Source organism: Dipodomys merriami, unplaced genomic scaffold (genome assembly GCF_024711535.1).
Source record: "Dipodomys merriami isolate MVZ:Mamm:240054 unplaced genomic scaffold, mDipMer1.0.p SCAF_2427, whole genome shotgun sequence".
Classification (NCBI taxonomy): Eukaryota; Metazoa; Chordata; class Mammalia; order Rodentia; family Heteromyidae; genus Dipodomys; species Dipodomys merriami.
In genome coordinates this window covers 1-51,767 of record NW_027203857.1, presented here as the reverse complement: position 1 = coordinate 51,767, position 51,767 = coordinate 1, and the positions used below count along the sequence as shown (strand labels likewise).

General features: G+C 64.3%; 1 protein-coding gene across 1 annotated transcript; it reads right to left on the bottom strand.

Moving 5' to 3' along the window:
* Window positions 1-5,201: 5,201 nt before the first annotated feature.
* LOC138835963 (keratin-associated protein 10-9-like) lies at window positions 5,202-50,523 on the bottom strand (the record flags this gene model as incomplete). The annotated part of the gene is made up of 9 exons (XM_070034537.1): window positions 5,202-5,279; window positions 10,277-10,410; window positions 10,698-10,798; window positions 12,087-12,193; window positions 15,223-15,382; window positions 20,762-20,856; window positions 43,449-43,553; window positions 44,158-44,292; window positions 50,394-50,523. Coding segments are annotated over 9 exons (1,045 nt in total), but the record flags the coding sequence as incomplete, so codon positions are not given.
* Between the last annotated feature and the right edge of the window lie 1,244 nt (window positions 50,524-51,767).

Sequence of the window (51,767 nt, the reverse complement as noted above, 5' to 3'; positions counted from 1 at the left end):
GGGGACACTTCGGGACACAGAGGGGGACACAGCGGGACACAGCGGGACACAGAGGGGGACACAGCGGGACACAGCGAGACACAGCGGGGGACACAGCGGCGGACAGAGTGGGACACAGCGGGGGACACAGCGAGGACACAGTGAGACACAGCGGGACAAAGCAGGACACACCGGGGAAACAGCGGGGACACAGCGGGACACAACGGGGGACACAGCGGGACACAGCGGGACACATCGGGGGACACAGATTGACACAGCGAGATACATGGAGGGACACAGCAGGGACACAGCGAGGAAACAGCGGGACACAGCGGGACACAGCGGGACCCAGCGAGACACAGCGGGGGACACAGCGAGACACAGCAGGACACATGGGGGGATACAGCGTGACACAGCGTGATACAAGGCGGGACACAGCGGGGACACAGAGAGGACACAGCGGGACACAGCAGGACACAGCGGGACACAGCGGGACACAGCAGAGACACATGGGGGGACACAGCGTGACACAGCGTGATACAAGGCGGGACACAGCAGGGACACAGAGAGGACACAGCGGGGCACAGCAGGACACAGCGGGACACAGCGGGACACAGCAGAGACACAGGGGACACGGCGGGACACAGCGGGACACAGTGGGGGACACAGCGGGGACACAGCGGGACATAGCGGGTGACAGAGCGAGGAAACAGCGGCACACTGCGAAACACAGCGGGGGACAAAGCGGGATACAGCAGGGGACACAGCGGGGGACAGAGCGGGCAAAGCGGGACACTGCGAGACACATAGGGGGACACAGCGGGTCACAGCATGGGACACAGAAGGGACACAGCAGGGACACAGCGGGGACACAGCGGGACACAGCAGGACACAGCGGGGACACAGCGGGAGACACCGGGACACTACGGAGGTCAGAGCGAGACACAGTGGGACACATCGGGGAAACAGCGGGGAATACATCGGGACACAGCTGGGACAGAGCTGGACACAGCGGGATAGAGAGCAGGACACAGCCGGGACACAGCAGTGGACAGAGCGGGGACACAGCAGAGGACACAGCGGGACACAATGGGACACAGCGTGGGACACAGCGGGACACAGCGGGGGACACTGCGGAGACATAGCGGGACACAGCAGGGGACACAGAGAGAACACAGCGGGACACAGAGGGATACAGCGGGGACAGAACATTGACATAGCGGGGGACAGAGAGAACACAGCGGGACACAGCGGGATACAGCAGGGACAGAACGTGACAAAGTGGGACACAGCAGTGACACAGCGGAGACACAGCGGGGACACAGCAGAGGTAACAGCGAGACACAACGGGACACAGCGTGGGACACAGCGGGACACAGCGGTGGACACTGCGGGTGACATAGCTGGACACAGCAGGGGACACAGAGAGAACACAGCGGGAGACAGTGGGATACAGTGGGGACAAAAATGGGACACAGCGTAACACAGCAGTGACACAGCGGTGACACAGCGGGACACAGCGGGACACAGCGGGGACAGAGCAGGACACAGCAGGGGACACAGTGGGACACAGCCGGGACACAGAAGGACACAGCGGGACACAGTGGGACACAGCGGGGACACCGCTGGTGATACAGCGGGACACAGCGGGGGACAAAGCGGGGGACAGAGTGGGACACAGCGGGGAACACAGCGGGGGAAACAGGGGGGGACACAGAGAGGACACAGCTGGACACATCGGGACATAGCGGGACACAGCGGGACAAAGCGGGGAACAAAGCGGGGGACACAGCGGGACACAGCGGGACACACCGGGGGACACAGCAGGGACACAGCGGGACACAGCGGGGCACAGAGTGGGACACATCGTGAGACAGATCGGGACACAGCAGGGACCCAGCGGGACACAGCGGGGGACACAGAGGGGACACAGCGGGACACAGCATGGGACACAGCGGGACACAGCTGAGGACACCGCAGGATCCAGCGTGGGACAGAGCGGGGACACAGAGGGACACAGCGGGGACACAGGAGACACAGCGGGTCACAGTGGGACACAGCGTGGGACACAGCGGGGACACAGGGGTGACACAGCGGGGACACAGCAGGACACAGCGGGGACACAGCGGGGACAAAGCGGGACACAACGGCACACTGCGGGGGACACCGGGGGTCACAGTGGGACACAGCTGGACAGAGTGGGACACAGTGGAGGCACAGCGGGGACACAGCGGGACACAGCGGGGACACAGCGTGACACATCGTGGACACAGCGGGGGACACAGCGGCGGACACAGTGGGGGACACAGTGGGGAACACATCGGGACACAGCGGGGACACAGCTCGACACAGCGGGATACAGAGCAGGACAAAGCGGGGACACAGTGAGTACACAGCGGGGACACAGCAGAGGACACAGCGGGACACAGCGGGACAAAGCGTGGTCTCAGCGGGACACAGCGGGGGACACTGCAGGGGACATAGCGGGACACAGCGGCGGACACAGAGAGAACACAGCGGGATACAGCGGGGAAACAACGGGGACACAGCAGGACACAGCTGGGACACAGCGGGACACAGCGGGGAAACAGCTGGACACAGCGGCATACAGAGCGGGACACAGCGGGGACACAGCGAGGACAAAGCGGGACACAGCAGGACACATCGGGACACAGCGGGACACAGAGGGGACACAGGGGACACAGAGGGACACAGCGGGGGACTCAGCGGGGACCCAGCGGGACACAGCAAGGGACAGAGTGAGGACACAGCGGCACACTGCGAGACACAGCGGGGGACACAGCGGGTTACAGCGGGGGACACAGCGGGGGACACAGCGGGACAAAGCGTGACACTGCGAGACACATAGGGGGACACAGCGGGACACAGCGTGGGACACAGCGGGGACACAGCGGGAACAAAGCGGGGAAACAGCGGGACACAACGGGGACACAGCGTGACACAGTTGGACACTGCTGGGGACATAGCGAGGACACAATAGGACAAAGCGTGATACAGCAGGACACAGCGGGACACAGCAGGGACACAGCAGGACACATCTTCGACACAGTGGGGGGCACAACAGGGGACACAGCGGGGGACACATCGGGGAACACATCGGGACACAGCGGGGACACAGCTGGACACAGCGGGATACAGAGCAGGACACAAAGGGGACACAGCGGGACTCAGCATGGGAGACAGAGGACCAAGCTGAGGACACCGAGGGATCCAGTGTGGGACAGAGCGGGGACACAGCGGGACACAGCTGGGACACAGGGGACACAGTGGGTCACCGCGGGACACAGCGGGGGACACAGCGGTGTACACAGCGAGCACACAGCGGCAAACTGCGGGACACCGCGGGGGACACAGCGGGACACAGCGTGTGACACAGCGGGGGACAGAGCGGGACAACGCGGGACACTGCGAGACACATCGGGGGACACAGCGGGACACAGCGTGGGACACAGCGGGGACACAGGGGGGACACAGCGGGGACACAGCAGTACACAGCGGGGACACAGCGGGGACACAGCGGGACACAACGGCACACTGCGGGGGACACAGGGGGTCACAGTGGGACACAGCTGGACAGAGTGGGACACAGTGGAGGCACAGCGGGGACACAGCGGGACACAGCGGGGACACAGCGTGACACATCTTGGACACAGCGGGGGACACAGCGGGGGACACAGCGGGGAACACATCGGGACACAGCGGGGACACAGCTCGACACACCGGGATACAGAGCGGGACAGAGCGGGGACACAGCGAGGACACAGCGGGGACACAGCAGAGGACACAGCGGGACACAGCGGGACAAAGCGTGGTCTCAGCGGGACACAGCGGGGGACACTGCAGGGGACATAGCGGGACACAGCGGCGGACACAGAGAGAACACAGCGGGACACAGCGGGATACAGCGGGGACACAGCTGGACACAGCGGCATACAGAGCGGATCACAGCGGGGACACAGCGAGGACAAAGCGGGACACAGCGGGACACATCGGGACAAAGCGGGACACAGCGGGGACACAGGGGACACAGCGGGACAAAGCGGGACACAGCGGGACACAGAGGGGGACACAGCGGGACAGAGCAGGGGACAGAGCGAGGAAACAGCAGCACACTGCTAGACACAATGGGGGATCCAGTGGGTTACAGCGGGGGACACAGCGTGGGACAGAGCGGGACAAAGCAGGACACTGCGAGACACATAGGGGTACACAGCGGGACACAGCGTGGGACACAGCGGGGACCCAGGGGGAACACCGAGGGAAACAGCGGGACAAAGAAGGGACACAGCGGGACACACAGGGACACTGCGGGGACACATCGAGGAAACAGTAGGACACAGCGTGATACAGCAGGACACAGCGGGACACAGTGGGGACACAGCAGGACACATCTTCGACACAGAGGGGGGCACAGCGGGGGACACAGCGGGGGACACAGCGGGGAACACATCAGGACACAGCGGTGTCACAGCTGGACACAGCGGGATACAGAGCGGGTCACAGCGGGGACACAGTGAGGACACAGCGGGGACACAGCAGAGGACACAGCGGGACACAACGGGACACAGCGTGGGACACAGCGGGACACTGAGGGAGACATAGCGGGACACAGTGGGGGACACAGAGAGAACACAGCGGGACACAACAGGATACAGCGAGGACACAACGGTACACAGCGGAACACAGCAGTGACACAGCGGGACACAGCGGGGACAGAGCAGGACACAGTGGGGGACACAGTGGGACACAGCCGGGACACAGAAGGACACAGCGGGACACAGTGGGACACAGTGGGGACACCGCTGGTGACACAGCAGGACACAGCGGGGGACACAGTGGGAGCCAGCGGGGGACACAGCGGGGGAAACAGGGGGGGACACAGAGAGGACACAGCGGGACACAACGGGACATAGCGGGACACAGCGGGCCAAAGCGGGGAGCAAAGCGGGGGACACAGCAGGACACAGCGGGACACACCGTGAGTCACAGCGGGAGACTACGGTGACACAGCAAGGACACAGCGGAACACAGTGGGGGACAGAGCGGGAAACAGCGTATGACAGAGCGGGTCACAGCAGGGACCCAGAGGGACACAGCGGAGGAAACAGAGGGGACACAACGGGACACAGCATGGGACACGGCTGAAGACACCGCGGGATCCAGCGTGGGACAGAGCGGGGACACAGTGGGACACAGCGGGGTCACAGCGGGGGACACAGCGCGCACACAGTGGCAAATTGCGAGACACAGCGGGGGACACAGCGGGACAACGTGGGACACTGCAAGACACATAGGGGGACACAGCAGGACACAGCGTGGGACACAGCGGGGACACAGCAGTACACAGCGGGGACACAGCTGGGACACAGCGGGACAGAAGGCCACACTGCGGGGGACACAGGGGGTCAAAGTGGGACACAGCGGGACAGAGTGGGACACAGTGGGGACACAGCGGGACACAGCGGGGACACAGCGGGGAACACATCGGGACACAGCGGGGACACAGCGGGGACCCCGCGGGGAAATAGCGGGACACAGCGTGGACACAGCGGGACACACCAGGACACTGCGGGGGACACAGCGAGGACAGGGTAGGACACAGCGTGATACAGCAGGACACAGCAGGACACTGCAGGGACACAGCAGGACACATCTTTGACACAGAGAGGGGCACCGCGGGGGACACAGCGGGGGACACAGCGGGGAACACAGCGGGACACAGAGGGGACACAGCTGGACACAGCGGGATACAGAGCGGGACACAGCGGGGACACAGCAAGGACACAGCGTGGACACAGCAGAGGACACTGCGGGACACAACGGGACACAGCGTGGGACACAGTGGGTCACAGCAGGGGACACTGCGGGAGACATAGCGGGACACAGCAGGGGACACAGAGAGAACACAGCGGGACACAGCGGGATACAGCGGGGATAAAACGGGACACATCAGAACACAGCAGAGACACAGCGGTGACACAGCGGGACACAGCGGGACACAGCGGGGACAGAGCAGGACACAGCGGGGGACACAGTGGGACACAGCCGGGACACAGAAGGACACAGCGGGACACAGTGGGACACAGCGGGGACACCGCTGGTGACACAGAGGGACACAGCGGGGGACACAGCGGGGAACACAGTTGGACACAGGGGGGGACACCGCGGGGGAAACTGGGGGGGACACAGAGAGGACACAGCGGGACACAACGGGACATAGCGGGACACAGCGGGACAAAGCGGGGAACAAAGCGGGGGACACAGCGGGGACACAGCGGGACACAGCGGAACACAGTGGGGGACACAGCGGGACACAGCGTGGGACAGAGCGGGTCACAGCAGGGACCCAGCGGGACACAGCGGGGGACACAGAGGGGACACAGCGGGACACAGCATGGGACACAGCGGGACACAGCTGAGGACACCGCGAGATCCAGCGTGGGTCAGAGCGGGGACACAGCGGGACACAGAGGGGACACAGGGGACACAGCGGGACACAGCGGGGGACACAGCGAGAGACAGCGGGGGACTCAGCGGGGGACAGAGCGGGATTCAGTGGAGGAAACAGTGAGGACACAGCGGGACACAGCGAGGACACAGCGGGGACACAGCGGGACACAGCAGGGGACGCAGCGGGACACAGAAGGACACATCGGGGGACACAGCTGACAAAGCGGGATACACGGAGGGACACAGCGGGGACACAGCGAGGACTCAGCGGGACACTGCGAGACACAGCAGGGGACACAGCGGGAAAAAGCGGGGGACACAGCGGGGGACAGAGCGGACAAAGTGGGACACTGCGAGACACATCGGTGGATACAGCGGGACACAGCGTCGGTCACAGCGGGGACACAGCGGGGACACAGCGGTGATACAGCGGGACACAGCGTGGGAAGCAGGGGGACACAGCGGGGGACATTGCGGGGGATATAGCGGGACACAGCGGGGTACACAGAGAGAACACAGCGGGAAACAGCGGGATACAGCGTCGGACACAACGGGGACACAGCGGGGGACACAGAGAAAACACAGCAGGACACAGAGGGATACAGCGGAGAAACAACGGGGACACATAGGGTGACACAGCGAGGACACAGCAGGACACAGCGGGACAGAGCGGGACAGAGCGGGACACAACGGCACACTGCGGGAGACACAGGAGGTCACAGTTGGACACAGCTGGACAGAGTGGGGCACAGTGGAGGCACAGCGGGGACACAGCGGGACACAGCAGGGACACAGCGGGACACATCTTGGACACAGCGGGGGACACAGCGGGGAACACATCGGGACACAGCGGGGTCACAGCTGGACACAGCGGGATACAGAGCGGGACAGAGTGGGGACACAGCGAGGATACAGCGGGGACACAGCAGAGGACACAGCGGGACACAGCGGGACAAACCGTGGTCTCAACGGGACACAGCGGGGGACACTGCAGGGGACATAGCGGGACACAGTGGCGGACACAGAGAGAACACAGCGGGACACAGCGGGATACAGCGGGGACACAACGGGGACACAGCTGGACACAGCGGGGACACATCGGGACACAGCGGGGACAAAGCTGGACACAGCGGGATACAGAGTGGGGACACAGCGAGGATACATCGGGGACACAGCAGAGGACACAGAGGGACACAACGGGACAAAGCGTGGTCTCAGCGGGACACAGCGGGGGACACTGCAGGGGACATCGCGGGACACAGCGGCGGACACAGAGAGAACACAGCGGGACACAACGGGACATAGCGGGACACAGCGGGGCAAAGCGGGGAGCAAAGCGGGGGACACAGCGGGACACAGCGGGACACACCGTGAGTCACAGCGGGAGACTACGGGGACACAGCAAGGACACAGCGGGACACAGCGGAACACAGTGGGGGACAGAGCGGGACACAGCGTATGACAGAGCGGGTCACAGCAGGGACCCAGCGGGACACAGCTGGGGAAACAGAGGGTACACAGCAGGACACAGCATGGGACACAGCTGAAGACACCGCGGGATCCAGCGTGGGACAGAGCGGGGACAGAGCGGGACACAGCGGGGTCACAGCGGGGGACACAGAGCGCACACAGCGGCCAACTGCGAGACACAGCGGGGGACACAGCGGGACACAGTGGGGTACACAGCGGAGGACACAGCGGGACAACGCGGGACACTGCAAGACACATCGGGGGACACAGCGGGACACAGCGTTGGACAAAGCGGGGACATAGCAGGGGACACAGAGAGAACACAGCGGGACACAAGGCCACACTGCGGGGAACACAGGGGGTCAAAGTGGGACACAGCAGGACAGAGTGGGACACAGTGGGGACACAGCGGGACACAGCGGGGACACAGCGGGACACATCTTGGACACAGCGGGGGACACAGCGGGGGACACAGCGGGGAACACATGGGGACACAGCGGGGACACAGCGGGGACCCCGCGGGGAAACAGCGGAACACAGCGTGGACACAGCGGGACACACCAGAACACTGCGGAGGACACAGCGAGGACACGGTAGGACACAGCGTGATACAGCAGGACACAGCGGGACACAGCGGGGACACAGCAGGACACATCTTCGACACAGAGGGGGGCAACTCGGGGGACACAGCGGGGGACACAGCGGGGAACACAGCTGGACACAGAGGGGACACAGCTGGACACAGCGGGATACAGAGCGGGACACAGCGGGGACACAGCAAGGACACAGAGTGGACACAGCAGAGGACACTGCGGGACACAATGGGACACAGCGTGGGACACAGCGGGACACAGCGGGGAACACTGCGGGAGACATAGCGGGACACAGCAGGGGACACAGAGAGAACACAGCGGGACACAGCGGGATACAGCGGGGATTAAATGGGACACATTGGAACACAGCAGAGACACAGCGGTGACACAGCGGGACACAGCGGGGGACACAGCGGGGAACACAGTGGGACACAGGGGGGGACACCGCGGGGGAAACTGGGGGGGACACAGAGAGGACACAGCGGGACACAACGGGACATAGCGGGACACAGCGGGACAAAGCGGGGAACAAAGCGGGGGACACAGCGGGGACACAGCGGGACACAGCAGAACACAGTGGGGGACACAGCGGGACACAGCGTGGGACAGAGCGGGTCACAGCAGGGACCCAGCGGGACACAGCGGGACACAGCATGGGACACAGCGGGACACAGCTGAGGACACCGCGAGATCCAGCGTGGGTCAGAGCGGGGACACAGCGGGACACAGCGGGGACACAGGGGACACAGCGGGACACAGCGGGGGACACAGCGAGAGACAGCGGGGGACTCAGCGGGGGACAGAGCGGGATTCAGTGGAGGAAACAGTGAGGACACAGCGGGACACAGCGAGGACACAGCGGGGACACAGCGGGGACACAGCAGGACACAGCAGGGGACGCAGCGGGACACAGAAGGACACATCGGGGGACACAGCTGACAAAGCGGGATACACGGAGGGACACAGCGGGGACACAGCGAGGACTCAGCGGGACACTGCGAGACACAGCAGGGGACACAGCGGGAAAAAGCGGGGGATACAGAGGGGGACAGAGCGGACAAAGTGGGACACTGCGAGACACAGCGGTGATACAGCGGGACACAGCTTGGGAAGCAGGGGGACACAGCGGGGGACATTGCGGGGGATATAGCGGGACACAGCGGGGTACACAGAGAGAACACAGCGGGAAACAGCGGGATACAGCGTCGGACACAACGGGGACACAGCGGGGGACACAGAGAAAACACAGCAGGACACAGAGGGATACAGAGGAGAAACAACGGGGACACATAGGGTGACACAGCGAGGACACAGCAGGACACAGCGGGACAGAGCGGGACAGAGCGGGACACAACGGCACACTGCGGGAGACACAGGGGGTCACAGTTGGACACAGCTGGACGGAGTGGGACACAGTGGAGGCACAGCGGGGACACAGCGGGGACACAGCGGGGACACAGCGTGACAAATCTTGGACACAGCGGGAGACACAGCGGGGGACACAGCGGGGGACACAGTGGGGAACACATCGAGACACAGCGGGGACACAGCTCGACACAGCGGGATACAGAGCGGGACAGAGCGGGGACACAGCGAGGACAAGGCGGGGACACAGCAGAGGACACAGCAGAACACAACGGGACAAAGTGTGGTCTCAGCGGGACACAGCGGGGGACACTGCAGGGGACATAGCGGGACACAGCGGCCGACACAGAGAGAACACAGCGGGACACAGCGGGATACAGCGGGAACACAACGGGGACACAGCTGGACACAGCGGGGACACAGTTGGACACAGCGGGGCCACAGCGGGACACAGCATGGGACACAGCTGAAGACACCGCGGAATCCAGCGTGGGACACAGCGGGGACACAGCGGGAAACATCGGGGTCACAGCTGGGGACACAGCGTGTACACAGTGGCAAACTGCGAGACACAGCGGGGGACACAGCAGGACACAGCGGGGGGCAGAGCGGGACAAAGCGGGACACTGCGAGACACCTAGGGGTACACAGCGGACACAGTAGGACACAGCGTGATACAGCAGGACACAGCGGGACACAGTGGGGACACAGCAGGACACATCTTCGACACAGAGGGGAGCACAGCGGGGGACACAGCGGGGGACACAGCGGGGAACAAAACGGGACACAGCGGGGACACAGCTGGACACAGCGGGATACAGAGCGGGACACAGCGGGTACACAGCGAGGACACAGCGGGGCCATAGCAGAGGACACAGTGGGAGCCAGCGCGGGACAGAGCAAGGAACACAGAGGGAACACTGCGGGACACAGCGGGGGACAAAGCGGGATACAGCGGGGGACACAGCGGGGGACAGAGCGGGCAAAGCAGGACACTGCGAGACACATAGGGGGACACAGCGGGTCACAGGTTGGGACACAGAAGGGACACAGCGGGAACACAGCGGGGACACAGCGGGACACAGCGGGACACACCGGGGACACAGCGGGAGACACCGGGACACTGCGGAGGACAGAGCGAGGACACAGTGGGACACAGCGGGGACACAGCGGGGGATACAGAGAGGGGACACTGCGGGGAATACATCGGGACACAGCGAGGACACAGCTGGACACAGCGGGATACAGAGCGGGACACAGCGGGGACACAGCAAGGACACAGCGGGGACACAGCAGAGGACACAACGGGACACAATGGGTCACAGTGTGGGACACAGCGGGACACAGCGGGGGACACTGAGGAGACTTAGCCGGGGACACAACATTGACATAGCGGGGGACAGAGAGAACACAGTGGGACACAGCGGGATACAGCGGGGACACAGCGGAACACAGCAGTGACACTGCAGTGACACAGCGGGACACAGCAGGACATTGCAGGGGACACAGCAAAGACACAGCAGGACACAGCGGGACACAGCGGGGACACAGCGGGACACAGCCATGACAGAGAGGGACACAGTGGTACACAGTGGGACACAGCGGGGAAACCGCTGGTGACACAGCGGGACACAGCAGGGGACACAGCGGGGGACACAGTGGGACACAGGGGGGGACACAGCGGGGAACACAGGGGGCGACACAGAGAGGACACAGCGGGAAACAACGGGACATAGCGGGACAAAGCAGGGAACAAAGCGGGGGACACAGCGAGACACAGCGGGACAAACCGGGGGTCACAGCGGGAGACTAAGGGGACACAGCGGGGACACAGCGGGACACAGCAGAAAACAGCGGGGCACAGAGCGTGACACAGTGTGGGACAGAGCGGGACACAGCAGGGACCCAGCGGGACACAGCGGGGGACACAGCGGGACACAGCTGAGGACACCGCTGGATCCAGCGTGGGACAGAGCGCAGACACATCGGGACACAGAGGGGACACAGGGGACACAGCGGGACACAGTGAGACACAGCGGGGGACACAGCGGTGGCACAGCGAGCACACAGCGGCAAACTGCGAGACACAGCGGGGGACACAGCGGGACACAGCGTGGGACACAGCGGGGGACAGAGCGGGACAACGCGGGACACTGCGAGACACATCGGGGGACACAGCGGGACACAGTGTGGGACAAAGCGGGTCACAGAGGGGACACAGCAGGGACACAGCAGGACAAGCGGGGACACAGCGGGTACACAGTGGGACACAACGGCACACGGCGGGGGTCACAGGGGGTCACAGTGGGACACAGCTGGACAGAGTGGGACTCAGTGGAGACACAGCGGGGACACAGCGGGACACAGCAGGGACACAGCGGGACACATCTTGGACACAGCGGGGGACACAGCGGGGGACACAGCGGGGAACACATCGGGACACAGCGGGGACACAGCTGGACACAGCGGGATACAGAGTGGGACCGAGTGGGGACACAGCGAGGATACAGCGGGGACACAGCAGAGGACACAGAGGGACACAGCGGGACAAAGCGTGGTCTCAGCGGGACACAGCGGGGGACACTGCAGGGGACATAGCGGGACACAGCGGCGGACACAGAGAGAACACAGCGGGACACAGCGGGATACACCGGGGACACAACGGGGACACAGCTGGACACAGCGGGGACACAGCGGGGACACAGCTGGACACAGCGGCATACAGAACAGGACACAGCGGGGACACAGCGAGGACAAAGCGGGACACAGCTGGACACATCGGGACACAGCGGGACACAGCGGGGACACAGGGGACACAGCGGGACAAAGCGGGACACAGCGGGACACAGCGGGGGACACAGCGGGGACACAGCGGGACACAGCAGGGGACAGAGCGAGGAAACAGCGGCACACTGCGAGACACAGCGGGGGACACAGAGGGTTACAGCGGGGGACACAGGGGGGGACAGAGTGGTACAAAGCGGGACACTGCGAGACACATAGGGGGACACAGAGTGACACAGCGTGGGACACATCGGGGACCCAGCGGGGACACCGCGGGGAAACAGCGGGACAGAGCGGGGACACAGCGGGACACACATGGACACTGCGGGGGACACAGCGAGGACACAGTAGGACACAGCGTGATACAGCAGGACACAGCGGGACACAGTGGGGACAAAGAAGGACACATCGTCGACACAGAGGGGGGCAAAGCGGGGGACACAGCGGGGGACACAGCGGGGAACACAGCGTGACACAGCGGGGACACAGCTGGACACAGTGGGATACAGAGCGGCACTCAGCGGGGACACAGTGAGGACACAGCGGGGACACAGCAGAGGACACAGCGGGACACAACGGGACACAGCCTGGGACACAGCGGGACACAGCGGGGGACACTGCGGGAGACATAGCGGGACACAGCAGGGGACACAGAGAGAACACAGTGGGACACAGCGTGATACAGCGGGGCCACAACGGGATACAGCGGAACACAGCAGTGACACAGCGGTGACACAGCGGGAGACAACGGGACAGAGCGAGGGCAGAGCAGGACACCGCGGGGAATCAGCGGGACACAGCGGGGACACAGCGGGGACTCAGCAGGACACACAGGGACACTGTAGGGGACACAGTGAGGACACAGTAGGACACAGCGTGACACAGCAGAACACAGCGGGACACAGTGGGGACACAGCAGGACACATCTTCGACACAGAGGCGGGCACAGTGGGGGACACAGCGGGGGACACAGCGGGGAAAACATCAGGACACAGCCTGGGACACAGCAGGACACAGCGAGGGACACTCCGGGAGACATAGCGGGACACAGAAGGGGACACAGAGAGAACACAGCGGGATACAGCGGGGACACAATGGGACACAGCGGAACACAGCATTGACATAGCGGTGACACAGCGGGACACAGCGGGACACAGCGGGGACAGAGCAGGACACAGCGGGGGACACAGTGGGACACAGCCGGGACACAGAAGGACACAGCGGGACACAGTGGGACACAGCGGGGGACTCTGCGGGGGATATAGCGGGACACAGCGGTGGACACAGAGAGAACACAGCGGGAAACAGCCGGATACAGCGTCGGACACAACGAGGACACAGCGGGGGACACAGAGAAAACACAGCAGGACACAGCGGGATACAGTGGAGAAACAACGGGGACACATAGGGTGACACAGCGAGGACACAGCGGGACAGAGCGGGACACAGCAGGACACAGCGGGGACAGAGCAGGACACAGCGGGGGACACAGTGGGACACAGCCGGGACAAAGAAGGACACAGCGGGACACAGTGGGACACAGCGGGGACACCGCTGGTGACACAGCGGGACACAGCGGGGGACACAGCGGGGGACACAGTGGGACACAGCGGGGGACAGAGGGGTGGAAACAGGGGGGGACACAGATAGGACACAGAGGGACACAATGGGACATAGCAGGACACAGCGGGACAAACCGGGGAACAAAGCGTGGGTCACAGCGGGACACAGCGGGACACACCGGGGATCACAGCGGGAGACTACGGGGACACAGCGGGACACAGCGGGACACACCGGGGGTCACAGCGGGACACAGCTTGGGACAGAGCGGGTCACAGCAGGGACCCAGCGGGACACAGCGGGGGACACAGAGGGGACACAGTGGGACACAGCGGGACACAGCTGAGGACACCGCGAGATCCAGCGTGGGTCAGAGCGGGGACACAGCGGGACACAGCGGGGACACAGGGGACACAGCGGGGGACACAGCAAGAGACAGCGGGGGACTCAGCGGGGGACAGAGCGGGATTCAGTGGAGGACACGGCGAGGACACAGCGGGACACAGCGGGACACAGCGGGGACACAGCGGGGACACAGCGGGGACACAGCGGGACACAGCGGGGGACACAGCGGGACACAGAAGGACACATCGGGGACAGAGCTGACAAAGCGGGATACACGGAGGGAAACAGCGGGGACACAGTGAGGACTCAGCGGGACACAGCGGGACACAGCGCGTCACAGCGGGGGACACAGCGGGGGATACAGCGGGACACAGCGGGGGACACAGCGAGGACACAGCGGGACACTGCGAGACACAGCAGGGGACACAGCGGGACACAGCGGGGGACAGAGCAGGACAAAGCGGGACACTGCGAGACACATCGGTGGATACAGCGGGACACAGCGTCGGTCACAGCGGGGACACAGCGGGGACACAGCGGTGATACAGCGGGACACAGCGTGGGAAGCAGGGGGACACAGCGGGGGACATTGCGGGGGATATAGCGGGACACAGCGGGGTACACAGAGAGAACACAGCGGGAAACAGTGGGATACAGCGTCGGACACAATGGGGACACAGCGGGGGACACAGAGAAAACACAGCAGGACACAGCGGGATACAGCGGAGAACCAACAGGGACACATAGGGTGACACAGCGAGGACACAGCAGGACACAGCGGGACATAGCGGGACAGAGCGGGACACAACGGCACACTACGGGGGACAAAGGGGGTCACAGTGGGACATAGCTGGACAGAGTGGGACACAGTGGAGGCACAGCGGGGACACAGCGGGACACAGCAGGGACACAGCGTGACAAATCGTGGACACAGCGGGGGACATAGCGGGGGACACAGCGGGGGACACAGCGGGGAACACATCGGGACACAGCGGGGACACAGCTCGACACAGCGGGATACAGAGCAGGACAGAGCGGGGACACAGCGAGGACACAGCGGGGACACAGCAGAGGACACAGCGGGACACAGCGGGACAAAGCGTGGTCTCAGCGGGACACAGCGGGGGACACTGCAGGGGACATAGCGGGACACAGCGGCGGACACAGAGAGAACACAGCAGGACACAGCGGGATACAGCGGGGACACAACCGGAACACAGCTGGACACAGCGGGGACACAGCGGGACACAGCAGAGACACAGCTGGACACAGCGGCATACAGAGCGGATCACAGCGGTGACACAGCGAGGACAATGCAGGACACAGCGGGACACATCGGGATACAGCGGGACACAGCGGGGGACACAGCGGGGGACAGAGCGGGACAAAGCGGGACAATGCGAGACACATCGGGGGACACAGCGGGACACAGCGTGGGACACAGCGGGGACACAGGGATGACACAGCGGGGACACAGCAGGACACAGCGGGGACACAGCGGGGACACAGCGGGACACAACGGCACACTGCGGGGGACACAGGGGGTCACAGTGGGACACAGCTGGACAGAGTGCGACACAGTGGAGGCACAGCAGGGACACAGCGGGACACAGCGGGGACACAGCATGACACATCTTGGACACAGCGAGGGACACAGCGAGGGACACAGCGGGGAACACATCGGGACACAGCGGGGACACAGCTCGACACAGCGGGATACAGAGCGGGACAGAGTGGGGACACAGCGAGGATACAGCGGGGACACAGCAGAGGACACAGCGGGACACAGCGGGACAAAGCGTGGTCTCAGCGGGACACATCGGGGGACACTGCAGGGGACAGCGGGACACAGCGGCGGACACAGCAAACACAGCGGGACACAGCGGGATACAGCAGGGACACAACGGGGACACAGCTGGACACAGCGTGGACACAGCAGGACACAGCAGATACACAGTTGGACACAGCGGCATACAGAGCCGATCACAGCGGGGACACAGCGAGGACAAAGCGGGACACAGCGGGACACATCGGGACACAGCGGGACACAGAGGGGGACACAGCGGGGACACAGCGGGACACAGCAAGGGACAGAGCGAGGAAACAGCAGCACACTGCGAGACACAGCTGGGGACACAGCGGGTTACAGCGGGGGACACAGCGGGGGACAGAGCGGGACAAAGCGGGACACTGGGAGACACATAGCGGTACACAGCGGGACACAGTGTGGGACACAGCGGGGACCCAGGGGGGACACCGCGGGAAACAGTGGGACACAGCGGGGACACAGCGGGGACACATCGGGACACACAGGGACAATGCGGGGGCCACATCGAGGAAACAGTAGGACACAGCTTGATACAGCAGGACACAGCGGGACACAGTGGGGACACAGCAGGACACATCTTCCACACAGAGGGGGCACAGCGGGGGACACAGCGGAGGACACAGCGGGGAACACATCAGGACACAGCCGGGACACAGCTGGACACAGCGGGATACAGAGCGGGACACAGCGGGGACACAGCGAGGACACCGCGGGGACACAGCAGAGGACACAGAGGGACACAACGGGACACAGCGTGGGACACAGCGGGACACTGCGGGAGACATAGCGGGACACAGAAGAGGACACAGAGAGAACACAGCGGGACACAGCGGGATACAGCGGGGACACAATGGGACACAGCGGAACACAGCAGTGACACAGCGGTGACACAGCGGGACACAGCGGGAACAGAGCAGGACACAGCGGGGGACACAGTGGAACACAGAAGGGACACAGAAGGACACAGCGGGACACAGTGGGACACAGCGGGGACACCGCTGGTGAAACAGCGGGACACAGCGGGGGACACAGCGGGGGACACAGTGGGTCAAAGCGGGGGACACAGCGGGGTACAGAGCGGGACAAAGCGGGACACTGTGAGACACATCGGTGGACACAGCGGGACACAGCGTCGGTCACAGAGGGGACACAGCGGGAACACAGCGGTGATACAGCGGGACACAGCGTGGGAGACAGCGGGACACAGCTGGGGACACAGCGGGGGATATAGCGGGACACAGCGGGGGACACAGAGAGAACACAGCGGGAAACAGTGGGATACAGCGTTGGACAGAACGGGGACACAGTGCGGGACACAGGGAAAACACAGCAGGACACAGCAGGATACAGCGGAGAAACAACAGGGACACATAGAGTGACAAAGCTAGGACACAGCAAGACACAGTGGGACATAGCGTGACAGAGCGGGACACAGCAGGGACACAGCACGGGACACAGCGGGGGACACAGCGGGCTACAGCGGGGGACACAACGGGGGACACAGGGGGGACACAGAGAGGACACAGCGGGACACAGCGGGACATAGCGGGACACAGCGGGACACATCGGAGAACACAGCGGGGGACACAGCTGGACACAGAGGGACACAACCGGGATCACAGCGGGAGACAGCGGGTACTCAGCAGGGACACAGCAGGACACAGTTGGACACAGAGGGGGACTCAGCGGGACACAGCGTGGGACACAGCTGGACACAGCAGGGACCCAGCCGGATACGGTGGGGGACACAGAGGGGACACAGCGGGACACACCATGGGACACAGCGGGGACACAGTGTGGAACTCAGCGGGACAAAGTGCGGGACACAGCGGGACACAGCGGGGACGCAGCGGGACACAGCGGGACACTGTGGGGGACACAGCGAGGACACAGCGGGACACAGTGGGACACAGCGGAACACAGTGGGGTACACAGCGGGGAAACAGCGGGACACAGCGTGGGATAGAGCGGGAAACAGCGGAGGAAACAGCAGGACCCAGCGGGGGACAGAGCGGGGGACACAGCGGGGACACATTGGGACACAGCGGGGGACACAGCGGGGACACATTGGGACACAGCGGGAGACACAGAGGGGACACAGATTGGACACAGCAGGACACAGTGGGGACACATCGGGACACAGCGGGGGACACTGCAGGGGACATACCGGGACACAGCGGGGGACACTGCAGGGGACATAGCGGGACACAGCGGCGGACACAGAGAGAACACAGCGGGACACAGCGGGATACAGCGGGGACACAACGGGGACACAGCTGGACACAGCGGGGACACAGTGGGACACAGCGGGGACACAGCTGGACACAGCGGCATACAGAGCGGGACACAGCGGGGACACAGCGAGGAAAAAGCGGGACACAGTGGGACACATCGGGACAAAGCGGGACACAGCGGGGACACAGGGGACACAGCGGGACAAAGCGGGACACAGCGGGACACAGCGGGGGACACAGCGGGGACACAGCGGGACACAGCAGGGGACAGAGCGAGGAAACAGCGGCACACTGCTAGACACAGCGGGGGACACAGAGGGTTACAGCGGGGGACACAGGGGAGGACAGAGCGGGACAAAGCGGGACATTGCGAGACACATAGGGGGACACAGCGGGACACAGCGTGGGACATAGCGGGGACCCAGGGTGGACACCGCGGGGAAACAGTGGGACACAGCGGGGACACAGCGGGGACACAGCGGGACACACAGGGACACTGCGGGGGACACAGCGAGGACACAGTAGGACACAGCGTGATACAGCTGGCCACAGCGGGACACAGAGGGCACACAGCAGGGCACATCTTCGACACAGAGGGTGGCACAGCTGGGGACACTGCGGGAAACATAGCGGGACATAGTAGGGGACACAGAGAGAACACAGCGAGACACAGCGTGATACAGCGGGGACACAAGGGGACACAGCGGAACACAGCAGTGACACAGCGGTGACACAGTGGGAGACAGCGGGACACAGCGAGGACAGAGCAGGACACCGCGGGGAAACAGCGGGATACAGCGGATACACAGCGGGGACACAGCGGGACACACAGGGACTCTGCCTGGGACACAGCGAGGACACAGTAGGACACAGCGTGATACAGCAGGACACAGCGGGACACAGTGGGGACACAGCAGGACACATCTTCGACACAGAGGCGGGCACAGCGGAGGACACAGCGGGGGACACAGCGGGGAACACATCGGGACACAGCGGGGACACAGCTGGACACAGCGGGATACAGAGCGGGACACAGCGGGGACACAGTGAGGACACAGCGGGGACACAGCAGAGGACACAGCGGGACCCAACGGGACACAGCGTGGGACACAGCGGGACACAGCGAGGGACACTGCGGGAGACATAGCAGGACACAGCAGTGGACACAGAGAGAACACAGCGGGACACAGCGGGATACAACGGGGACACAACGGGACACAGCGGAACACAACAGTGACACAGCGGTGACACAGCGGGACACAGCAGGGACAGAGCAGGACACAGCTGGGGACACAGTGGGACACAGCCAGGACACAGAAGGACACAGCGGGACATAGTGGGACACAGCGGGGACACCGCTGGTGACACAGCGGGACACAGCGGGGGACACAGCGGGGGACACAGTGGGACAAAGCTTGGGACACAGCGGGGTACAGAGCGGGACAAAGCTGGACACTGTGATAAACATCGGTGGATACAGCGGGACACAGCGTCGGTCACAGCGGGGACACAGCGGGGACACAGCGGTGATACAGCGGGACACAGCGTGGGAAACAGCGGGACACAGCTGGGGACACAGCGGGGGATATAGCGGGACACAGCGGGGGACACAGAGAGAACACAGCGGGAAACAGTGGGATACAGCGTCGGACACAACGGGGACACAGCGGTGGACACAGGGAAAACACAGCAGGACACAGCGGGATACAGCGGAGAAACAACAGGGTCACATAGAGTGACACAGCTAGGACACAGCAGGACACAGCGGGACATAGCGGGACAGAGAGGGACACCTCAGGGACGCAGCGCGGGACACAGCGGGGGACACAGCGGGATACAGCGGGGGACACAACGGGGGACACAGGGGGGACACAGAGAGGACACAGCGGGACACAGCGGGACATAGCGGGACACAGCGGGACACATCGGAGAACACAGCGGGGGCCACAGCTGGACACAGAGGGACACAACCAGGATCACAGCGGGAGACAGCGGGTACTCAGCGGGGACACAGCAGGACACAGTTGGACACAGAGGGGGACTCAGCGGGACACAGCGTGGGACACAGCTGGACACAGCAGGGACCCAGCCGGATACAGTGGGGGACACAGAGGGGACACAGCGGGACACACCATGGGACACAGCGGGGACACAGCAGGGAACTCAGGGCGACAAAGTGCGGGACACAGCGGGACACAGCGGGGACGCAGCGGGACACAGCGGGACACTGTGGGGGACACAGCGAGGACACAGCGGGACACAGTGGGACACAGGGGAACACAGCGGGGGACACAGCGGGGAAACAGCGGGACACAGCGGGACACAGCGTGGACAGAGCGGGAAACAGCGGAGGAAACAGCGGGACCCAGCGGGGGACAGAGCAGGGGACACAGCGGGGACACAGCGGGACACAGCGGGGGACACAGCGGTGACACATTGGGACACAGCGGGGGACACAGTGGGGACACAGCTTGGACACAGCAGGACACAGCGGGGACACATCGGGACACAGCGGGGGAAACAGGGGGACACAGCAGCACACAGGGTGACACAGCGGGCGACACAGCGGAACACAGCGGGGGACACAGTGAGCCACAGCGGGGTACACAGCGGGCACACATCAGGACACAGCGGGTGACACAGCGGGGATACAGCTGGGACACAGCAGGACACAGCAGGGACATATCGGGACACAGCGGAACACAGCGGGACACAGCAGGGGACACAGGGAGACACAGCGGGACACATTGGGGGACACAGTTTGACACAGCAGGATACACGGTGGGACACAGCAGGGACACAGCGAGGACACATGGGGACACAGCGGAACACATTGGAACACAGCGGGACACAGCGGGGACACAGGGGACACAGCGGGACACAGCGGGACACAGCGTGGGAAACAGCGGGACACAGCAGAGGACACAGTGGCACCCAGCGGGGGACAGAGTGGGGGACACAGCGGGTCACAGCGGAGGAAACTGGGGACACATCGAGACACAGCCAGGGACACAGCGGGGACACAGCTGTGACACAGCAGGACCCAGCGGGGACACTTCGGGACACAGCGGGGGACACAGTGGCACACAGCGGGACACAGTGTGGGACACAGCGGGACACAGCGTGGGACACAGTGAGACACAGCGGGGGACACAGCGGGACACAGTGGGACACAGGGGAACACAGCGGGGGACACAGCGGGGAAACAGCAGGACACAGCGGGACACAGCGTGGACAGAGCGGGAAACAGCGGAGGAAACAGCGGGACCCAGCGGGGGACAGAGCAGGGGACACAGCGGGGACACAGCGGGACACAGCGGGGGACACAGCGGTGACACATTGGGACACAGCGGGGGACACAGTGGGGACACAGCTTGGACACAGCAGGACACAGCGGGGACACATCGGGACACAGCGGGGGAAACAGGGGGACACAGCAGCACACAGGGTGACACAGCGGGCGACACAGCGGAACACAGCGGGGGACACAGTGAGCCACAGCGGGGTACACAGCGGGCACACATCAGGACACAGCGGGTGACACAGCGGGGATACAGCTGGGACACAGCAGGACACAGCAGGGACATATCGGGACACAGCGGAACACAGCGGGACACAGCAGGGGACACAGGGAGACACAGCGGGACACATTGGGGGACACAGTTTGACACAGCGGGATACACGGTGGGACACAGCAGGGACACAGCGAGGACACATGGGGACACAGCGGAACACATTGGAACACAGCGGGACACAGCGGGGACACAGGGGACACAGCGGGACACAGCGGGACACAGCGTGGGAAACAGCGGGACACAGCAGAGGACACAGTGGCACCCAGCGGGGGACAGAGTGGGGGACACAGCGGGTCACAGCGGAGGAAACTGGGGACACATCGAGACACAGCCAGGGACACAGCGGGGACACAGCTGTGACACAGCAGGACCCAGCGGGGACACTTCGGGACACAGCGGGGGACACAGTGGCACACAGCGGGACACAGTGTGGGACACAGCGGGACACAGCGTGGGACACAGTGAGACGCAGCGGGGGACACAGCGGCGGACAGAGTGGGACACAGCGGGGGACACAGCGAGGATACATCGAGACACAGCGGGACAAAGCGGGACACAGCGGGGAAACAGCAGGGACACAGCGGGACACAGCGGGGGACACAGCGGGACACAGCGGGAAAAAGCGGGGGACACAGATTGACACAGCGGGATACATGGCGGGACACAGCGGAGACACAGCGAGCAAACAGCGGGACACAGCGAAACACAGCGGGACACAGCGGGACACAGCGGGGACACAGGAGACACAGCGGGACACAGCGGGACACAGCGGGACACAGCGGGGGACACAGCAGAGACACAGCGGGACACAGCGGGGGACAGAGCGAGGAAACAGCGGCACACTGCGAGACACAGGGTGGGACACAGCGGGACATAGCGGGGGACACAGCGGGAGACAGAGCGGGACAAAGCGGGACACTGCGAGACACATAGGGGGACACAGTAGGACACAGCATGATACAGCAAGACACAGCGGTACACAACGGGGGACACAGCGGGGAACAAATCGGGACACAGCGGGCGGGGACACAGCTGGACACAGCCGGATACAGAGCGGGGCACAGCGGGTACACAGCGAGGACACAGCGGGGACATAGCAGAGGACACAGTGGGACCCAGCGTCGGTAACAGCGGTGACACAGCGGTGATACAGCGGGACACAGCGTGGGAAACAGCGGGACACAGCTGGGGACACAGCGGGGGATATAGCGGGACACAGCGGGGGACACAGAGAGAACACAGCGGGAAACAGTGGGATACAGCGTCGGACACAACAGGGAAACAGCGGGGGACACAGGGAAAACACAGCAGGACACAGCGGGATACAGCGGAGAAACAACAGGGACACATAGAGTGACACAGCTAGGACACAGCAGGACACAGCGGGACATAGCGGGACAGAGCGGGACACAGCAGGGACACAGCACGGGACACAGCGGGGGACACAGCACGGGACACAGCGGGGGACACAACGGGGGACACAGGGGGGACACAGAGAGGACACAGCGGGACACAGCGGGACATAGCGGGACACAGCGGGACACATCGGAGAACACAGCGGGGGACACAGCTGGACACAGAGGGACACAACCGGGATCACAGCGGGAGACAGCGGGTACTCAGCGGGGACACAGCAGGACACAGTTGGACACAGCGGGGGACTCAGCGGGACACAGCGTGGGACACAGCTGGACACAGCAGGGACCCAGCCGGATACAGTGGGGGACACAGAGGGGACACAGCGGGACACAGCATGGGACACAGCGGGGACACAACGGGGAACTCAGCGGGACAAAGTGCGGGACACAGCGGGACACAGCGGGGACACAGCGGGACACAGTGGGACACTGTGGGGGACACAGCGAGGACACAGCGGGACACAGTGGGACACAGCGGAACACAGCGGGGGACACAGCAGGGAAACAGCGGGACACAGCGGGACACAGCGTGGGACAGAGCGGGAAACAGCAGAGGAAACAGCGGGACCCAGTGGGGGACAGAGCGGGGGACACAGCGGGGACACAGCGGGACACAGCGGAGGACACAGCGGGGACACATCGGGACACAGCGGGGGAAACAGCGGGACACAGCAGCACACAGGGTGACACAGCGGACGACACAGCGGAACACAGCGGGACACAGAAGGACACAGCGGGACACAGTGGGACACAGCGGGCACACCACTGGTGATACAGCGGGACACAGCGGGGGACACAGCGGGGGACACAGTGGGACACAGCGGGGAACACAACGGGGGAAACAGGGGGAGACACAGAGAGGACACACCTGGACACAACGGGACATAGCGGGACACAGTGGGACAAAGCGGGGAACAAAGCGGGGGACACAGCGGGACACAGCGGGACACACCGGGGGTCACAGCGGGAGACTACGGGGACACAGCGGGGACACAGCGGGACACAGCGGGGCACAGAGCGGGACACATCGTGGGACAGAGCGGGACACAGCAGGGACCCAGCGGGACACAGCGAGGGACACAGAGGGGACACAGCGGGACACAACATGGGACACAGCGGGAAAAGCTGAGGACACCGCGGGATCCAGCGAGGTTCAGAGCAGGGACATAGCTGGACACAGCGGGGACACAGGGGACATAGCGGGTCACAGCGGGACACAGCGGGGGACACAGCGGTGGACACAGCGAGCACACAGCGGCAAACTGCGAGACACAGCGGGGGACACAGCGGGACACAGCGGGGGACACAGCGGGGGACAGAGCGGGACAACGCGGGACACTGCGAGACACATCGGGCGACACAGCGGGACACAGCGGGGGACACAGCGGGGGACAGAGCGGGACAACGCGGGACACTGCGAGACACATCGGGGGACACAGCGGGACACAGCGTGGGACACAGCGGGGACACAGGGATGACACAGCGGGGACACAGCAGGACACAGCGAGGACACAGGGGGGACAAAGCGGGACACAACGGCACACTGCAGGGGACACAGGGGGTCACAGTGGGACACAGCTGGATAGAGTGGGACACAGTGGAGGCACAGCGGGGACACAGCGGGACACAACGGGGACACAGCGTGACACATCTTGGACACAGCGGGGGACACAGCGGGGGACACAGTGGGGGACACAGTGGGGAACACATCAGGACACAGTGGGGACACAGCTCAACACAGCGGGATACAGAGCGGGACAAAGCGGAGACACAGCGAGGACACAGCGGGGACACAGCAGAGGACACAGGGGGACACAGCGGGACAAAGCGTGGTCTCAGCGGGACACAGCGGGGGACACTGCAGGGGACATACCGGCACACAGCGGCAGACACAGAGAGAACACAGCGAATCACAGCGGGATACATCTGGGACACAACGGGGACACAGCTGGACACAGCGGGGACACAGCGGGACACAGCGGCATACAGAGCGGAACACAGCGGGGACACAGCGAGGACAAAGCGGGACACAGCAGGACACATCGGGACACAGCGGGACACAGAGGGGACACAGGGGACACAGCGGGACACAGCGGGGGACTCAGCGGGGAACCCAGCGGGACACAGCAGGGGACAGAAAGAAGGAAACAGCGGCACACTGCGAGACACAGCGGGGGACACAGCAGGTTACAGCGGGGGACACAGCTGAGGACAGAGCGGGACAAAGCCTGACACTGCGAGACACATAGGGGGACATAGCGGGACACAGCGTGGGACACAGAGGGGACACAGCGGGAACACAGCGGGGAAACAGCGGGACACAGTGGGGACACAGTGGGACACACCTGGACACTGAGGGGGACACAGCGAGGACACAATAGGACACAGCGTGATACAGCAGGACACAGCGGGACACAGCAGGGACACAGCAGGACACATCTTCGACACAGTGGGGGGCACAGCGGGGGACACAGCGGGGGACACAGCAGAGAACACATCGGGACACAGAGGGGACACAGCTGGACACAGCGGGATACATAGCAGGACACAGAGGGGACACAGCGGGACACAGCGTGGGACACAGCGGGACAAAGCTGAGAACACCGCGGGATCCAGCGTGGGACAGAGCGGGGACACAGCGGAGGACACAGCGGGGACACAGGGGACATAGCGGGTCACAGCGGGACACAGCGGGGGACACAGCGGTGGACACAGCGAGCACACAGCGGCAAACTGCGAGACACAGCGGGGGACACAGCGGGACACAGCGCGGGACACATCGGGGGACAGAGCGGGACAACGCGGGACACTGCGAGACACATCATGGAACACAGCGGGACACAGCGTGAGACACAGCGGGGACACAGGGGGGACACAGCAGGGACACAGCCGGACACAGCGGGGACACAGCGGGGACAAAGCGGGACACAACGGCACACTGCAGGGGACACAGGGGGTCACAGTGGGACACAGCTGGACAGAGTGGGACACAGCGGGGACACAAGGGGTACACAGCTGGACACAGCGGGGACACAGCAGGTCACAGCGGGGACACAGCTGGACACAGAGGGGACACAGCCGGACACAGCATGGGACACAGCGGGACAAAGCTGAGAATACCGCAGGATCCAGCGTGGGACAGAGCGGGGACACAGCAGGACACAGCGGGGACACAGCGGCAAACTGTGAGACACAGCGGGGGACACAGCGGGACACAGCGTGGGACACATCGGGGGACAGAGCGGGACAACACGGGACACTGCGAGACACATCATGGGACACAGCGGGACACAGCGTGGGACACAGCGGGGACACAGGGGGGACACAGCGGGGACACAGCCGGACACAGCGGGGACACAGCGGGGACAAAGCGGGACACAACGGCACACTGCGGGGGACGCAGGGGGTCACAGTGGGACACAGCTGGACAGAGTGGGACACAGCGGGGACACAAGGGGTACACAGCTGGACACAGCGGGGACACAGCAGGACACAGCGGGGACACAGCTGGACACAGCGGCATACAGAGCGGATCACAGCGCGGACACAGCGAGGACAAAGCGGGACACAGCGGGGACACAGGGGACACAGCGGGACACAGCGGGACACAGCGGGACACAGCGGGGGACTCAGCGGGGACACAGCGGGACACAGCCCAGGACAGAGCGAGGAAACAGCGGCACACTGTGAGACACAGCAGGCGACACAGCGGATTACAGCGGGGGACACAGCGGAGGACAGAGCGGGACAAAGCGGGACACTGCAAGACACATAGTGGTACACAGCGGGACACTGCGTGGGACACAGCGGGGACCCAGGGGGGACACCGCAGGAAACAGCGGGACACAGCGGGGACACAGTGGGGACAAAGCGGGACACAGAGGGACACTGCGGGGGACACAGCGAGGACACAGTAGGACACAGCGTGATACTGCAGGACACAGCGGGACACAGTGGGGACACAGCAGGACACATCTTCGACACAGAGGGGGGCACAGCGGGGGACACAGCGGGGGACACAGTGGGGAACACATCGTGACACATCGGTGTCACAGATGGACACAGCGGGATACAGAGCGGGACACAGAGGGGACACAGTGAGGACACAGCGGGGACACAGCAGAGGACACAGCGGGAAACAACGGGACACAGTGTGGGACACAGCGGGACACAGTGGAACCGAGCAGTGACACAGCAGTGACAGAGCGGGACACAGCGGGACACAGTGGGGGCAGAGCAGGACACAGCGGGGGACAAGTTGGGACACAGCCGGGACACAGAAGGACACAGCGGGACACAGTGGGACACAGCGGGGACACCGCTGGTGACAAAGCGGGACACAGCGGAGGACACAGTGGGACACAGCGGGGGACACAGCGGGGGAAACAGGGGGGGACTCAGAGAGGACAGAGCGGGACAAAACGGGACATAGCGGGACACAGCGGGGCAAAGCGGGGAACAAAGGGTGGGTCACAGTGAGACACAGCGGGACACACCGGGGGTCACAGCGGGAGACTACGGGGACACAGCGGGGACACAGCGGGACACAGCGGAACACAGTGGGGGACAGAGCGGGACACATCTTGGGACAGAGCAAGTCACAGCAGGGACGCAGCGGGACACAGTGGGGGACACAGTGGGGGACACAGAGGGGACACAGCGGGACACAGCATGGGACACAGCGGGACACAGCTGAGAAAACCGCGGGATCCAGCGTGAGACAGAGCGGGGACACAGCGGGACAGAGCGGGGACACAGCGGGACACAGCGGGGACACAGGGAACACAGCGGGACCCAGCGGGGAACACAGCGAGACACAGCGGAGGACTCAGCGGGGCACAGAGCGGGATACAGCGGGGGACACGGCGAGGACACAGCGGGACACAGCGGGGGACACAGCGGGACAAAGCGGGGGTCACAGCGGGGTACAGAGCGGGACAAAGCGGGACACTGCGAGACACATCGGTGGACACAGCGGGACACAACGTCGGTCACAGCGGGGACACAGCGGTGACACAGCGGTGATACAGCGGGACACAGCGTGGGAAACAGCGGGACACAGCTGGGGACACAGCTGGGGATATAGCGGGAAACAGCGGGGGACACAGAGAGAACACAGCGGGAAACAGTGGGATACAGCGTCGGACACAACGGGGACACAGCGGGGGACACAGGGAAAACAGAGCAGGACACAGCGGGATAGAGCGGAGAAACAACAGGGACACATAGAGTGACACAGCTAGGACACAGCAGGACACAGCGCGACATAGCAGGACAGAGCGGGACACAGCAGGGAAACAGCGCGGGACACAGCGGGATACAGCGGGGGACACAACGGGGGACATAGGGGGGACACAGAGAGGACACAGCGGGACACAGCGGGACATAGCGGGACACAGCGAGACACATCGGAGAACACAGCGGGGGACACAGCTGGACACAGAGGGAAACAACCGGGATCACAGCGGTAGACAGCGGGTACTCAGCGAGGACACAGTTGGACACAGCGGGGGACTCAGTGGGACACAGCGTGGGACACAGCTGGACACAGCAGGGACCCAGTCGGATACAGTGGGGGACACAGAGGGGACACAGCGGGACACAGAATGGGACACAGCGGGGACACAGCGGGGAACTCAGCGGGACAAAGTGCGGGACACAGCGGGACACAGCGGGGACACAGCGGGACACAGCGGGACACTGTGGGGGACACAGCGAGGACACAGCGGGACACAGTGGGACACAGCGGAACACAGCGGGGGACACAGCGGGGAAACAGCGGGACACAGCGGGAGACACAGTGGGGACACAGCTTGGACACAGCAGGACACAGCGGGGACACATCGGGACACAGCGGGGGAAACAGCGGGGCAAAGCAGCACACAGGGTGACACAGCGGACGACACAGCGGAACACAGCGGGGGACACAGTGAGACCCAGGAGGGTACACAGCGGTTACACATCAGGACACAGCGGGGTCACAGCGTAGATACAGCTGGGACACAGCAGGACACAGCAGGGACATATCGGGACACAGCGGGACACAGCGGGACACAGCAGGGGACACAGGGGGACACAGCCGGACACATTGGGGGACACAGTTTGACACAGCGGGATACACGGCGGGACACAGCGGGGACACAGCGAGGACACATGGGGACACAGCGGGACACATTGGGACACAGCGGGACACAGTGGGGACACAGCAGGACACATCTTCGACACAGAGGCGGGCACAGCGGGGGACACAGCGGGGGACACAGCGGGGAACACAGCGTGACACAGCGGGGACACAGCTGTACACAGCGGGATACAGAGCGGGACACAGCGGGGACACAGTGAGGACACAGCGGGGACACAACAGAGGACACAGCGGGACACAACGGGACACAGCGTGGGACACAGCGGGACACAGCGGGGGACACTGCGGGAGACATAGCGGGACACAGCAGGGGACACAGAGAGAACACAGTGGAACACAGCGGGATACAGCAGGGACACAACAGGACATAGCGGAACACAGCATTGACACAGTGGTGACACAGCGGGACACAGCGGGACACAGCGGGGACAGAGCAGGACACAGTGGGGGACACAGTGGGACACAGCCGGGACACAGAAGGACACAGCGGGACACAGTGGGACACAGCGGGGACACCGCTGGTGACACAGCGGGACACAGCGGGGGACACAGCAGGGGACACAGTGGGACACAGCGGGGGACACAGCGGGACACAGCGGGACACACCGGGGGTCAAAGAGGGAGACTATGGGGACACAGCCGGGACACAGCGGAACACAGTGAGGGACACAGCGGGACACAGCGTGGGACAGAGCGGATCACAGCAGGGACCCAATGGGACACAGCGGGGGACACAGAGGGGACACAGCGGGACACAGCATGGGACACAGCGGGACACAGCTGAGGACACCGCGGGATCCAGCGTGGGACAGAGCGTGGACACAGCGGGACACAGCGGGGACACAGGGGACACAGCGGGGGACACAGCGCACACACAGCGGCAAACTGGGAGACACAGCGGGACACAGCGGGGGACACAGCGGGGGACAGAGCGGGACAACGCGGGACACTGCGAGACACATCGGGGGACACAGAGGGGACACAGCGGGGAACACATCGGGACACAGCGGGGACTCAGGGGGACACAGCGGGGGACACAGCGGTACAAAGCAGGGACACAGCGGGACATAGCGGGGACACACCAGGGGAAAGCGGGGACACAGCGGGACACATCGGGGGACAGCAGGGACACAGCGGGTCACAACGGGACACAGCGGGACACAGCGGGTGGAGAGCGGGGACACAGCGGGACACAGTGGGGACACAATGGGGGACAGCGGGGACACAACGGGACACAGCGGGACACATCGGGGACACAGCAGGGTCACAGCGGGACACAGACGACACAGCGGCGACACAGCGGGAACACAGCTGGAAACAGCAGGATACACAGTGGGACACAGAGGGGACACAGCGAGGACACAGCAGGACACAGCGGGACACAGAGGGACAGAGCGGGGACACAGCGGGACACAGCGGGACACAGCTGGGGACACAGCGGGACACAGCTGGGGACACAGCGAGGACACAGCGGGACACATCGTGCACACAGTGGGGACACAGCGGGGGACACAGCGGATCAAAGCGGTGACACAGCGGCGACACAGGGGGGACACAGCAGGGGAATCAGTGGGGAACACAGCGGGACACAGCGGGGACACAGTTGGACACAGCGGGATACACACCGGGACAGATCGGGGACACAGCGAGGACACAGCGTGATACAGCAGGGGACACAGCGGGGGACAGAGCGGGACACAGCGGGGGACAGAGCGAGGACACAGCGGGGACACAGCGGGGACACAGCGGGACACAGCGGGACACAGCGTGGAACACAGCAGGACACAGCGGGGGACACAGAGGGACACAGCGGGGGACACAGTTAGGGCACAGAGGGACACAGTGGGACACATTGGGGCACAGCAGGTACACAGCGGGGGACACAGCGGGAAACAGCGTGGAAACAGCCGGCACACAGCTGGACACAGCGGGATACACAGCAGGACATAGCGGGGACACAGAGAGGACAAAGCGTGACACAGCGGGACACAGCGGGACACAGCGGGACACAGCGGGACATAGACGACACAGCGGCGACACAGCGGGAACACAGCTGGACACAGCGGGAATCACAGCGGGACACAGCAGGGACACAGCGAGGACACAGGGGGACACAGCGGGACAGAGCGAGCGACACAGCGGGACACAGCGGGACACAGCGGGGGACACAGCGTGACACAGCGGGGTACATAGCGGGACACAGCTGGGGACACAGCGAGGACACAGCGGGACACATCGCGGACACAGCGGGGATACAGCTGGACACAACGGGTTACAAAGCGGGACATAGCGAGGACAAAGCTTGACACGGCGGGACACAGCGGGGGACACAACGGGACACAGCGGGACACAGCGGGACATAGACGACACAGCGGCAACACAGCGGGAACACAGCTGGACATAGCGGGTTTCACAGGGGGACACAGCGAGGACACAGAGGGACACAGCGGGACAGAGCGGGTGACACAGCGGGACACAGCGGGACACAGTGGGGGACACAGCATGACACAGCGGGGGACACAGCGGGACACAGCTGGGGACACAGCGAGGACACATCGGGAGACATCGGGGCACAGCGGGGACACAGCGGGGGACAAAGAGGATCAAAGCGGGGACACAGCGGGGACACAGTGGGGACACAGCAGGACACTTGTTGACACTGCTGGACACAAAGGGGACACAGCGGGGGACACAGGGAGGACACAGCGGGACACAGCAGGACACAGCGAGACACAGCGGGGACACAGCGGGGACACTCCATGGGACAGCGCGGACACAGTGGGACACAGCGGGGGACAGCAGGGACACAGCAGGTCACAGCGGGACACAGCGAGACACAGCGGGGAAACAGCGGGGGACAGCGGGGAAACAGCGGGACACAGAGGGGACACAGCGGGGATACAGCGGGGACACAGCAGGGACACATCGGGGGACACAGTGGGGGAAGCAGTGGGGAACACAGCGGGACACAGCGGGGACACAGTTGGACACAGTGGGACAGACAGCGGGACACATCGGGGACACAGCGAGGACACAGAGGGATACAGCGGGACAAAGTGGGACACAGCGCGACACAGCAGGGGACACAGCGAGACACAGTGGAGGACACAGCAGGACACAGCGGGGACACAGAAGGACACAGTGGGGACACAGCAGGGACACAGCGGTACACAGAGGGGGAAACAGCCGGGGACACATCGGGACACACCGGGACACAGCGGGACAGATCGGGACACAGTGAGGGAAACAGCGGCACACAACGGGGGCACAGCGAGGACACAGCGTGACACAGCGGGGACACAGTGGCTACTCAGCGGGGGACACAGCGGGGGACAAAACGGGACACCACGAGAAACAACAGGACACAGCAGGACACTGCAGGGACACAGCGGGGATACAGTGGGGCACACAGAGGGACACAGCGGGGAGAAAGCCCGGGACAAAGCGGGACACAGCGGGGGACACAGCGGGGACTCAGCGGGGGACACAGCTGGGGACAAACCGGAACACCACGGGAAACAGCGGGACACACAGGGACACAGCGGGGAAACAGCGGGGACAAAGCTGGGGACACAGCGGGACACAGCAGGCGACACAGCGGGACACATCGGGGACACAGCGGGGACACAGCCCAGGACACAGCGAGACACAGCGGGGACACACCTGGGACACAGCCCGGACACAACGGGGGACACAACAAGGACACAGCGGGACACAGCAGGGACACAGTTGGGACTCAGCAGGGGACAGAGCGGGGGACAAACCGGGACACCACGGGAAACATCGGGACACAGCGGGACACAGCGGGACACAGCGGGACACATTGGGGACACAGTGTGGACACAGCCCGGGACACAGCGGGACACAATGGGGGACACAGCGAGACACGGCGGGGACACAGCGGTGAATCAGCGGGGGACACAGCGGTGGACAAACCGCGACACCACGGGAAACAGCGGGACACAGCGGGGACACAGCAGGGTCAAAGCTGGGGACACAGCGGGACACAGCGGGACACAGCAGGACACAGCGGGGGACACAGAGGGACACAGCGGGACACAGCGGGGGAAACAGCGAGGACACAGCGGGACACAGCAGGACACATCGGGGGACACAGAGGGACACAGCGGGACACAGCTTGGACACAGCGGGACACAGTGCTGGACACAGCGGGACACAGCGGGGACACAGCAGGACACAGCGGGACACAGCGGGCCACAGCGGAACACAGCGGGGACACAGCGGAACACAGCGAGAGACACAGCGGGGACACAGCGGGGAGCACAGCGGGACACAGCAGGGGACATAGCGGGGACACAGCTGGGACAAAGCTGGGGACACAGCGGGACACAGCCGGGGAAACAGCGAGGACACAGCGGGACACAGCGGGACACAGCGGGGACACAGCTGGACACAGCGTGATACACAGCGGGACAAGCGGGTATCAGTGAGGACACAGAGGGACACAGCGGGACACAGCAAGGACACAGCGGGATACAAAGCAGGACACAGCGGGGACAGAGCGAGGACACAGTGGAACACAGCGGGACACACAGGGACTGAGCGTGGGACACAGCCGGACACAGCGGGGGACACAGTGGGACACAGCAAGACACAGCGGGACACAGAAGGGTACTCAGCGGGACACAGCGGGGGACACAGCGGGACACAGAGGGACAAAGCGGCGTCACAGAGGGAACACAGCTGGACATAGCGGGATACACAGCGGGACACAGTGGGGACAGAGGGAGGACACAGCGGGACAGAGCTCGGGACACAGCGGGACACAGCGGGGAACACAGCGTGACACAGCCGGGGACACAGCGGGACACAATCGGGACAAAGCGGGGACACAGCAGGACACAGGGTGACACAGCGGGAAACAGCGGGGACACAGCGAGGGACAGCGGGGACACCACGGGACACAGCAGAGACACAAAGGGGTACAGAGGGGACACAGCAGGACATAAGAGGACACAGCGGTGACACAGCGGGACACAGCAAGGACACAGCGGGATACAAAGCGGGACACAGCGGGGACAGAGCGAGGACACAGCGGAACACAGCGGGACACACAGGGACAGAGCGTGGGACACAGGGTTACACAGCGGGACACAGCGGGGATAAACCGGGGGACACAGCTGGACACAGCAGGACACAGCGAGACACAGCGGGGACACTGCGGGTACACTCCAGGGGACAGCGGGGACACAGCGGGTCACAGTGGGGGACAGCAGGGACACAGCGGGTCACAGCGGGACACATCGGAACACAGCGGGGGACAGTGGGGACACAGCGGGACACAGCGGGGACACAGTGGGGGACAGCGGGGACACAACGGGACACAGCGGGACACATCGGGGACACAGCAGGGTCACAGCGGGGTACACAGCGCGACACAGCGGGGACACAGCGGGGACTCAGCGGGACACAGCTGGGACAAAGCGGGGGACACAGCGGGGGATTCAGTGGGGAACACAGCGGGGACACAGTTGGACACAGCGGGATACACAACGGGACACATGGGGAAACAGCGAGGACAATCCAGGGGACAGCGGGAAGAGAGCAGGACACAGCGGGAGACAGCAGGGACACACCGGGTCACAACAGTACACAGCGGGACACAGCGGAGGACAGCGGGGACACAGCAGGACACAGCGGGGGACACAGCGGGAACACAGCGGAACACAGCGGGGGACACAGCAGGACACAGCGGGGACAAAGCGGGACACAGCGGGGACACAGCGTGGACACAGCAGGTGACACAGCGGGGCACAGCGTGGGACACAGCGGGACACAGCAGGGACACAGCTGGACACATCTTGATACACAGCGGGAAACAGCGGGGGACACAGCGGAGGTCACTGTGGGAAACAATGGGGGACACAGCGGGACACAGCGGGGACACAGCGGGACACAACGGGACACAGTGGGGACACAGCGGGACACAGCGGGGATACAGTGGTGACAAAGCGGGACACAGCAGGTACAGAGCGGGGGGGAAAGAGCGGGGAACACAGCGGGAGACACAGCGCGACACAGCTGGGGACACAGTGGGTGTCACATTGGGACACAACAGGGGACACAGCGGGACACAGAGGGGACACAGCAGGGACACAGCGGGACACAGCGGAGAACACAGCGGGACACAGCGGGGACACATAAAGACACATTGGGGACACAGCGGGGACATAGCAGGATACAGCGGGACACTGCAGGCACACAGGGGGACACAACGGGGGATACAGCGGGACCCAGCGGGACATAGCAGGGACACAGCGGGGACACAGCGGGGACACAGCTGGACACAGAGTGATACACAGCGGGACAAGAAGGGACACAGCGAGGACACAGCGTGACACAGCGGGACACAGCAAGACACAGCGGGACACAGAAGGGTACTCAGCGGGACACAGCGGGGGACACAGCGGGACACAGAGGGACAAAGCGGCGTCACAGAGGGAACACAGCTGGACACAGCGGGATACACAGCGGGAACACCGGGGACAGAGAGAGGATACAGCGGGACACAGCGGGACAGAGCTCGGGACACAGCGGGACACAGCGGGGGACACAGCGTGATACAGCCGGGGACACAGCGGGACACAACCGGGACAAAGCGGGGACACAGCAGGACACAGGGTGACACAGCGGGACACAGCGGGGACACAGCGAGGGACAGCGGGGACACCACGGGACACAGCAGAGACACAAAGGGGTACAGAGGGGACAGAGCGGGACATAAGAGGACACAGCGGTGACACAGCGGGACACAGCGGGGACACAGCGAGGACACAGCGAGACACAGCAGGACACAGCGAGACACAGCGGGGACAGAGCGGGGACACTCCATGGGACAGCGGGGACACAGTGGGACACAGCGGGGGACAGCAGGGACACAGTGGGTCACAGCGAGACACAGCGGGACACATCGGGGACACAGCGGGGAACATCGGGGAAACAGCGGGACATAGAGGGGACACAGCGGGGACACAGCGGGACACAGCGGGGACACAGTGGGTGACAGCCCGGACACAACAGAACACAGCGGGACACAGAGGAGACACAGCAGTAACACAGCGGGGACACAGCGGAGGAATTAGTGAGGAACACAGCGGGACATAGCGGGGACACAGTTGGACACAGCGGGATACACAGCGGGACAGATCGGGGACACAGCGAGGACACAGCGGGACACAGCAGTGGACACAGCGGGGGACACAGCGGGACACAGCGGGGGACAGAGTGAGGACACAGTGGGAACACAGCGGGGACACAGCGGGACACATCAGGACACAGCGTGAAACACAGCAGGACACAGCGGGGGACACAGAGGGACACAGTGGGGGACACAGCGAGACACGCTGCGGACACAGCGGGGACTCAGCGGGGTCACAGCGGGGGACAAACCGGGACACCACGGGAAACAGCGGGACACACCGGGACACAGTGGGGAAACAGCGGGGACTAAGCTGGGGACACAGCGGGACACAGCTGGGGAAACAGCGAGGACACAGCGGGACACAGCTTGACACAGCGGGACACAGCAGTGACACAGCGGGGACACAGCCCGGGACACAGCGAGACACAGCGGGGACACAGCGGGGACACAGCTGCACACAGCGTGATAAACAGCGGGACACAGCGGGGACACTCCAGGGAACAGCGGGGACACAGCTTGACACAGCGGGGGAAAGCAGGGACACAGCGGGTCACAGCGGGAAACAGAGGGGACACAGCGGGGGACAGCGGGGAAACACCGGGACACAGAAGTGACACAGCGGGGACACAGTGGGACACAGTGGGGACACAGTGGGTGACAGCGGGGACACAACAGGACACAGCGGGACACATCGGGGACACAGCACGGTCACAGCGGGGGACACAGCTCGACACAGCGGGGAAACAGCGGGGACACAGCGGGGACACAGCGGGGGAATCAGTGGGGAACACAGCGGGACACAGCGGGGACACAGTTGGACACAGCTGGACACACAACGGGACACATCGTGGACACAGCGAGGACACAGGGACACAGTGGAACAAAGCGGGACACAGCGGGGACACAGTAGTGATACAGCGGGACACAACGGGGGACACAGCAGGGGACACAGCGGGGGACACAACGGGGAACACAGCGGGACACAGCGGTACACAGCGGGGACACAGCGGGGGACAAAGCGGGGGACACAGCGGGACACAACGCGGGACACAGCGAAGACACAGCAGGATATGGTGGGAAACACAGGGGGGACACAGCGGGACACAACGCAGGACACAGTGAGGACACAGCGGGATTTGGCGGGGACACAGCGGGACACAGCAGGGACACAGGGTGGGACACAGCTGGACACAGCGGGTTACACAGCGGGTCACAGTGGGGACACAGCAGGGACACAGCGGGACACAGCGAGAAACAGCGAGGACACAGCGGGGACACTCGAGGGGACAGCGGGTACACAGGACACAGCGGGGGACAGCAGGGACAAAGCAGGACACAGCGGGGGACAGAGCAGGACACAGCGGGGGACACAGCGGGACACAGCGGGGGACACAGCAAGACACAGTGGGGACACAGCGGGGACACAGCGGGATACAGCGGGTACACAGCGGGACACAGGGGGGACACAGCGGGGGACACAGCTGGACACAGCGGGATACACAGCGGGTCACAGTGGGGACACAGCAGGGACACAGGGGGACACAGCGTGGAACACAGCAGGACACAGCGGGGACACAGCGGGGACAGAGCAGGGACAGAGCAGGACACAGCGGGGACAGAGCGGTAGACAAAGCGGGACACAACGGGAAACAGCGGGCACACATCGGAGACACAGCAGGGACAAAGCGAGGACACAGCAGGACACAGTGGGGACAGAGCGGGGGACACAACGGGACACAGTGGGGCCACAGCTGGGAGCCCAGTGGGACACAGCGGGGGATATAGCGGGGACACAGCTGGGACAGAGCGTGTCACAGCGGGGTCACAGCGGGACACAGTGGGGCACACAGCGGGACATAGCAGGACACAGTGGGACAAAGTGTGGGACACAGGGGGACACAGTCGGACACAGTGGGGACAAAGCGGGAGACACAGTTGGGGACAGAGCAGGACACAGCGGGGGACGCAGGGAGGACCAGGCGGGACACAGCGGGGACAGAGCGGGGCCTCAGTGGGGCACATAGCGGGGGACAAAGCAGGACACCACGGGACACAGCGGGAACACAGCGGGACACAGCGGGACACAGCGGGACACAGCGGGAACACAGCTTGGACACAGCAGGACACAGCGGGACACAGCGGGACACAGCGGGGGGCACAGTGGGGGACAGCGTGGACAAACCGGAGGACAATGGGGACAGAGCGGGACAGAGCAGGGGACAACGGGGACAAAGAGGGAAACAGCGTGACATAGCAGGACTCAGCGGGCACACAGCGAGGACACAGCGGGACACAGCAGGACACAGCGGGACACGGCGAGGAACACAGCGGGAGACCCAGCAGGACACAGCATGACACAGCGGTGGACACAGTGGGACACAGGGAGGACACAGCGGGGACACAATGGGGACACAACGGGGACAAAGCAGGACACAGCGGGAAACAGTGGGGTCACTGTGGGGACACAGCGGGACATAGGGGAGCACAGCTGCACACAGCGGGAGACACAGCGGGACACAGCAGGGGACACAGCAGGACCCAGAGGGGGAAACAGCGAGGACAAAGCGGGACACAGCGGTACACAGTGGCGACAAAGCGGGGACACAGTGGGACACAGCTGGTGACACAGCGGTGGACACAGCGGGACACAATGGGGGACACAGCGGGACACAGTGGGACACAGCAAGACACAGCAGGGACATAGCGGGGGACACGGAGAGGACACAGCGGGACCCAGCAGGGACACAGCGGGGGACACAGCGGGGGACAGCGGGGGAGACAGTTGGGGACAGAGTGGACACACCAGGGGACATTGGGGACACAGCGGGACACAGCGGGACACAACGGGAGACACAGCGAGGACACAGTGGGTAACACAGCGGGGGACACAGCGGGACACAGCGAGGACACTGCGGGACCCAGCAGGGACACAGTGGGGCACAGCAGGCGACACAGTGGGGGACACAGTGCGACACAGCAGAGACACAGCGGGACATAGCAGGGGACACAGCGGGGGATACAGCGGTGGACAAACCGGGACACTGCTGGGGACAAAGTGGGACAGAGCGGGGAAACAGCGGACACAGCGGGGGACAGAGCGGGGGACACACCGGGACACTGCTGGGGACAAAGCGGGAAACAGCGGGACACAGCATCGACACTGTGGGGACACAGCGGGACACAGCGGGGGACACAGCAGGGGACACAGCGGGACACAGCGGGGGACACAGTGGGACACAGCAGGACACAGCGGGACACAGCAGGGGACACAGCAGGACACAGCTGCGGACAAAGCGGGACACAGCAGTGACAAGGCGGGGGACACAGTGCGACACAGCAGGTAAAATGCAGGACACAGCAAGGGACACAGCGGGGGACACAGCGGGACACAGCGGGACATAGCGGGGAAACAGCGGGAGACACAGCGGGACACAGAGGGGACACAGCGGGGGACACAGTGGAACACAGCGGGGACACAGCAGGGGACACAGCGTGGGACAAAGTGGGGGACAAAGCGGGATACCACGGGACACAGCGGGATACAACAGGGGACAGAGCAGAACAGCGGGACACAGCGGGACACAGCGGGGACACAGTGAGGGACACAGCGAGGACACAGCGGGAAACAGCGGGATACAGTGGGGGACACACCGGGGGACAGCGGAGACACTCCGTGGGACTGCGACGACACAGCGGGACACAGCAGAGGACAGCGGGGACACAACAGTGGAAACAGCGAGGACACAGCGGGACACAGCAGGAAACAGCGGGACACAGCGGGGGATACAGCGGGCCACAGGGGAGACACACCGGGGGAAAGCGGGAACACAGCGGGAAACAGCGGTGACACAGCAGGGACAGAGCGGGACACAGCGGGGACACAGCGGGACACAACAGGGGACACAGCGAGGGACACAGCAGGACACAGCGGGGACACAGTGGGGGACACAGCGGGACACAGGGTGAAACAGCGGGAAACAGCGGGACACAGCGGGGGACACAGCGGGGGACAGCGGTGACACATCGGGGGACAGTGGGGACACAGCGGGACACAGCGTGGGACACAGCGGGACACAATGGGAGACACAGCAAGGACACAGTGGGTAACACAACGGGGGACACGGCGGGACACAGCAAGGACACTGCGTGACCCGGCAGGGACACAACGTGGCACAGCAGTCGACACCGCGGGGGACACATTGCGACACAGCGGAGACACAGCGGGACACAGCAGGGGACACAGCGGGGGACACAGCGGTGGACACACCGGGACACTGCTGGGGACAAAGCGGGACAGAGCGGGGACACAGCGGACACAGTGGGGGACACAGCTGGGGACACAGCGGGACAAAGCGGGACACAGCGGGGGACACAGCAGGGGACACAGCGGGACACAGCGGGGGACACAGTGGGACACAGTGGGGACACAGCGGGACACAGCGTGACACATTGGGGGACACAGCGGGACACAGCTGCGGACACAGCGGTGACAAGGCGGGGGACACAGTGCGACAAAGCGGGTACAATACAGGCCACAGCAAGGGACACAGCGGGGGACACAGCGGGACACAGCGGGACACAGCAGGGACACAGCGGGAGACACAGCGAGAGACAGAGGGGACACAGCGGGGGACACAGCGGGACACAGCGGGGACACAGCAGGGGACACAGCGTGGGACACAGTCGGGGACAAAGCGGGATACCACGGGACACAGCGGGATACAACGGGGGACAGAGCAGAACAGCGGGACACAGCGGGACACAGCGGGGACACAGTGGGGGACACAGCGAGAACACAGCGGGAAACAGCGGGACACACCGGGGAAAGCGGAGACACACCGTGGGACTGCGGGGACACAGCGGGACACAGCAGAGGACAGCGGGGACACATCAGTGGAAACAGCGAGGACACAGCGGGACACAGCAGGAAACAGCGGGACACAGCGGGGGATACAGCAGGGGACAGCGCGGAAACACCGGGGGAAAGCGGGTACACAGCGGGACACAGCGGTGACACAGCAGGGACAGAGCAGGACACAGCGAAACACAGCAGGGGACATAGAGGGGAACACAGCAGGACACAGCGGGGACACAGCGGGGGACACAGTGGGACACATTGGGGACACAGCGGGGGACATAGCGAGGGACACAGCTGGGGACAAATCGGGACACCACGGGCGACAGCGGGACACAACGGGGGACACAGCGGGACACAGGGAGGGACACAGCTGGGGACAAAGTGGGACAACACAGGACACAGTTGGACAAAACGGGGAAATCAGCGGGACACAGAAGGGGACACAGAGGGGACACAACGGGACACAGCCGGACATAGCGGGGGACACAGCGGGACACAGCATCGACACAGCAGGGACACAGCGGGTCACAGCGGGGCAGAGCGGGGGACACAGCGGGAGACAGAGGGGAAACTCCGTGGGAGAGAGGGGAACACAGCAGGACACAGCGGAGCACAGCGGGGACACAGCGGGGGACACAGCGAGGACACAGCGGGACACAGTGGGAACCAGCGGGACACAGCGCGACACAACGGTGGACACAGCGGGACACAGCGGGACACAGCAGGAACCAGAGGGACACAGAGGAACACAAAGGGGGAAACAGCGGGACACAGCGGGACACACCGGGGGACACAGCGAGGACACAGCGGGATACAGCAGGACACAGCGGGGGACACAGTTGGCGACACAGAGGGGACACAGCGGGTACACAGCGGGACACAGCGGAGACACAGCGGGACACAGCGGGGACACAGTGGGTAACAGCGAGACACAGAGGGGACACAGCGGGGACACAGCGGGGACACAGTGGGACACAGCGGGGACACAGTGGGACAAAGCGAGAGACACAGCGTGGGACACAGCGGGGACACAGAAGGGGACACAGCGGGTACACAGCGGGGCTACATCGGGACACAGCGGGACACAGCGGGGACAGAGCGAGACACTGTGTGACACATCGCAGACACAGCGGGACACAGCGGGACACAGCGGGACACAGTGGAGACACAGCGCGGACACAGCGGGGGACACAGCGGGGGACACAGCGAGGTCACAGCTGGAAACAGCGGAACAAAGAGGGACACAGCTTAGACACAGCGGGGACACAGCGGGGGACACAGCAGGACACAGCGGGACACAGGTGCAACACAGCGGCGATACAGCGGGACACAGCATTACACAGTGGGGACACAGCGGGGCACAGCAGGGACACAGCGGGACACAGCGGGGAACACAGCTGGACACAGCGGGACACAGCCGGGGACACAGCGGGACATAGCGGGGGACAGAGTGGGTGACACAGCGGGACACAGAGGGACACAGCGGGGGAGAGAGCGGGACACAACGGGGGACAGAGCGGGGAACACAGCAGGACACAGTGGGGACACAGCGGGACACAGCGGGGTACACAGTGGGACACAACAGGCACAGACGGGGACACAGTGGGATACAGCGGTGGACACAGTGGGGGAGAGAGCAAGGACACATCGGGACACAGCGGAACACAGCTGGGGACAAAGCGGGGGACAGCCGCGGACACAGCGAAGACACAGCGGGACACAGCGAGGACATAGAGGGGACTCAGCTCCGGACACAGCGGGGGACAAACCTGGACACCACAGGACACAGCAGGACACAGGGGGACACAGCAGTGACAATGCGGGGACACAGCGGGACAAAGCAGGGGACACAGCGGGACCCAGCGGGACACAGTGGGGGACACAGCGGGACACAGCGGGACACAGCGGGGAAACAGTGGGACACAGCGAGAGACACAGCGGGGACACAGCGGGGAGCACAGCGGTACAAAGTGGGGGACATAGCGGGGACACAGCTGGGAAACAGCGGGACACAGCGGGGTCACAGCGGGACACAGCGGGGGACACAGCGGGGCATAGCAGGACACAGCAGGACAAAGCGTGGGACACAGTGGGACACAGTGGGACACAGCGGGACACAGCGGGACACAGCGGGGGACACAGGGGTGGACACACCGGGACACTGCGGGGGACAAAGCGGGACAGAGCGGGGACACAGCGGACACAGCAGGGGACACAGCGGGGGACACAGCGGAACAAAGCGAGACACAGCGGGACACAGCATCGACACAGTGGGGACACAGCGGGACACAGCGGTACATAGCGGGGTACACAGTGGGACACAGCGGGGACACAGCGGGACACAGCGGGACACAGCGGGGGACACAGCGGGACACAGCTGCGGACACAGCGGGACACAGCGGTGAGAAGGCGGGGGACACAGTGCATCACAGTGGGTACAATGCAGGACACAGCAGGGGACACAGCGGGGGATAGCGGCGACACAGCGGGACACAGCGGGGAACACAGCTGGACACAGTGGGACACAGCGGGGGACACAGCGGGACATAGCGGGGGACAGAGTGGGTGACACAGCGGACACAGAGGGACATAGCGGGCGAGAGAGTGGGACACAGCGGGAGACAGAGGGGGGACACAGCTCGACACAGCGGGGACACAGCGGGACACAGCAGGGTACACAGCGGGACACAACGAGCACAGACGTGGACACAGCGGGACACAGCGGAACAGAGCTGGGGACAAAGCGGGGGACAGCCGCGGACACAACGAAGACACAGCGTGACACAGCGAGGACACAGAGGGGACTCAGCGGGGGACACAGCGGGGGACAAAGCTGGACACCACGGGACACAGCGGGACAAAGCGTGGGACACAGTGGGACACAGCGGGACACAGAGGGACACAGCGGCGATACAGCGGGACATAGCGGTGTACACAGCTGGGGACACAACGGGACACAGAGTGCGACACAGCGGGACATAGCGGGACAGAACGGGACACAGAGTGGGACACAGCAGGACACAGCGGGACACAGCGGGACACAGCAGGGACACAGCGAAGACACAGCGGGACACAGCGTGGACACAGAGGGGACTCAGCGGGGGACACAGCGGGGGACAAACCTGGACACCACGGGACACAGCGGGACACAGCGGAACACAGTGAGGACACTGCGGGGACACAGCGGGACACAACGAGGGACACAGCGGGGCACAGCGGGACTCATCGGTGAACACAAGGCAACACAGAGGGGGGAAACAGCGGGAGACACAGCGGGGACACAGCGGGGGACACAGAAGGGGACACAGCGGGGACACAGCGGGGCTACATCGGGACACAGCGGGGACACAGTGGGACACAGCGGGGACACAGCGGGACACTGTGTGACACATCGGGGACACAGTGGGACACAGCGGGACACAGCGGAGACACAGCGGGCACACAGCTGGGGACACAGCGGGGGACACAGCGAGGTCACAGCTGGAAACAGCGGAACACAGCGGAGACACATAGGAGACACAGCGGGAGACAAAGCAGGACACAGAGGGACACAGGTGCAACACAGCGGCGATACAGCGGGACACAGCATTACACAGCGAGGACACAGCGGGGGACAGCAGGGACACAGCGGGACACAGCGGGGAACACAGCTGGACACAGCGGGACACAGCGGGGGACACAGCGGGACATAGCGGGGGACAGAGTGGGTGACACAGCGGGACACAGAGCAACACGTTGGGGGAGAGAGCGGGACACAGCGGGGGACAGAGCGGGGGACACAGAGGGACACAGCGGGGACACAGCGGGACACAGCGGGGTACACAGCGGGACACAATGAGCACAGACGGGGACAGAGCGGGACCCAGCGGGGGACACAGCGGGGGACAGAGCGAGGACACAGCGGGACACAGTTGGACACAGCTGGGGACAAAGCGGGGGACAGCCGCGGACACAGCGAAAACACAGCGGGACACAGCGAGGACACAGAGGGGACTCAGCGGGGGACACAACGGGGGACAAATCTGGACACCAGGCGACACAGCGGGACACAGGGGGACACAGCAGTGACAATGTGGGGACACAGCGGGACAAAGCAGGGGACACAGCGGGACCCAGCGGGACAGAGCGGGGGACACAGCGGGGTCACAGCGGGACACAGCGGTACACATCGGGGAAACAGTGGGACACAGCGAGAGACACAGCGGGGACACAGCGGGGAGCACAGCGAGACACAGCGGGGGACTTAGTGGGGACACAGCTGGGACACAGCGGTACACAGCGGGGTCACCGCGGGACACAGCGCGGGACACAGCGGGACATAGCAGGACACAGCGGGACAAAGCGTGGGACACAGTGGGACACAGGGACACAGCGGGACACAGCGGCGATACAGCGGGACATAGCGGTGTACACAGCTGGGAACACAACCGGACACAGAGTGGGACACAGCGGGACACAGCGGGACACAGCGGGACAAAACGGGACACAGAGTGGGACACAGCGGGACACAGCGGGACACAGTGGGTACACAGCGAGGGACACAGCGAGGATACAGCTGGAAACAGCGGAACACAGCGGGACACAGCGGAGACACAGCGGGGACACAACGGGGGACACAGTGGGGACACAGTGAGGACACAGCGGGACATAGCGGGACACAGCGGGGTACACAGCGCTACACAGCGTCGAACAAAGCGAGGACACAGCGAGACACAGCGGAAAACAGCAAGGACACAGTGGGACACCGAGAGGACACAGCGGGGTACACAGCGTGACACAGCAGGGGAAACAGCGAGGACACAGTGGGACACAGATGGGATACAGCGGCGACACAGCGAGACACAGCATTACACAGCGGGGACACAGCGGGAGACAGCGGGGACACAGCGGGACACAGCGGGGAACACAGCGGGACACAGTGGGACACAGCGGGGGACACAGTGGGACATAGCGGGGGACAGAGTGGGTGACACAGCGGAACACAGAGGGACACAGCGGGGGAGAGAGGGGGACAGAGCGGGGGACAGAGCGGGGGACACAGCGGGACACAGCGGGGACACAGCGGGACACAGCGGGGTACACAAGGGGAAACAACGAGCACAGACGGGGACACAGCGGGACATAGCGGGGGACACAGCGGGGGACAGCGAGGACACAGCGGGACACAGCGGGACACAGCTGGGGACAAAGCGGGGGACAGCCGCGGACACAGCGAAGACATAGCGGGACACAGCGGGGACACAGTGGGGGACAGCGGGAACACAACGGGACACAGCGGGACACATCGGGGACACAGCAGGGGATTCAGTGGGGAACACAGCGGGACACAGAGGGGACACAGTTGGACAGAGCGGGATACACAGCTGTACACATCGGGGAAACAGCGGGTACAATCCAGGGGACAGCGGGAACACAGCAGGACACAGCGAGAGACAGCAGGGATACAGCGGGTCACAGCAGTACACAGCGGGACACAGCGGGGGACAGCGGGGACACAGCGGGACACAGCGGGGGACACAGCGGGGACACAGCGGGACAGAGCGGGGGACAGAGCGGGACACAGCATAGGACACAGTGGGACACAGCAGGACACAGCGGGGACACAGGGGGACACAGTGGGGACACTCAGGGGGACAGCGGGGACACAGCGGGACACAGCTAGGGACAGCGAGTACACAGCAGGACACAGCTTGACACAGGCGGATACAGCAGGGATACAGTGAGGGACAGCGAGGACACCGCGGGACCCAGCGGAGACACAAAGTTGAACACAGGGGACACAGCGGGGCGAAACTGGACACAGCGGTGACAGAGCGGGGACACAGCGGGTGACACAGCGGGACACAGCGGGGGACACATCTGGACACAGAGGCGGACACAGCGAGGAACACAGCGGGCGACACAGCGTGGGACACAGCGGGACAAAGCGGTACACAGTGGGACACAGCAGGACAAAGCGGGGACACAGCGGGGGACACAGCAGGACACAGCGGGGAAAGAGCGGGACACAGCGGGACACAGCGAGACACACCGGGTCACAGCAGCGGAAACAGCGAGGACAGAGCGGGACACAGCATGAAACAGTGGGACAGAGCGGGGGACACATTGGGACACAGCGAGACACAGCAGGACACAGCTGGAGACACTGCAGGACACTGCGGGGGACAAAGCAAGACACAGCGGGGGACACAGCGAGGACACAGCGGGTCCCAGCGGGACACATGGGGGACACAGCGGGGACACAGCGGGGGACACAGCGGGACACAGCGGGGACACAGCAGGTACACAGCGGGGACACAGCTGGACACAGGCGGATTCACAACGGGCCACAGCGTGGACACAGCGAGGACACAGCGGGACACAGCGGGGGACAGCGGGGGACAGAGTGAGGACACAGCGGGACACAGCGGGTACAGAGCGACGACACAACAGGACACAGCAGGGACAGAGAGGGGGACAGAACAAGAGATAGCGGGACACAGCAGGGACACAGCAGGACACAGCGGGGGACACAGCCTGGGACACAGCGGGACACAACGGGGGATACAGCGGGACAAAGCGGGACACAGCGGGGACACAGCAGGGGACACAGTGGGAACACAGCGAGACACAACGGGGGACACAGCGAGGACACAGCGGGACACAGCGGGGACACAACGGGGACTCAGCGGGGGACACAGTGGGGGACAAACCGGGACACCAAGGGAAACAGCGGGACACACCGGGACACAGCAGGGACACAGGGGGGACAAAGTGGGGGACACAGCGGGACACAGCAGGGGACACAGCGAGGACACAGCGGGAAACAGCGGGACACATCTGGGACACAGAGGGGACACAGACCGGTGCACAGCGGGACACAGCGGGGGACACAGCAGAACACGTCGGGGACACAGCGCGGACTCAGCGGGGGACACAATGGGGGACAAACCGGGACACCACGGGAAACAGCGGGACACACCGGGACACAGCGGGGACACAGCGGGGACACAGCGAGTCACAGCAGGGAAAAAGGGGGGGCACAGCGGGGGAATCAGTGGGGAACACAGCGTGACACAGCGAGGACACAGTTGGACACAGCAAGATACACAGCAGGACAGATCGGGGACACAGCGGGGACACAGCGGGACAAAGCAAGACACAGAGGGACACAGGGGGACACAGCGGGGACACAGCATTGGACACATCGTTACACAGCGAGACACAGCTGGACACAGCTGGGGACACAGCGGGACACAGCGGAGTACACAGCGGGACACAGCGGGACACAGAAGGACACAGTGGGGACACAGCGGGGACACAGCAGGATACAGCTGGGACACAACAGGCACAGCGGGGACACAGCGGGGCACAAAGCGGCGGACACAGCGGGGGACACAGCGGGACACAGCGGGAGACACAGCGGGACACAACGGGGGACACAGCGGGCCACAGCGGGCCACAGCGTGACACAGCGGGGACACAGCGGGGGACAAAGCGGAGACACAGTGGGACACAGCCGGGACACAGCCGGCACACAGCGGGACACAGCAGGACACAGCGGGAAGAGCAGGACACAGTGGGCACACAGCGTGGACACAGCAGGTGACACAGTGGGACACAGCTGGACACAGCGGGGCACAGCTTGGGACACAGCGGGACACAGCGGGACACAGCGGGGACACAGCGGGGACACAGCGGGCAACACAGCGGGACACATAAGGGACACAGCGGGACACAACGGGGACACAGCGAGACACAGGGGGACACAGCGGGGACTCAGCGGGGGACACAGTGGGGGACAAACCGGGACACCAAGGGAAACAGCGGGACACACAGGGACACAGCGGGGACACAGCGGGGACAAAGTAGGGGACACAGCGGGACACAGCGGGGGACACAGTGAGGACACAGCGGGACACAGCGGGACACATCTGGGACACAGCGGGGACACAGACCGGTACACAGCGGGACACAGCGGGGGACACAGCGGTACACGTCGGGGACACAGCAGGGACTCAGCGGGGGACACAATGGGGGACAAACCGGGACACCACGGGAAACAGCGGGACACAGCAGGGACACAGCAGGGACACAGCGAGACACAGCGGGGACACAGCGGGGGACACAGCGGGGGAATCAGTGGGGAACACAGCGGGACACAGCGGGGGACATAGAAGGGGACACAGCGGGTACACAGTGGGGCTACATCAAGACACAGCGGGGACACAGTGGGACACAGCGGGGACACAGCGGGACACGGTGTGACACATCGGGGACACAGCGGGACACAGGGGAGACACAGCGGGGACACAACGGGGGACACAGCGGGGGACACAGCGGGGGACACAGCGAGGACACAGCGGGACACAGATGGAGACAGCGGGGGACAGAGCGCTACACAGTGGCGAACACAGCAGAACACAGCGAGGACACAGTGCGACACCGAGGGGACTCAGCAGGGGACACAGTGGGACACAGGGAGGGACACAGCGGGGACACAGCGGGGGACACAGCGGGACACAGCAGGGACACAACAGAGACACAGCCGGGGACACAGCGGGGGACACAGCAGGACACAGCGGGACACAGGTGAGACACAGTGGCGACACATCGGGACACAGCATTACACAGGGGGGACACAGCGAGGGATAGCGGCGACACAGCGGGACACAGCGGGGAACACATCTGGACACAGTGGGACACAGCGCGGGACACAGGGGGACATAGCGGGGGAAAGAGTGGGTGACACAACGGACACTGAGGGACACAGCGGGGGAGAGAGCGGGACACAGCGGGAGGCAGAGGGGGGGACACAGCGCGACACAGCGGAAACACAGCGGGACACAGCGGGGTACACAGCGGGACACAATGAGCACAGACGGGGACACAGCAGGACACAGCAGAACACAGCTGGGGACAAAGCGGGGGACAGCCGCGGACACAGCAAAGACACAGCGGGACACAGCGAGGACACAGAAGGGACTCAGCGGGGGACACAGCGGGGGACAAAGCTGGACACCACGGGACACAGCGGGACACAGGGGGACACAGCAGTGACAATGCGGGGACACAGCCGGACAAAGCAGGGGACACAGCGGGACCCAGCGGGACCCAGCGGGGGACACAGCGGGGTCACAGCGGGACACAGCGGGACACAGCGGGGAAACAGTGGGACACAGCGAGAGACACAGCGGGGACATAGCGGGGAGCACAGCGAGACACAGCGGGGGACATAGCGGGACATAGCAGGACACAGCGGGACAAAGCATGGGACACAGTGGGACACAGCGGGACACAGCGGGACACAGTGGCGATACAGCGGGACATAGCGGTGTACACAGCTGGGGACACAACGGGACACAGAGTAGGACACAGCGGGACACAGCGGGACACAACGGGACACACATTGGGACACAGCGGGACACAGCGGGACACCGCGGGACACAGCGGGGACACAGCCGGGACACAGCGGGACACAGCGGGACACAGCAGGGACACAGTGGGACACAGCGGGAGACACAGCGGGGGACAGAGTGGGACACATCGGGGGACACAGTGAGGACCCAGCGGGACACAGCGGGGACACAGCGGGGACTCAGCGGGGGACATAGCGGGGGACAAAGCCGGACACCACCGGACACAGCGGAACACAGCGGAACACAGTGGGGACACTGCGGGGACACAGCGGGACACAGTGGGACACAGCGGGGACACAGTGGGACAAAGCGAGAGACACAGCGTGGGACACAGCGGGGACACAGCGGGGGACACAGAAGGGGACACAGCGGGGACACAGCGGGGCTACATCGGGACACAGCGGGGACACAGTGGGACTCAGCGGGGACACAGCGGGACACTGTGTGACACATCGGGGACACAGTGGGACACAGCGGGACACAGTGGAGACACAGCGGGCACACAGCTGGGGACACAGCGGGGGACACAGCGAGGTCACAGCTGGAAACAGCAGAACACAGCGGGACACAGCAGAGACACATCGG